This window comes from Pieris rapae, chromosome 15 (genome assembly GCF_905147795.1).
Source record: "Pieris rapae chromosome 15, ilPieRapa1.1, whole genome shotgun sequence".
Lineage (NCBI taxonomy): Eukaryota > Metazoa > Arthropoda > Insecta > Lepidoptera > Pieridae > Pieris > Pieris rapae.
Window position 1 is genome coordinate 9,752,472 of NC_059523.1, and position 56,321 is coordinate 9,808,792.

Genomic DNA, 56,321 nt, shown 5'->3' on the forward strand with positions numbered 1-56,321 from the left:
AATTTTACATTTACTGCCAGCTCTCAAATCAAGGGCGTAGAACGGTAGAGAAGAACTGGGAATGAACTCTCCGCCACTCTTTTTAATCGCCAATTTTTTTACATAATGTAAGGAGCTGCAAACATTACACCATGTTCCATATGACCTTTTGAGTAATAAAGAATAATAAATTAAATTAAAAACAAAGATTTGTCCTCTATCATATTATATGAATGAACAATTTAAAATAATAAGCAATATTTCAATTAAAACCCCAATTAATTATAACATCATTTACAAAAGAGTTAACATAAATGATGATAAATTCGTATATACACTAAATCATAAATCACACTATAATAACTGAGTTGAACAGAATATTTGTTGACTTAGCAAGACTTAATTTGTCTTTGATTTTGTAAATACAAAGTTAAATAGTTTGAATGTACCATGGTCTTGCCAAATTATATATTAAAACCGAAACTGTAAAGCCACAAAATTATGTCCGTTGATTCACGGGTCATTGAACTCTTTGGAAAGTTATCGCACCTATAAGGTTGTTTAAATAATACTTTTACTAAGATTACGAGAGAAAGTCACTTTCGCTTTGATATGATGCTTGTTGCTAATCGGGCTGCAATCATTTTATGGGGTCCCGAGTCTCTGGCTCTATTACCTACTGAATCGTGGTTCTCTTTAGAAAAATAGGTTAAGAGAATAAAATTGTCTGTCATAGGGAGATGTCGAGTATGGTGACATTTAATTCCACAGAGCAAAGTTAGTTGTGTTATTATTTTAAACTAAATTTCATAAATTAAAGAGAGGAAAGAAAATAAAAAAGAGTGCAGGTTGTTTTTCACGCCTCGGCGCTCTCTTGCCTTAGTCAATATCCAAGCCATTTAGGCGTTAACAGACATCGCTAGAGACCCTTGATCCCTGGGAAGATTTTGGTTTTGGTATGGGATGCTACTTGTTTGGACATGTTAGCCCCGTCTCATCTCCCTCGCATAAGCAAAAAATCTGGGACGGCCATAGACCAATATCTAATATTTAAGCCGTTCATTATGTTCTGTCCTTCCTCCAACTTAAAGATTTAAGTTAACCAGTGACTTCAGAGCTGGTACTTTCCTCGATCAACGAATAAGTATCGAAATACAGCGAGGAAATGCTGACAGCGTTACACTGCCGCAAGTACCAAACTTTTTAAGTTTATTTTATCTATTTGAGTTAAGTTGTTAATATTCTTAACTCAAATAAACAAATGATGTATATTATGATGGTTATGACTAGATTTTAACAATTTCTAATTTGATAAATCATGAATTGTTCTAGTTTGATTCAGACAAATTTAAACATGGCTTCTATCCGGTTTAAAACGTTCCATTAACCGAATTTCAATGTTTGCCAAATTTTTAGGAGTGCCGAGACATTACGTGAATAATAATCATGCTATAGACATCATTACAGTTCCATCCATACACACTCCTTTATACAAGAATTTTCGGGTGTCGTTTTCTCTTCGTTAAGTTGTGTATGTTATCAGGATGTCTCTTACAGGACAATTAACATTGTCTTCCTTTATTCCCAAAGTTCAGAATTTTCAAAATTTCGTCAAAAACCAACCTAGCAAACTAGCACATTCAAATTCGCGATTATAACGAACCATACAGTAATTATCCGAGTTGCATGTATTCGGTAGTGGGCTGATCAATTCTAAAGATTAGAAAGAAGCATTGTTAAGTGCCTATCTCATCATATGTTTTGCTGATATTAAAAAAAAAATATTGCAAGGATTTCTTATTGTATTTGATTGATTTTTTGTAGCATTTATAATTATCAAAATTGTCATATGTTTTAGATAACATAGTTTGTAACATATACCGTAGATATAGAGTACAGTGTATATTATATTATGTATGGTGTGGTAAACTTCAATAAATAAATAAAAAAACACATTTTCATTAGAATTGTATATATTCATAACTCAGTATAATTAAAATTCAATATTGTTATTTATATGAATTATTTTTTATATCTTTTGCTTTCAAGAGAATTATGGATAACTTTGTAAATATGTAACCCATCCTCAAGTTGACCGCGCTTACAGTTGCAGCACCTGTCCAACCTGATATGACACCTGCCCCGCGGCTATGAGTTGATCACGACCTCAAAATTTTACTCATTCATTGTTGTTTGGGTACGGATAGCAAAACATAAGGAGAAACTAGCAGCGCGATTATTTCCTGAGGCTCTGTGCTCGTATGAAAATTACTTTACTCTACATGTCAACTTATCAGAGAATAGAAGTTATCTCGGAATTATACGTTTAATTAAAACTTATTTTAAATAGTGGTAAATGCTTCTTTTCCCAGAAAACTTATTCCTCGTAAAAACGATAGTAGTGCACTTATAAATTAAATATATTTTTTTAAATTTATCTTCTTTTTCACTACAGAGTGTTCAGAGTTGTTCGCATTACCTGCTGATTTCATCATCGCACCTCGAGGTAGAATACAAAATTCCAACCATATCACAGATTTTGCTCCAAAACAATTCGACTTAGGGTCCTTCAATAAAAGATCAGTAATGATTGATGGTGAGTATGCTGTATGGGTCCTCAATTAAAATCAGATGAGCGTCTTTCCCGTTTGCATTGTTTAAAAAAACCTACCCAATTAAAATAATCATTATGTCTTCATAAAGAGTATCATGTACTGAAATAAAAGACCTGACCATCAAAATCGATACTAACAATAAAACTACAAATGTTTTGTTATTACGCTGTTGATCTTTTTTGTCGACGCTCCAACACAAATAAACTTTCTATTGTGTGGCATGCTGGAATGTTTTATCGATAATAGCCTTCTAGTGATGGGAAGAGTCGATGATTTGTGACGATAGTTTATCGCACATTGTTAAGTGATTGCTTTGTGAGGTTTTAAGCTGTCATTTATGTTAAAGGTAGCTAATTTGTCTTTCATTTACTTGGCTTACCTGGATAATTGTTTTATTTATTTATAAGTAAACTTACAGCTACACTTAATCGTTTTATAAAAAAAGAATATTAAACAAGACATACGAAATTGAAAACATCTCAATCAAGAAAAATAAAATGTTACCACTGCTAAATAAAGTGAAAGTTTTCCTAAACTATTTTCTGTGTTTGGTGGAAAATTTCAACATCTTCATAACCTATTAATAAATATAAAACTTTAAATATTATTAAAACTATTACTAGCGACCCGCCCCGGCTTCGCACGGGTGCAATGCTGACACTAAATACACTACAGAAAATCTGTGAACGTTGTATATAAAAATGTGGATTATCCATAAGAGATAGACATATACCATTATGGACTTTTCTGTAGACCTTTTCAATGTGTACAATACATAGTACATTATTTTGATAAAACTCGTAGGGTTCAGCCTGCATTTGCAATGTAAGCGGAAAAAATGTAATTATTTACGACATCACATTAGAAACCTCAAAAATAACAGTACTTCTCCACTATTTAATGGATGTTATTATACATATAAACCTTCCTCTTGAATCACTGTTATTAAAAATTCCTCATCAAAATCCGTTGCGTAGTTTCAAAGATTTAAGCATACAAAGGGACATAGGGACAGAGAAAGCGACTTTGTTTTATAATAAGTAGTGATTATATTTGCTTGTATTTTTTAAGCATGTAAATTGTTTTAGATTTTATAAATTAATAGTACACATTTGTAGGATCTTGATTGATAGTACCAAACATCGGTGAGGTATTTCTTGCAGATAAACTAACTCATGAATGCTGGGGCTTCTCACTCATATGTATATTATTTATTTTCCTATATTGTTTGTATAATTATTTTAATGTCATCATTCAACACAGAGTTGTGCAGTATTTACAACATTCTTAACCTACATAGTGTTATAATGAAAAGGTATAAATAGAAAATTAAAATATTTAAAAAAGATTGGTCCCTGTGTACCTTTAATGCTGGCGATTCCACGCCGTATTAGTTACTTACTTATAGATTGAGCGGGCACAACAAAAAAACACACAGCTCTGGGGTACTATCACAAGCCTGACCCTAAATCTTTAATGAGCGCCTGTATATTGTTTTATTTTATTTTTATATCGAAATTATTGACAACATCACTAGAAACTATGTAACCTTCAGCGAAAGCTTCATTTAGATGACCGATTGTTATCATGAGGGTAGTATTTTTTATTTTGGACATTATAAACAACCAAGAAATTAGAATATAACTGTTAAATTTAATAATAATTACACAAAACTATGTTCTAATATAATGAAGAAAGAGTTTTTATTATTTCTTTTGTGGAGTAAATACTCATAAATGAAATTCGAGAGAATGCTACTTATACATATTTATATAAATTATTAAATGTAAAAAAATGCCACGTTCTATATTTTGTAATAATTAAATTTTATTGAATGGTGGTTTTCTAATATCATTACCGTTGTTTTTGTCCCTTTCTTATGTAAAGAGTTCACTGTAATAAAAACGGGACAAAAAGTGGGACATTTTTTAAAAATTATGTCATAAATGTTTCATTTGAAAAAAGTGAGAACCATCCGGTGCTTAAGATCTTGACTACTGAAATTGTGAACATTATCTCTTTATATTGAAAAATATATAGCTTTATATTTTGTTATTTAATTATGTATATTTATATATATATTATTAAATATAGTTAATTTTAATTAATGTAGCTCTAAAATATATTTTTTATTAACTCGTGGTTTTGTCACCAATTTTGAATAACGTCTAAATTCTATTATTGGCGAACAACAGTTGTTTCAAGATTTTTTTATTATCTGTCTTCATTAGTAAAACCTAATGCGAGTATTTGTATTTAATTTATTTAAGTTAATAACCACAAAGTTGGTTAGTTAAATATGTACTTTAACTTATTAAATAAAAAGTAAATAATTTGTCTATACTTCAAACATACAGTGGCCGATAAAAGAAATGTCTATCTGTCTCCTTCTGTCACTATCGGTCTCACAATTTCTCATTTCACCGTTCACTTGTTTAGCGACTTTTCTTACTACAGTGTAAGGTTGTTTTTCCCACACATCAACATGCCATTATCACCTCTAATTCCGTATGCGTAAAGTTAAATTTCGAACGATAACCATCGTTCAGAAGACGTTTTTATTGTAATGCTATGCAGTAATATGTGTTTCTTTACAATGTTTAAGTTGGTCAGTCGGCTAGTAGGCTTAAAGTTGTGACTGAGTGCAGACGTAAGACCTGTGACATGTCGGAGTTGTGCCGGCGTAAAAATAAAAAAGTAAAATATGCATGGTCGTTTTAAGTGAAAATTAAGATAACTGTCAAAATGGCAGCGCGTGTGTGTGTGAGGGTGTGTTTAGTGTTCGTTGTTTTGAATTCTTTTGGGGCTGCCCAGGAGTTTGATAGAGGTATTTATTAGTTTAAGGTTTGACCTAATGTACTTTATTTACAGATTAAACAAATTATTCGTAGTATTTACAGTAATTATATTAAAAATATATAACTATTCAAATAAAAGTAATATTTATCATATAAGCTTCACGCGCGTTGAGCTTTTTAATAAGAAACTTGCATTAAAGTTACTGTGTAAGGAATAAATATTTACATGTAACAATATAAATATTTGGTAAATTTGTCGAATCACGGCTCCACCAGCTAAAACAGTTCCAATGTTTTTTCTATCCTTATTTACGACTTTTATGTAATTCTTGGGCCACATAAAAAACATTATATTATATGCCTGATGTAAATTATGGTGTCTCAGTTTTCAGTGATTTTTTTTTAATTCTGTGGCATTTGTGATCAGGTTAGGTTATAGCCAAAAAATGTACGTTCTTTCATTCATTTCACATCATGTTTTAATTAATTTCTATGGGGTTTAAGAGCATGCGCTACCAGATGATTGCATGGTAAACCATTGCTGAGTGATGAAGATTTTTAGGTGTAGCCATGTTTCGACGAATTTATCTTTTATAATAAGTAAATAAAAATACATATTGCAATGCAACTTTTTGTTTTTCATAACATTTATTTCGACGTAATAGATTACGTGTTTACTAAGAATATTATTTGAATTATACAAAAAAATAATCTAAATATAGTTTATGTATATTTTCTTCTATAAATATTGAGGAGTATATTTTTAGTTAATAGTTTTAGGTAAATAATATAGAAAATAAATAAAAATAAGATGCTATTAATTTTAATAAGATAAGTAAGCGTTTGGAGATGGGCCAATGTAAAAAGTTATATTTGTAGGAAATAAAAAGGCTTTTTTATTTTTTATTTTATTTATTTATATTTTTTTCTCCTCTCTTTTTTTACGACCGATTCTCTAGTGATCTGCCTAAATAATAAATGCCTATACGTTTAGTTTAATTTCCCTGAATAAGCGTCGAGAATAAAGAAAAGTAACGTCGAGTTAATATGATAAATTCAATTTACATTCACCAGTTAAACACTTTACGCTAATAAGACACGCACAAATCAATATTTCATGAACTTCAGTCTCATTAAAAAGGTCGTTGAACTTAAACTGTTTTGAGCTAATTAAGCGAAATCAGCGCAGTCGCTAAAAACCGGTGCTTAACGATCGTGAGGTTTTTTCATAACGGTTCGGTTAAGCTACACGAAAAATCACCTATAACACTAGTTTTACGGTTTTACTTGTATAAATTCTCGCGCCAAGACGTCGTTTAGTATCTCAACTTAAGGCAAGAACATAAGAGAATCCAATTTCCTGTATAATAATCATAAATCATAAAAAAATGTAATAATCCATACCGGCTTTTCAAATTCATACTCAAAATAACTTTATTAATATAGGTAACCAAGTACACTTATAAACGTCAATAGAAAAGATGTAAAATTGAATCTAAATTTACATTTGCTACCAGGGAAACACTGCTCTTATAATTTTTTTCAATTACCACTGTTTCGCACTTAAGATGTACATCACACTTATTCGAATAATTTTGTCCTATTGAATCTTGTGGCCTTGTGGAGATTTTGTTCGTGAGCTTCGGCAACTGGAGATTAAATATCAATAAATATAAACGTTCTCTATGTCATCTAATGGGTAGGTAGCATTTTTATTTAACTTTCTTTGGCACACATCTGTGAATTTTGTCATGCTGTCTTTCTTTGCCTCTACTGTACAAGTTGCTGTTAATTGTGTGAAAAATTATGATATTTATATGACTGCATTTCCTTACTACGATAACCAGTTAAATTTGACTTCCTTCGAATGGTGCGACTACTCAAATCTATTTGTATGACCATGATGAGTACCAGATAAATAACTAATAGCTGATATCTATACTGTTAATCAGGGACAAAAAAGCTTCTTACTTTCACAGCATGTTGCAGAAAGGATTCACTACTTTATAACACTTATTATCAGTAAGTGAACCATGTCATTTGACCGGTGTATTTCAATGTGTGGTTATATGTGCTAATTGTACACTTCTGTGGTTAAATGTAGTTTACTAAATGGTTTTCGGTATAGTATTTTTGTATACTAATAATATGTTTATTTATTACGTAATCATACTTTAATTTATTTAAATTAAAAATATTTAGAACACAAAACAATTATAATAAGACATGCCAAAGATTGAATACATAAAAAGGTTTAAACATATACGTAACTTAGAAAGGAATATTCTATCAAAACTATTAAATACATTAAACTAAGTAAGACCTAAATCGGCTGTGTTGTGTGACTTCTTTCATGAAATTGAGGATATATATGTGATGGTGTGTATGTGGAGTGTGCTCATATGGTTATTTAGCTCTATGGATATTCTTAATACTCATTTGAAGCATATTCCGCAATAATTTAAATTAAACAACATTTGCCATAAAAAAATTTGCGTATATACGTAAAATATTTTAAGGCAAAGTTTATCAAAAAATTAATAAGCAAGTCAGTTACATAAAAAAATAATTACCTTGTTAAAGTTACAAAGTATTTTCGTGTACTCGAAATATCCCGTTATAAGGACGAGACAAAAGATTAACTGTGGGTTCATTAAAATAACATTACGACCAGATAAACATGCATTGTACCTTACAAGGGTTTACCAAACTACATTTTGTAGATCGTGGCATTGTTTACTTTAAATACAAACTTTAATGTATTAATTAACCGGTACTTCTACTAGCTCTCATTTGCTTTACCACTTTTTTTATGTAGGTATGTGTCATTCTTCAAAGTTAGTCTGAGGATTCATTCTTTGTTTTTCTCTATGGTTATAGAAAGAAACATAAGCGACATTTACAGAAGCCACAGCAATACTAATTTAAACTTAAGTTTGTATATGTAAACGTAGTTTTTATATTTTATAGTCTGTGTTCTAAGCGCAAAAAGGTTTTTCTCGAAAAAAAACAAACACTTCAAGCTAAAACGTCTATGGGCAAATTCAAATCGAAGTTAATTTACTTTTTAAAATTTTACAATATATTTGATTTAATAGTCTCTGATCTAAGCGCAAAAAGTTTTTACTCGAAAAAAAACCAAATTAAATACGATCTAACTTATTCGCGATGTGTAAAACACTTCAAGACAAAAAGTTGATGTTGAAAGCAAACGCGGGTCACTGAAAGTGAAAACTGTGTTAAAGTAGAAATGTGCTTCTCTAGGTTAAGGTTTCTTATTGTACTAACGTTATGTATTATTGAGAGACGCTTTTTAGGCCTTGATTGTTTTGGTGAATCACAAAATCTTAGTTTAGTATCTATTATTTTAGCATTTAAGATACAGACTAGGCCTAGTTTAAACGCTAGTGCTCATAGATGTATTTTATGTATAAGCTTAACCATAGTGAATATTGTATATAGGATATAACGTTTGTTTTGAGTCAAATAAATTAAATTTTTATGTATTATTCATTTATTTTAATATGTTAATTATATACCGCTGAAAACTATCGTAATTTAGCTTCATAAGATTATTTTCAGAGTTTCCGTTTTAGTTCTAATGAGTCACAGAAATTTTATTATTTTTTATAGTTGGTTATATATTACGCTTTCTTCTAAATGACGCCATTTTCAGTGTTTAATTAATAACATCTCACCTGTGGGCACGGCAGCGCGGCCTAGTTCAGTGGCCTGAATTGGCTTTCAAACTCCCTTTAACTTCGTTGTGGAAAAAATAGGAAACATGAATTTTTAATTTCCAAGAAGGAATTGTATAAATATGCTATACATATATCAAAATTCATTTTGAACCAGTAGTGTACGACTTACGATTGTACCAACTTAACATTTTGTACCATATTCTTGCAATTAATAAATTATTATTATTTTAAGAATTATAACTATTACATACTGTTTTTTAAATAATAACTAACGTATAAAATATTAGCTGACAACATGTCTCAGTGGTTAAACCTTGGTTTGACGATTTAAGTCTGGTTCAACAGTGCATAACTTAGACAATCTTTTTGTTTGGTATATAATACCACCCATTCTCCAATACCTGAAATTATTATTTCAAAGATTTTTAATTACAAATTATTAAATTTTATTTTATCTATAATTAAGCGTTTATCCTCAGATGTTATCGCAAAACTGTACCAAAGCCGACGCTAATTAAGTTTTCAATTTCATTAAACATTCTAACTGATAGTTAGCGGTTATTAGTTAAATAGTGCATGATAATTAATACCGGCACTTCTACACATATTTGCCATGATTTATATTTAATAAGTTACACGATCGAAAATTTATAGCAACAAAACAGCAAGAATCATTTATAAGAAAATATTTTTAGTTTATAACAGTTAAGTGATTTAAGTATTTAAATTCAAATTGAATTAGAAATTTCTCCATCCGACTTTTTAATATTGAAACTCTTAAAGACATTATTGCGTTGTACAATTATATATAGCTTACAAAGTATGTATCATTTTCAATTATAAATAAATAAATCAGTGGCGCTACAACCTTTTTAAGTGGGCATCAGAGATCTCTTTCATGATCAGAAAAATCTAACAGACAAGTAGGCCTCCTGCGCCTGTAGCACGCCGTCGACTTTTAGCATCACGATGTTTTCCTTCACCGTGAATGAGTGTTAAATGCGCACATAAAGTCCATGAGTGCAAAGCCGGGGATCGGACCTACTAGCGACTAGAAGCCACTAGGCCAACTCTACTCTTCATCTATACTAATATTATAAAGAGGAAAGGTTTGATTTTTTGTTTGTTTGTTTGTATGAATTGAATAGGCTCCGAAACTACTTGGCAGATTTGAAAAATTCTTTCACTGTTGGAAAGCTACATCATTCCTGAGTGACATAGGCTATATTTCATTTTCAAAAAAATAGGCATCCTTACTAAAATTACGATAACATTAACATTTGTTTATTATTTGATACAATTCTAACAGATGGCGCTGAGTTAAAGGCAGTAGTTTGGCAAGACGACGTTTGCCAGGTCAGCTAGTCGATCATAAATGTTTAAATTTTGTACTGAAAATATTTAATTTTCATGTCAATACAAATTACAGAAAAATAACTTTTAGGAATAAAACCAAAATTTAATCGAGTAAATTTAGTATGTAATTAATTCAAAAGATGTTCCTAAAAAATAACTAACTATTACTTACACTATTTTAAGTAAAGTTTTCTTTCATATGAAGAGGTAAGTAAGTTAGTGCAATCGGTATTCAACAGATTTTTTAATGAATAATTGGAAGAAAACACTGCGATTCCCTAAAGCAAGAATCATCTCGTTCTAGCGGGAAATTATCAACAAACGAAACTTTGAAATAGTTTCATAAAAACTGTACCTACTTTCATTACAAGTATGCTATTCTCACCAAATATCAAAATATAACATTGGTTTATCATTAAACTAAAACCGTTTACCATAACTTTTTAAAACTGACACGGAATTAATTTACAGTTAAAAACATAACATTGAAGTAATAACATAAGACAGCAGTGTTATTTTAGTTTCCCACGAAAATGTTTTGTCCACATACTCTGTTGCAGGGAATCCAATTCTAGATTTTCCTCATCCAGCTAAAAGTTTTAAAGATCAAACGAGATAAACAATTTAATGATAAAAAGAGTTATATTTTAATGCACAACCCTTTTAATTATATTGCATATAAAAATATATGTGTGAAAGGTACTATACACACAAACATTTGTGGCGGAACCGATGTAGTCATCATCAACTTAAATATCGAGGTTTGAGGAGAAACAGTCATACTTTCTACTTAAAGTCTTGTGGGGTATGGTGAGCATCCCTTGTTCTCCAAGATATCGGTTTCTTTGTACCGATGGGATATGTCTGACGGCTTACCTTTTTGCGATAAGGGTCTAATTCAGAGATCCGTGTTATCAGAGACGTTGCGCCTACTGAATGCTGTCTATGACTCTATCGAGATCTTTCCTTGTTCGCAGAATGAGATCACAGTAGCCATATTGTGTTTTTAATTTTTACTTAACCTACAGAGTATTAATAAAAAGAATATCAAAACAAATTAAAAAGTTTTGTCCCTGTGGCACCTTTGACGCTGGCAGCATTTACTCGCCGTATTGCGATACTTATTCGTTGTATTTCATATAATATATATAATATAGGATCTTTGACAATCTGAGACAAATCTCTGTTTTAAGATGTCATAATATGAAACATGGTGTAATGGTTGCAGCTTACAAACGTTGTGTAAAACAAAAAAAAAACTTAGCGATTGATTTTAGAACTGGCATTAAATGTAAAAATAGAACCATTTAATGGATATTTCTTTTTTTATGTACATATATGAATAAATCATTTTTGACCTAGATTACTTAATTTTTTTCGACATTTCGTAAATAAACAAAGTATTTCTTTGTTGTTTCTTCCGATTTCCTTTTTCCGATTCTTAAGAGGAACTATTAATATATGTTATATCATCTAGATGTTAAAACGGAAGCATATCTAGATGATAAATAGAGCATGCTAGAAACGCGTGCCTGTCTCGTTACGGTATGCTAAGCTATTATTGAAAATTATCTATTCATACATTCAATTTCTTTCTTGAACCCTCGTTTAAAATGTATTATTTGAATCTATCTAGAAGTATATGTATGTATTGAAAAAGTCAGTAATTTTTTTATGGTATTGTGGTCAGAGACAACTTTTTTCTATTTTTCTCAAGCTTTCGTATGTAAATCTGGTATGGATTAATGGGGGTACATTACACGGGGTATAAAACATTCTGGGTATTCACAAAAACTGAAAAAAGCGTTTCCAATAATTTTCCTCTTCTAAATAAATCTATGCCTGCATGTAATTTTATTCTTAAAAGGCAGGCAACACTCTCGCAATCCCTCTTAGTTGGGTTTATAAAAAAACGTAGTAGTCGATTGTCGATAGTTGAACAGAACAATATCAACCTAATTATGTTCTATCGATTGTTACGTCTGTTATTTGTCGATAAATAAATTATGAGATTTTTTTTTAAATTAAATGCTTTTTTTAATATTTTTTATTTATTTTATTTTTGGAATACCTCATCTTGTAATAAATGAATAAGATTTCTACGACGTTCGTCTAATAAGAGGAAATATAATAAAAGAAACCAAAACAGTTTCTTGATACTCGACAAAGAGGTTTCAATAAAGGTTAAATTTAGAACCTGAGATTAAAATTAACCTGTATTAAATTAAACCACACCGTGAGAACAGATTAAACTAGTTTACAAGAGTATTATCTTATTCATAGAACAAATAACAGTAAGACAAAATTAAAATTAACCTCAAAATACTACTGAGAAGTGTAACTTACTGATAACGGAGGTTTTACCCCATAATTCTTTTATTAATGAACAGCGGTACTAAACGTTTAAGTTTCTAATATCATAGTTATATGCCTAGTCGCTATACTTGGTGATTTTGTCATATAATTAATAAATTTCCTTCCTATAAGACCAAATTTCATTATTATGTTATGAATGTTGTAGTATTTGATTAAAAAGCTTGCGATTTTTGTTTAATGAAATGTTTTCGATATTATTATTTAAAACTAAGTGCCCCGTGAACTTTGTTTCACTTTAATATAATTTTTTATTCAGCCTACCTTTTTATAGTAGCTACATATATAATATTTTACCTCTTTAAGGCTATCGCTTTTACGGAAAATTTATATACTTTTCTATTGTTTCTCTAAAAAACCCAGTTATTCCGAGTTTAAGGAATTAATAAAAACTCAGCCAGCCCTAATCAACATATTTGGCGATTAATTTTTATTTATAGCTTATTGGGCTATGCCAAAAATAAATCTTGAATTGTAATTGTAAATATAATGTGCAATCAAGGAATGTAATTATTTACCAAAAACATTAAAAGATCTTACCAGAGTTTGTTAACATCGACCTATGTAAAAAAAGGTAAAATTCTTTTAACGATTATTTTAGGGATTATAAATAATTTATATTTTATAAAGTGATGTGTATTTTATCACTACAAATGATATAAGAATGGACCATAATGATATAACATGTAAAATTAATTTAAAGGCAAATTTGCACTATTATATGTGGGAAAATATGCAAAATGTAGATTGCACAACTTTGCAAATAATTTATTATTATTGTGTTTTTTTCTATTCACCGTTATCAAAAAAAACACAAATTTGGGATGCATGAAAATATAATTTAAGATACAAAACATTCCATATCTACTATCAATATATTTATATTGATGACTTTTTTGACTTAACAATTAATTAATGGCATGACATGGCTACCCATTCCAATTAATTACTATGTGTATGTGTGTATATATAGTATCACTATTGTAGCTCTATTAAAACTAATAGAAATATATTTTTTTAAAGCGATACAAATGAAATAATAAATATAGGCTTCTAAAAAGAAACCGTATCTTTGAAATCGGTTACAATTCAATTATCACAACGTTTCACAGTTAATTAGCATCTTTCAAGAATATCTCTATTGTGCTTCCGTGTACCGATATTCCCATTGCATAGAGAAAACCGAGAAAAACTTATGACTTCCAAAGGTAACTTTCATTAAATCGCCTCTATGGCTCGATAACAACTTATTCTACGTATTGTCGATGTTCTGAGTTCAAATCTTGGAAAAAACGTATTAGTCTAAAAGATGAGAGATAAAATGACTTATAAAATAACGGAAATAGCAAATGAACTTATAAAATATCTTTAGGTAATTAACAAAGTCTTCCTTTCTATATTAAATAACGTTTTTTTCTATTACTCCAAGATCTTACACTTACGATCTTACATTTAAATTATAGGTATATTAAGTTTGATGGAAAAGTAGTGTGCTGGTCTCCGTAGCTTTCCACACTGAAGTTAAATGCGGGAAGCCTTAGCTTCTAAAATCCAAGAAATGCTGCGAGACCCATACAAACGAGTATAAATGGGGTGGTGTTTTATATAACATGGTAAAATACGGCAACCCATCTTATAAGTTGAAATATCGCTTTGGTCATGAATGGTGACTGTAAAGAGGAACTAATGGTGCAGGCGAAGGGATTAAAGATTGTGGTGAGACCTGAAAAAATCTAAAACACGCTAAATTGAGTCATGATGTGGAAAGGGAGACGAGAGGCTGATGGTGGAGGCGAAGGGGGAAAAGCTGGTGGTAGACTGATAAAATCCAAAGTGCGCTGAAGTTATTGGCGTAGACGAAGACGCACTCATCGATTCATAGAGATGAAAATTAATATTACTTTTTCGTTACAAGAATTTCAGTTTCATTTTAAAGCTTCCATATTCGGTCAATGACTCACACATTTGCATGACTAAAAATAATAACACGTAATTGTTACAGAAAAATAACTTTCACTTCCGCGAAATACTTATGTCAGAACCAAAAATGGGAAAATTCACTTTTAGTGTGACTAATTGATGTTACACCACTCTCTATTAAAGATTGTGTAAAACATGTTTGAAGTCTCACAACAAATAATAATGTATCCGTTTTATAGTTTGTTTCATTTTAGACGACCTGAAACATTGTTTGGGGCAGCCTAATCTAGGACCAGGCTTATGGGGTCAACTGTCAAAATACTCCAAATCATTAAGAAAACTGACATGTTGCCTTGAACAGAGTATATTTAAGTTCGATTTCTGGATTGAGAATTGACAATGCACAGACTATTCTATTCGATTCACGTTACAATAAAAAACTACTATTGGTAATGTAGAAAGTTCTATGAAGGTAGATATGGAGTGGCTATAAATATATGTATTATGTAGGCACCATTAGGCGTTCCTAAACGTTAGGTTAGGTTGAAATTTGTAATGTGAGGTAGAGTTGTTTACTTTATATAATACTATTTTTTATATTGGCTTTTCTCTGTAAAGTTTTTAAGGGTTCTTTAATCATTTATACGTTCTAAAACAATGTGTATACCAAAAATATACTAGAAAATATGACATCACAAATTTAACACACATACAAAGCAATTATATTAGACCATAAGTAATACATCAAAGTAAAAAATAAAAACAAACAAAAATAAAAAGTAACCTAAACTAAATGTTTATTTAAACCTCATTAAGAGTTAGACGAGGTTACGGTAACTTGGCAGACTGTCGAAAAACACACCAATATTTTCATCGATGTTAATAATCAAGTTGTAAGAGCGAGATGTTCACTGGACCATTAAAAGTAGCAGATAGGCTACTTATCATAGTAGTTCAGAGGTCTGAATGTCGGTGAAAGTGGCACAGACATAGACCTCCATATATTTGTATTAAGAGTATTATATAGATCCTAATTCGTATGAGTCAAATGTCTCCATCTACTTTCTCCTAATTTCTTAACCCAAGGACGAAGCAACTGTTAGGCATTAACATAAACATACCATTTATAGTTAGGAGAAGTAGAAAAATCTGGTATGCTTAAAAAAGATTAAAAGTAATAAAAACTAAATAATAAAATTAATATTTATAAGTAAAACTTAAGTACTAATATACAAATATACAGTATTTACAATATAAATATACATGATAATAATAATAATAAACAGTTACACGAATCTATCAAATTATTCTTCTTCTTATCCGGTAGACTCTTCACAGAGCGGTCATGATCGCTCTGATGTCGGAAGGGGCAGATGTGATGCGCTTCACGATGTTTCGCCTCTAATAGGTAACGGCCTATTAGACGTCATTCAGCTTCACTGAAAAAAGCAATATTGAATATGGCTAGAATAACCCGCAACATTCTACAAGACAACTATCAGAAATAAACAATTGTGTTCCCTTGGCTTTTCCCCGTGTGCATGATTCTACCAGGATCATGAATCGATCCTGGCTTAAAGTAAACAGTTACCAAACATAATACAAATAATAAAAAAATTATAAATATAAAATAACACATATTTCAAAATGTTGGTTCTTGGCAGTGGACCAACGCTGTCAGCATTTCCACGATACTTTTTCGTTAAGCTGGGGCCGCCGGTACTATCTACAAGGAGCCAACAAGATCTTTAATTAGCCTGTGCGTTTGTACCCCACGGCCCCACGGTTTGTAACTTGGTCACTCCTCACTATCCTTACTGGTTACTAGCCGTTTTCCGGAAATATGTTTCCATAATGTTATATATCTAATTGTATTGTAACTGACATACATCTGCACTTGTATAAAGCTATCCTGATATAATATATTCTGACGCTTTGGAATCCCGTGAATAAAAGCTCAAATGTGAAGTCGTGATCGCTATTGCTATTGGGAGCTATAGATCATAGTCTATTAAAAAAATGGGTTTAATCACATAGCAATCCACAATATATGATCAAATTAACTGTATCACTACTAAAGCATAAAATACATTTGCTCAATTGTATTTGTAAGACACAAATTAAAATGAAAATAATAAATTATTTGTATTGTTTCATGTTATCAAAACTATGAGAAGCAGAAGAAGAATTCTGTTTACTAGTTTTAAGAATACGCTTGTGAAAACTCAAAGATAACATAGGAAACGTTTCATCAAGAATTCTTAAAGGTCGCGGACAGGATGTCTCACGGACAGAATGCTAAACGTGGTTCACTTCGCAACGGAACCACTTTCGATTTAATAGGGACGGTGAAAGGATACGATTTTTGAATTGAACACTGAACGACTGAACGATATAAGCTGAATTCATTCAAATCATACATGCATCACTTGTTTTCTTTATTACAGTTTTGTAAAAAAAATTAAATGAAAGAAAAAAAAATGTTAAAATATAAATAAATCAAACCGAAAAATTCGTGTATATGGAAAGGAAGGAATTGTACTAATTAAGGAAGTTAAAAGTGTCAGACAACTCTTATGTAGTTCTTGTATGATTATTTTTAAATTCTTGTAAATTTTTTAGTGTCTTTAAATAAAATTTCAAAGTACTAAGTTTTGTTCATCATCCAAAGTTATTTTACTGCTTAAGTATTTTAATATATACGTAATAAACATACCTGTTTTAGTGTTTAAACATTAATTTAGGTTTCAATATTTTTTTATTGATTTCTTAATCCTACAGCTAGCATTAGTTGTATATAATACAACAAAAAGTAATTATACTAAAGAAACACTACAGAGAACGAAAAGTTTAATTTAATTGCGAAGGTGTTTAGAGCTTTTACTTAGAAAAGATGCCTAAGTCAATTATTTCAGTCAGTTGAAGATAAAATAATCTTATAGTTAAATTTAACTAATAAACAACCATTGTTTGTTCTGAAAATTCAATTTAACTTTCATATTACCATTTTCCTCAAACAATATTTTCGATTAGTTTGGTGAGAATAGAAATTGTAATATCAGAGAAAGCGGACCGGACAATTTAATGGATTCGCTGTAACCGACGAAATTACATTATTACTATTTACCGGAAAATGCACGAGTAATGATAAATCAACTGTGCTTATGTAATCACAATTGTTTATTATGTTTAGCACTTTCTTTGCCCAACGACTTTCCTCCTTCGCGCCCTCTCATTAAAAAAAAATCAGTGACGCTACAACCTCTTTAGGTCTTGGCCACAGATTTCTGAATCTGTTTCATGATCATTTTTAAATCTAATAGGCAAGTAGGTGATCAGCCTCCAGTGCCTGATACACTTCGTCAACTTTTGGGTCTAAGACATGTCGGTTTCCTCACGATGTTTTCTTTTCACTGTTCGAACAAATGTTGAATGCGCACATAGAAAGAAAGTCCATTGCTGCACAGCCGGGGATCGAACACACGACTTCAGGTATGAGAGCCGCAAGCTGAAGCCACTAGGCCAACACTGCTACTTCATCTTTAACCACTTTAAAAAGAACATTTTCAGTAACCATTCAGACTAACGGATTTAAATGTTAAATAAAAGATTTTTTTTTATTATAATAATGTTTTTACTTTCATTCAGTTAAACATTCAGACATTTTCCCCCTTGAGACAAACGAACTATATTATTATTATTTATTATGTAGTAAATTATATTACTTTTCAGTGCATATTGCTCATTAACTGGTTGAAAACTTATTGTTATGGTGGATAGGTGAAAATAAATGTATTTGACTTAGACTCGTCCATATAGGCTAAGGGTTAATATATATATTTTATTAACAGGATAAATATTTATAGATATTGCTACAAACGGAAGGTTATAATTAAAATATTTTATTTAACATACAACACTTTCTCTGCTTATTCTTTGAATGTTGTTTTTGGTAATTTAAATACTAAAAATATCCTGAAAAAAACGGGTTTTTTATTTAGTGTGCTATTAACATTTTGTAAGCTTCTATATATAATTTCCCTTGCACAAAATATCTTGATAAGAAAGTTAAACCCGTCACCAAACTTTCTTAAACAAGTTTTCACCGAAAACATGAAATGTTTTAATGTAAACGATTCAAAATTGCAAGCAATTTACATTTTTTACAGCACATGATTACGCACCGTCAAAAATAACTTATTATACCTGCACTAATTCGTATATTTACAACAACAAAGTAAGTAGACAAGTATCGACAAAGTGCCGAAATTTTTGTCTTATGGCTTTGCTATGTTTCTGCATATCTGATTTTTTTCGAAATGCAGTGAGGCATAGAGGCTTGCGCGGGCGTCTCTGAAACCGTCTGAATTCCGGCTACAGTCAACTTTGGATGTCTCTTCCCAGTTAACAGTCGCCCTTATGGTGTCACATTTTGAGGAAACTATCATACTTTAGACTTTTAAAGCCATAACGTGTGTCTGGCAGGAAATATGAGAGTATATTGCCCCTGGTTACTTTGATCTAAGTAGCTAAGGAATAGTCATAGTTTTTTTCAGTCAAAGTTATAACATATTCTGAGACGAGATTTTGACATTTTGATATTTTGAAATTGCCAAATATCAAATAATTTAATTATCATAATTTCTTTATTTAATATATTATATTTTTTTGATTTTGATTTCCAATAGAGCATTGGGTTGATACATTTTAGGATCTGTTTCATAGATTTTGTTTGTGTTGGAGAGTGTCCGATAACTTTATCGATTGGGTATTCTACTAAGGCACAGTCTGAATTTGTTGACCTTAGGGTTGCATTATAAGTGGTAAATCACAGAACAGATTTTTATTTTATATTTTACGTATGTTACTTTAGTGACGTTGTGGTTTATGACATTTTCCTTTGAATAATTGTAATGCAGAGGGAGGGTAAAACTTGCTGAGTTTCTTGTCCGTTATTCTCAGAACAAGGCCTCCTGGTAGTTTTGCGAACGGAGGGCGTAGTCTTGCTCTTTCGCAAATTTTATAAACGTTTTTCACATCCATAAGCATGCCCTAAGACGCATCTAAACTAAATTAAAGTTTCATTTGATTTGATAAGTTCAATAATTATATTTTATTTGAATACATCTTTCCTAAAACTAAGTAATACAGTTAGGTTTACGGTTAGGAGATGTTTTTATCAGTACGGCTAATGTGACTTGTTTTCATTATGCTAGTAATTACATTAATGCACCATACGAGGAAAATAAAAATGTAGGTGAAATTCTACTTAGATAATTTTTTATCTAAGTAGAATTTCACCTACATTTTTATTGTACAACACTTGTAGGTTTAAAATATGAATTAATAACTCCTTAAAAACACAAAAACAAACATGAAAGTAATTTAAAATTACAACACGCTCTAAATTTTTTAATTATTGATCAAAATTGTTGTATTTGCTTACCTATATACAGCAAAAAACTTGTTTAGTTGGTAAACGCAATAGTGTTTTGCTGTTTTCTGTTGAAACTTAGGTAAATGTATTAGGATTTATGACCGTTTAAAGTATGAAGATGATTTAGATCTGTAAAAATTGTCTTAAATTTAAATGAATTTCTTTAATGTAAAATATTTTTGTTCCAGAGGGAAGAAAACTTTTCGGTGGCTACAGAATAACACCGTCCCATTGCAAGGCCAGCCGAGCGGCAAAATATAATAGAGGAAACACAATATGCATGTTCAACCACGAATGTGTAAGACGTGGAGGAGAAGTTGTAGGTTCATGTATGGATGGTTTCCTGTTTGGTGCATGTTGTCAACTCAAATCAGATAGCCAATCTCATATTCCGAAAGGCCCGGGTGTTGTAATGACAAGTTATTTAGATTACCCAGATGCGGAGACAGAAACTGATGATTATGATGGAGAGCAACTTAGTGCATGGCATAACAGCTTTAAACCAGTTATAACACCTGGGTATAAGCCTAGCGTAGCTACGTCAACCATGAAGGCTGAGCAGGATCTCAGTACAGAGGCACAAATCATTTCAGATGGCTTCAGTCAAATTACCAATTCTTTACTAAGCACACCACCTAAAGATAACTTTGTTTACATAAAACCGAAACCAGAAAACCTGTATACACATAGCACTATAGATCATAATGCAGCAGATACAGTTTTGTTCCACAAAAATGGAAGTCAAGTTGACGATATCGCGCGACCCTCAGATTTTAACGTTCAAATATCGTCAATGCAGACAAAACCTACAAAGTCTCCTATATCTACGTCTCCATCTACACCATCGATAGTTGTGTCTACACACCGGCCAGTTTTTAAACCAGTCTTCAAGCCGAAGCCAGTTAAAACTACCAGTACAACTGAAAACTATGTTCAAGTGTCAACTATTACTAAAGAAACCGAAAAACATCCAGAGCTGGTGTCTATCGATAGTATTATTCAAATGTTAAACGAAAGTACTCCTAGTATGAAAGAAGATGTTAGTTCACCGTCTACCTTAGATGTGATGGAGACGAAATCATCTCCTAGCACAACAGTTACGCCTGTTACATATAGCAGCGGTTATCCTAATTATTATTTGTCTACAGGACATTACGTTACATTAAAACCGTCCTCATACAAACCACATTCAAGTACTGCAAGTTACTCTCAAAAGCCGTATACTAAAAGACCATCATATACTACTCCAAATAGCATACCACATGAAGAAAGACCTTCAAGTAAGCCCGTGTATAAACCTAGTCAATCTACTAGTGAAGCAATAGAAGCGTTTAATAAATACCCTACGGATCCAAGTGAATTTGGTCAAACAGTAACAACTTTCAGTTATGTCAGCTCAACAACCACTAAACGACCAACTACTTCAAAAAAGCCCCCATCTACGAGCTACGTTACAGGATCGAAACCGTTGAGACGGCCTATTACACCGTCGAACGATATAGAAACGTACGACTCTTCTGTTGATAACTTTTCCAGTGCCACACCTACTGTAATTGTACTTAACAATTTGCAAACTCCGAAACCAGAAACTACTTCTCAAGAAACACAATTTATTGAAATATCGCAAGAACCGTATAAGAAGCCAGTGAGTCAAATTACCGTTAACAACCATATTGAATCGACAAATAACATATTCGTAGGTAAACCCTCGTATGATAAGCCGTCATCACCAACTGTTGTTATAACTCCAAAACCTTCACCAACAACACCATACCCAATACGCTCTAGTACCAAACCAGGTCCATCAACACCGAATTATGAACTATATGCAGATAGTACAACATTTAAGACGGAACTACAGACGTCCAATGATGACCTGATCAACTTCCCCCCTGTAAGAAATCCAATGCTCAATGCAACTGGATCGAATCCATCAGTATTTAATACTAGCATATCAATGATTGATAATGAACTAGATATAGACGTAGATTTCTCAACCCCGTCATGGCAGGAGGATGAAAAATTAAATGAGAAAATGAATCTTTTTGTGAACAAAATCGTTGGAAGTTTGCAAGGCACATTCCAGGAACTTCACGATATTGTTATATTAGATAAGAAACCGAATATTACTAGGACGACTACAAAGCCCCCACGACGTACCCCCGCAACTAGAAAGCCAACTACTAAAAAGCCTATCCGGGTAACGACGACTAAGCGGCCCCCAGTTAGAACGACCAAAAGGCCCGTCAAATTGACAACGGCTGCCAGGCGACCGACAACAACTACACCTGTACCTACCACAACGCCGACGACAACTACTACTACTTCTACAAAAAAACCGGTAAGCGTACAAAACCCTAGTACATAGTTAGATATACCCAACATTTTTAACGTTACTACAATGATAGGTGTTATAAAATAAAGCAGCGCCACTTCTACCTTTTTTGGTTTGCCTCAGTAAGCCTCAGTATTCTATATATGTTTCATATTAATCTCATCAGCCTCCTGACATATCGACTTTCTGGGTTTAAAGCAAGACAGTTTTCTGACGATGTTTTTCTTCACCATTAGAGCGAATGTTAAATACCCATGTAGTAAAAAAGTATCTACAAAAATACCAAATGGTCACACATACACGTTCCTTGGCCTGTTATTATATCTTTTTCAGGTGACGACTACAAAAAAGCCGCGCCCAACCAAAAGAGTGACTACGACCACACAGCCGACTACTACAGTTACAGAGGCTACTGAAGATGTGACTACAGAATTATATGCAGACCAGAATATTGATTATAATGATAAAAACTGTGAGTATATACGTACACTTTAACAGATCATAAGTCATACAAATATAAATTTACAAGTGTACACATATAATGGTTCGCCAGATCTCAGACAGTATTTGAAGTGAAAAAAATGTTTTGATTTTTCGTACTCATTAATATCTTTTTTATTATTTATTTACTTTAATACAAATTTGTTTAAGAACGAAGTGTGTTTCTTTGTTTTATCGGTTATTACTTTACTTTTAATTGAAATTTTGAAAGTACCTATTTTCATACAATATTATTATTTTTCAGTGTGTGGAGTGCGTCCATTGGTAAAATCGGGTCGTATTGTGGGCGGAAAGAACGCTCGTTTCGGAGAGTGGCCGTGGCAGGTTCTGGTCAGAGAGTCGACCTGGCTAGGTCTTTTCACGAAGAACAAATGTGGCGGGGTACTAATTACTAGCCGCTATGTCACAACAGCTGCGCATTGTCAACCTGGGTAATTATGATACTATATTTATTTATTTACCTCTTGAATTATAATACAAGTCATTCAGAAACCCATATCACCTCGACGTCCGCCGTTCCACTTCTGAACGTTTTTCAAGGCAGTTTTGCTTTGCCGCGCACCACCCATTTGTGTAATCAGCTACCCACTGAAGTATTTCCGAACCAATTCGACTAAGGGTCCTTAAGAAAAGCGCGTACCAATTCTTAAAAGGCCGGCAACGCACTCGCGAGCCCTCTGGCATTGAGACTGTCCATGGGCGGCGGTATCACTTAACATCAAGTGATCATCCTGCCCGTTTGCCCCATGTTCTATAAAAAATAGGTTTTATCAGTTATATTATACTTTTCTGGACAATAATTAACAATCACGCATTGCACAAATATCTGCTTAACTACAAAGCATGAAAATAAAAACGTAACAACTGAAATAATCGTTTTTTTTACTTTTACAAGTACATATGTATATACAAAAACATACAAACATATGTATATAATATGTATTTAAAAAACGAATAACAACTAATTGAAAACAATAACAAAATTAATTAAAATAATTAACTACAAACACAACCGCACATTGTATTGCAATTAATATCTTTTCAGCAAATAGCAAATATCTTTAATCAGTACTTAACGAATATTTCAGATTCCTAGCCTCTCTAGTGGCTGTGTTCGGTGAAAATGACATCTCTGGCGAAGTGGAGCCACGCAGACCTGTAGCGAAGAATGTCAAACGAGTGATTGTCCACCGGCAGTATGATGCTGCTACATTTGAGAACGATTTGGCTTTGCTAGAGCTGGACACACCTGTCAAATTTGATGCGCATATTGGTACGGACTTTGCACGAGCTAACGTATATGTCATTAATTAACGCCTGACAATTTTGATGAGCACTTGTTTTGATCACCAGATCGACTAATAACATTTGAACTTTTCACTTTTAAAAATCCCTTATAATATACAAAGTGTTCCATTTATATTGACTTTATGTTAATTACGTTAAAATTCATTGCAGACTAAAATGTTATAAAATAATCTTTTTGGAAATTAATTATTTTGAATGTTAGAAAGTACGCTATATAAGTATAATCTTAATAAAAATACATGTGAATAATAATTTGTTGTTTAGTGCCCATCTGCATGCCCCAAGACGACGTTGACGTCACGGGGCGAGTAGCAACTGTTACTGGTTGGGGACGTCTTAAATATGGAGGAGGTGTACCAGCTGTTCTTCAAGAAGTACAGGTAAGGCCATTGTGTTTGCATCCACAAAACACCAAAATTCAACAACAAAATGTTTGTCAATATTCATCAGTGATGGATTGAATTTATAGTTATATATACGATATAGATTTTAACATGGCTCTCAATTATCTTAATGCTTAAAATACTGCGTTTACTTGGCCATGTCGGCTAACTTCTATTAAGGGTAGGCAAATGGTGTTTGATTAAAGGTCCTATTACCGATGGGTCAAAGGCTATCCACAGTGAGATTCTATCGCAGTTTTCAGCCTCGTATTTGACTTCTGAAGTCTTTTCGGCTCTGTATCTGCTGAATAATCGGGGTTTCTCGGCAGCGCTCATAGTTGCTCGTTACATATCTTCCCGGGACAGTAGAAACCCCTAAATACGGCGAATACAGCGGTTAACAAAGACTTGGAGCCAGATGGTGCCCACAGGATATATTGTGTTGTACCAGCATTGTTGTCAAGAAATTCTTATGGTTTTATATTTATTTACTAGGTGCCTGTAATAGAGAACAGTGCCTGCCAAGAGATGTTCCATACAGCAGGCCATGCTAAGAAGATCCTTAACTCATTCATTTGTGCAGGATATGCGAATGGACAGAAAGACTCCTGTGAAGTAAGTTTGCTTTCCTTTTTGATGTTGTTTCTTTATTAAAAACAGAAAGATTTGGAGTTCCGATTTGCACGAATATAGACAAATCGTTTTCGACTAAAAAAAAATTTATCCGACATAATATACTACTAGGTATAAGCGGGAACCCAAAAGTACCCAGGAGTATAATGATATATTCATTATACTCTACAAAACTCATAGCGTTTTTTTTTCATAAATATATTAAATTCAGATGTAACGTTTAAGAGCAGTGTTGGCATATTGGCTTTAGCGAGCAACTCATCTCTGAGGGCGTAGGATCGATCCCCGATCAATGGAATTTACGCATTTAAAATTCGCTTGAACGCTAAAGGAAAACATCGTGAGGAAACCGACTTGCCGTATTGAAAAAGTCGACGGTTGGTGTCAGGCACAGGAGGCTGATCACCTACCCTATTGCCTATGCCCATTAGATAGAAACAGATATACAGAGACCCAAACTTGAAAAGGTTGTAGCTCGACTGATATATTTAAAATCTGTACTCAATCCAATTGTCTTATTCAGGGTGACAGTGGTGGACCGCTAGTTTTGCAACGCGATGATGGACGCTGGCAGCTTGTTGGTACTGTCTCACATGGTATAAAATGTGCAGCACCCTTCCTTCCCGGAGTCTACATGAGGACCACATTTTACAAACCCTGGCTTAGGAGTATAACTGGTGTTAAATAATTGAGTGGAAAGTGAAATTTATGTGCTGAAAACTTTTCTTATGTGGAAAAACTGTAATCGACGTGTTTGATTGATTGAATGACCTATCGATATAACCCTTGAATATCTACGATTCGTTTCCTGTCTGAGAATTACCGAATATTACATATAATTTGTAATTAATTTTAAAGCTCTCTATTTGACGTACTTAAAATAGATTGCAGAAGCTTTAGTGATTTGACATGAAAAGGCCTACTCAGGACTGGATTTCTCGAGTTGAATCCGCGGTTTTCTCGAACATTTACGTTAATGCAAAATATAATCAATTTTAAATATTTGAACGTCAAATTTATTGGTATTAAAAAGTCGCGTGAAAAATTGCATTTATAAATATATATATAAAAAAATAAGTTTTCTCAATGCATTTATGAGAATACATTTGTAAAAATGATCTTATTGTATATTATCATTTATTGTATTAAGTAATTTATTTTAATGTAAGTCTTGCTCAATGAAAGCAATATTTTAGGTATAATTAGATCAAATTATAATATAGTGACTGTTATTGCATTTAATAAATGTTTAAGAAGTTTAATTTTGTTTTATATTAAATACATGTTGATTATTTTATTAATGACCTTCTAACAATGGGCGACAAATATAAAATTGTTTGAAGAAACTTGGGTTTTGTTTCTTATACCATACTTCTGGGATGTTTTTTACATATAGTGTCCACTGACAAGGGGTTCTAGATTCGATTCTTTGAATTACATTATTGGAGCATTGGAATGCGTTAGCCTTTTATATTGTTGTCCAAAGTTTTTGAAATTTACTAATCGTTAAGTTTTAAATAAAACTAAAATTTTCGTGCCTCATAACATTTTTTATTTAGTTTTCTTAAACTGCTTTATGAATAAGCATTCAGCTACATTTTACATATATCTATGTTTAACATGTTTTGTATATATATCTATTACTATAAATATTTTATTGATTTTGCACAGCAGTTTTTTATATAATAAGAAGCTTTTTTATATACGTTTAAGCTAAATTAAATTAATCTATTCTAGAAGCAGGTACACAAACTTAACTTAATTAAACAAATACAGTAAACTATTAGAAAATATAAATGGTTTAGTAAAATTAACTACAGTTAATTAAATAATATAAGTATTGTGCTTGATAGAGAATACGGTATTTAATGAATAAAGTGAGAATTAAAAATCAACATTTCCACTACTAAAATATGTATGTATTTTTATTATTCTAATAAACTCTAAAGAAGCAAATAAAAATAATTTCTACTTTAAAATAATAACGATATGTGCTATCCCATTTTATGATATTAAATTTACTATTAATATATAATACGACCTATTAGTTTTAGCCCGTAACTTGGCCACATTATGCGTGACGTAAGCAAGTACTTTTATTAGGCAAAAACCTTATAACAACGTCCGTGTATTTGAAGACAAAAGCTACATTACATGCCTGATACTATGCTAAGGTATAACAATTAGATAGAGAATAAGCTTCCTATTGAAGAAGATGTTTTCCAACTTCACTAAAAGCAAAGAAAACTTATATATTATTGCCAGCTCTCTTTTAACTCTATCGACAACAGTTTTATCTGCTTTGATGAAACGATATATATCAACCATCTTTTCATGTTCTTATTTGGTGATTCTACCTTTGTAATGCAGACATTTTTTGCAAATCGCGTCGGCTCTGTCCTTAATGCTAGAAATTGCTCGATCAGATTCAGGTTTAGCATCCTCAAACTGATTCTCACTGAATTGTTGAATCAGCTTCTTAATGTAACCACCTGGACCTTTTATAGTAAGCTTTTCATCCGAACCTGCCTGCACATCTTGCACGTTTCCAAAATCTGGATTCCCAATTTTAAGCTTCTCTTCAGCTGCACTAAAATGTACCTTTTCATCGAACTTCTTGTTTTCTGTAGGTGTGATGGTGACTTCGTTATTTTTGAGGTCGATAGTAATTTTTGCGTCGTCGAAGTTAAGTTCAGAAAGAGATGCGTCAACCGATCGGGAACGAAGCTGTCGCGATGGTGTCGCTGGTATGTGAAGTTGGTTGGTGTCCGCATCTTGTTTAATCGCGTTGCTGGATGTTACTGGGGAAGATGATATAGATTTTTCTCCTGGGCTTGATCCTGGGGGTGTTAAAGTGAATAAAACGCTTATTTTGAAGGGAATTATGTTAAGCAACTGTCAATAAAGTTAAGCGGGACCCACCACCTATAATGTTTTATTGTATTTACCTCAGTAATTTGCCCCGATAGGTTCAGTTGCACCTATAATAAATCAGAAAAATGTGAAATTTTTATGACCCTTGTTTTTTAAATCTGTGAGTTGCAAACTGAAGTCTTTGTCATTATTTTTCAAATATATTTTCAGTATATTATAATTTTGTGGTATAAGGCTAGTTAATGCGAAGATTTCAAGTCTGCGGGCAGGTAAGTGGGTCTGTTACCCTGTACTAAGGTTTAGTAAATTGCGTATACTTTTCAGTAGTATTAAATATTATCATTATATAAATCCACCACCAACCATTAGAAGCATCCTCCCTCTCCTCAGCGCAAAGAGGTAGAGACTGTTCCATCATCAGACCCTGGACCATGTCCATGCAAGAGTCCAAGGAGAATTTCTTCCCAACCATACGAATACCACGGATGCGTCGGCGCATCTCTATTAGTTAATAAGAATAAGTGTGACAATAAGTGCTTGGTTAGTCAAATAGATAAACAATTATTTTATAGAGATTTCAAAAAGGCACTCAATTCTGGTTTAGTGGTTAATTACAAAGGCCGGCATATTATATTTTAATTGCATGCTTTAATTATCTGTTTACAGAGAAGCTGACCTGGGCTATCCTTAGGTTCCATCTTCAGCTGGGCAAAAGTCTGAGCACAAGATGACAGCACCTGTTCATAGTCACATATGGCCACGTGTGTGCCGTTCACGATTTTTGGACTCATGGGGGAATTAGCCAGAAGAAGGCTGGTACCAAAGGTGGCGTTAAGTTCGCGGGTGTCTGAAATTATGATTTTCAGAAATCAAAACTAATTAAACTATTAAGTGTTCAATTAGTAGAAAATATAAAACAATATATTTAAAAATTCATATTTTAATAAATATAATGGCTATTTTCTAGAGGCTTTTTCTTTAATACATTATTACTAAAAACCTTCGTTTGAAGATCGAACTATAAACAAGAGTTCGTTATCACATTTATTTCTTTGTAAGTATTAGTAAACTGTATTTAGTATTCTGTATAGCTTTGACGGTTACGGTATTTTAACACACATTTAATACGTCACCTTTTAGGGTAATCCTAGGCTTCTTGGGTACAGCGATGTTGCCACATTCAGATCCAAAGACGTCAATTAAAATCTCTGATGCCACTGTTTTTATTTCGTTCCAGTCATCTAAAGAGAATAATAAAATATTTTTTGTAAGATTATATTGTATAAGAAACAGTATACACTATACGTTTCAGAATGAAACAATAGAAAGATTATCGAAAACAATTGATTTGGAAAACAAAGTGATACATTACCATAATATAACATAGCTGATCATTAAAAACTGGAATATTTGAATTATTAATTAGTCAAAAAAAAGTTTTGTTACGTTTTCATCCCAAATTTTTCTAATTACTAAAACAAAATTTAGTAATCACGGATTAAGGACTACCGTCAAAGCGAACTATTTAACTATCAGTTTAATACATATTTAAAAATGTAATACGTTTTTTATGTACGGACTATAGTTCTAAGTATAGATGTTGCGTCAACTGCAGAAGGCGCAACGAAAAGTGTCTTCCTCATTGGGGTTTCTGGATTTCATCAGGTTTTTACCTAAAATATCTTGGTTAGTAGTCCGCTGAGAGGTAACGGTAAATCGGATGACGTAAACTCCTTTAAAGCAGGCTGGTACAGCGTGAATGTAGCCGCGGGCGTTCAGTCGCTTGAGGAGTAGCTCTGTCAGTGTGTTATCACCTTTCATGCGGAAAGCTACCATTCCTGTAAGATATATTTGCATTTACAAAGGTTTTTCAATGTCGTCATACTACCTATAAATAATCTTAAGTCTTGTGGAAGATTTTCTAATTCACATTTCAATCATGACTACTCGCGATATAAATCACATATTTTTCATATAAACATTAATTAAGTGAAATTAGACAACAAAATCAAGGAAAACCTTAAATATGTTTTTATTTAATTAGTCTAAATATATATTTTAGTTTAAAAATGTACCTAAGTTCCTGGCTTGTGGGATTTCAAAACGTTGATCAGCCAGCACTAGAGCTTCAAACTTTTGAGCCAGGCGAACACTCTGCAACATGAATATTCTCAAAAGTTACACAATTTACGTTGTTCATAAAATATTACACACTTCACATAAACCTTAAAATATCCGTAAGTCTCAATTACATACGTAATTCATTACATAATTCCTCAAATCGGTTCTTAATAATATTTTGTAATTAATAGTGGCAACATACATAACAATAATTATGAGGCTACGCGCATGGTTTCTAGCCCGGATGTGTACGATTCCCGGCAAATACGAGATATGCTTCGCAATAACTATTATTCTGTAGTTCCTTACAAGCAGCAAACATTATATATTATTATTATCATTCTTTAGTTTGGAACTACAAACCATTATAATAGAAATAGGAAGTCTTGCAAATGTACGTAAAATAAATACCTCGCGAATATGTTTTTGAATTCCACTAACACCATAATTACGCAGAACAAACCACAGTTTCAGGGCTCTGAAACGACGACTCAGTGGTATTTGCCAGTGCTGTAATAAAATTTGAAGGAATTAAAATTGGGCAAAGAAAAATATATAGGCTAAAATAAAAATAGGCCGTGTCTCGGCATCAATTGCTCTTAGTTTATTTTTTTGGACAAGCTAAGCCTTTTTTTTTGGAAATTTGGAACTCTGATCTTCATCAGTTATTTTCAGTGGAATATTAATACTAATTAATAAAGGCTCATGAAAGTGAGATATAAAAGTGATACCTTGGATAAAATTATAGGATTTTAATAAATGGTGAATGTAGTGAATGATACATAGAAATGTAGTGAGTGCTGCGTAGATGTAGCAATACTTACTTTACGTACTTTCATATTTAACTAGATTTGGAACCAAATTATTGGATTTATGACTTTGGTGATTCATTTCAGCTTCAAAGTTCAACTTTGATTTTGTACCCTTTGGGGTGGACTGGATTTTGGATTGGAATTTCAAGTGCCCAGGTGCTAATTAAAGAGTCAAGTTGGCGCTTGGCTGATAGTACCGGTGACCAAAGAACTGGTCCTTTCCTCACAAGTATCGCAATAAAGTAAGGAAATGCTGCCAGCGTTAAACACTGCTACAGGGCCCAAACATTTTAAGTTTGTTTAAATTTTATTTTTATTAATTACTGTTATTACTATGTAGGTTAAGAATATTGTAAATACTGTATATTATGTTAGATTCTGATACTAACTCACAAACAGTGAAGCATAAAAATCCACTGTTAAAAGTTATGTCTACCCGTATTTTATCTGCATGAAAAAAGCTAACTTTTTAAAAGTAAATTATTCCCATCACCATAACCAGCACCAATAAAAACACACATACAAGTAGTTCTTTCTTATTTGGGTTCTCAATTTGTATCTGTTGGCTGCAACCGGACGCCATTTTGTTATAACCATGGAGTTCATCATCTTTCGAGAATTCATCACCTTGTAATTCATGGATCGAATTGTCATGGGTTTTAAAATTGTGGTGTTGTGTGTTTGCTTTCTGCGATCCAACCTATGTTTTGTGGAAATAAACGTTAGCGTATAAAAACAAACAACACACAAAGCAACACATAAATAGCACGTTTTTCGACTTACCATATAATCGATGGCTTTTCCTAAAAAAAAAAAAAAAATAATATAGTATATCTCAATATTAATAGTTTAAAATATATGAGTTTCTTTTGACATTTGACTTAAAGGTTATATAAACGGATTTTATTATTAATTTTACTTTAAACTTAAGGATTTCATTTAGTGCACAATTAGAGTTTTACACACTCCGGGCCTAAACTAAAATTAAATACAACGAAAACGCGTTTGCAAACTAAGCCACGGAAGCAAATAGAATGTACTTAAACCCATTTTAATACAATTTAATTAGGAATTACCTGAATTTTCATGTCTCAAGTAAATTGGATTAACGTTAAAAGTTCTGTGTAGTGCTGTGCTGTCCCTCACCCTGAAATATAAATCACATTTATTTAAATGCATGCCCATCGTCTATTCATCACCTGAAGTTATGTGAAACCGCCGCCCATGGACACTCTCAATGCCAGAGGCCTAGCAAATACTTTACCGGCATGTTAAGAATTGTTACATTGTTTTCATACTTATAGGTATATTTTATTTCGTTAGTAAGACTGGAAATCTACGTATGAGATATGATACGCAAGAAACCAATGGCAAACACTGACATAACATAGCTAAATGGAAGAAAGTAAAAAGGAAAAAAAAACATGGCTTCGTAACGTTAGTGAGTAGACGGATATGCGAATAGTTTCTCCATCTGGCACAGGACAAGACACACTTCACGAGACTGACGCAAACCTCCAGTGGAGGTACCACAAGAAGAGGAGCAGAGTGACTTACCACATAGCGGTGCAATCGAAGTTGACCATCAGCCACTTAGATGGGTTAAAGGCAAATGAATCAGCTTGCTCGATGCCATCCAACCAATGTCTGAAACAATAAATTGTTTTAATAATTAAATACGTATTACTATTTCCGGTTCAGTGGAGTGCAAGCTGCAGCTCCCACCTTTATTGCTATGGGTTCAGATACTACCAAACAAAGAAACAAGAAAACGTAGAACTCTCAGCCTCATGGCCCATTGTCTAAAGGACCTCCATACTTAAAAGTAAATACTGTTATTTAATATGAAATATGACTTCATATTAATGATTTTGTGTAATGTTTGTGAGAAATGTTACATATTCGCACCTTCCTTTACCAATAAGCAATACCTGCATATCTCTGACGTAACTGTGATCTAACTGTTGAAATTCTTAAATTTGTGTTAAGTCTAAAAAATCACGGCGATTAAAAGGCCATATTTCATTAAGTTCAATCATCGTTATACGTATTAAAGTAAATTAAATGTAATTTTTTTACTTCACCTCCGGCCCTGGATTAGGACATCAAAATAATGATTTTGTGTAATGTTTGTGAGAAATGTTACATATTCGCACCTTCCTTTGCCAATAAGCAATACCTGCATATGTCTGACGCAAAAGGAAGCTGAAAATGAAAATATTTTTCTTATCGACAAAACCATTACCTATATTCAGGGCAGACGAAGGCGCTCCCAGCATATGCAGCGTCCACATGCAACCAAGCGGAATGGCGCTCGCAGACCTCACCAATTTCACGCAAATTGTCAAATGCTACTGAACCCGTGGTACCCAGGGTTGCACACACCTTTAAAAAAAGCTTATGAAAAGACAGCTACGCATGTGCAAAACAGTGATAATAATTGTGTTGAACCTAAGATCAAAACGTTCTTTTTTATAGACAAGGGGGCAAACAGGCAGGAGGCTCACCTGATGTTAAGTGATACAGCCGCCCATGGACACTCTCGATGCCCGAAGGCTCGCGAGTGAGTTGCCGGCCTTTTAAGAATTTGAACGCTCTTTTCTTGAAGGACCCTAAGTCGAATAATCTAACGTATTCATAACTCTTAGTAATATTTTAACTGGTTGTCTAGTTGAACAGAAGAGGCTTAATAGAGGTTTCGTACTTAAGTCAGCAATACAAAAGAAAATTTATTTCTGTAAGTAACTTAATATACAGGTACATATAAGAATAAAATCTAAATTTACATTTACTGCTCAAAAAAATCAAGGGCGTCTGTCACTGTCTATCACACTCTCTTTTTAATTTCAACTATTATATTATGCTCATTAAAGTTAATTATGATAAAAAATATAAATATAAATTTTAAATATATGTGCATCTAAGTATCTCTACGATTAAAATATGTTGAAAACAGAACCTAATTAAAAAGACGTAAAAAATCTAAACATCGAAAAGTCATCGTCCTATATGTCCTTAATGTATTATTAACAATACTTTCAGATTTAAATTTAATCCGCTTTCACCGTAACACAGGAAGTACAGAAATGTTAGAGTATCTGAAACAACTAAAAAATTTAGGATATTGCGTTTTAAACTAAACTAATTAACAATTATTAGAAGTCAATAAAGTCAAATCGAGTAAATTCCTCTAGGGTTGTGTAAAAACGTAGACAATGTTCCAGGATTATTATTAATAACGCTCCACATACAAGTTATTATAGTATGCTACAAAGATAATTACATACATGATCGCAACGATAATAGATAATTTTCACTCGCGACTCACGAGATTGCATTCATTATGAGAGCATCAAAGTAGAAAGTAAAGTTCAAGAAAAGACTAAGGAAAGTAAAAATGCAGGAAAGGATAATTTGACTTTGAATTATATCGGTACGAATTTGAACTGGTTTTGTAATACTTAAAAAATGTATCATACATTTAGTAACACAACATAATCTGTCAAGCTAAACATCGTGAAAAAACCGGTATTTTACCGGTAAATTTCTCATACACAGCTTCGATATTTCTCTATTATATCCTTTCCGATATTCGGATATATAAAATTAAACACACATAATCGTAAATAAAAAGTTTTACCAAACCATGTCGTTCATTGTTTCATATATAAAGCAAAAATCGGAGGAGAAATCTTAAGATGCTGTCTCAATTAAACTCCTTTGGAAACCCAACGACAAATTGGTCCCTTAGATCCAATCATTGTTTAAAAACGTCCAAGTCGCTACTAATAATACGCCTGGGAGTTGCAGACAATATTCAAATGGCGCAGATGCTATTCATATTTCAAGTTATTTTTAGTAAGATTTTATAATTAATGAAAGTTGTTTAAATAATGGAAAAGAATTATTTTACTGAACAATATTGTATACTTAAATTATCGCTTGGACACAATATAGTATTGTAAAATGACGTTTATAAAACCAAAATCATTTTTAATTTTAAATTTAGTTATATGATTTTCAATATTATTTATTTTTGTATAAAAATTAGGGAACAGTTTTAAATTAGTAATCATAACAATCAAGACTGTTTACAATGTTCTTAACCTACATAGTTATAATAAAAATAAATGAAAAACTTTGGAACTTGTGGCAAGCTAGCCCGCTTTACGCCCTTGACTTGCGAACTGGTAGTAAATGTAAATTTACAATTCATTTAATTTTTTTAACGTTGATAAGTGTACTTGTTTGCCTAGATGAATAAAGATATTTTGTTTGTCTGTTTGAATCAAACTAAGCTTAACGCTGGCAGCATTTCATTGATATACAGTTATAAATATATATTTTTATAGATTAAGACAATGTTATTGTTATGTTGACTTAAGTAACAATGTTAGCAAAACTACATTTTAAAGCATTTTTTAAATAATCTTACCCAAAATGGCACAAGACCCTTCGCCTTGTCACTAAGAATGGCTTCTTCGAGCTTAGCTCCTCTCATGGACTGCTTTTCATCTGACTCTATGTACCGCATACGCACCAGCCCTGTATAAGATTTTTTGTATAAAATGCATTTTAATGGAAAAACGCTTGCCAAAAGTAATGCTAGTAAAATATTGTAGGCACTAAAAATTACTTAGTAATTTATTCTACTTAAATTCTACTTAAGTAGAATTTGAATTTGTTTTCTACCAATTAAGCCAGCCTTTTCCACTGAAGAATGAGCCTGGTCTGAGCAGTAGCAGATAAGATGCCCCAGCAGCTCAGAAGACTGCAGCTCAGGATTTAAACTCGCCAGCTCCATGAGAGCTCGGGTTCTCGCAGCCAGAAGACTGACCAGGGTTGCTTCGCTTGCAGTAGTCTATTAAAAATGTTGACTTCAAATAAATTAATTCATATATTTTGCTGTGATAAATTATAATACCTACGAATTTATAATTTTTATTAACAACAAGCTGACCCGGCGAACTTTGTTCCGCCTTAATGGCAATAAATAAGCAGTTTTTTTTTATTGGAACAAAATACAAAAAAATTAAATACCTACATTAATCATTCATTATTATTTCTGTATTTTAGTACATAGGTTACTCTTCACTTAAGTACCTTGTGATACACAACATTTTTTGTTTTATTATCAGGCGCAAAAACAAACAACGCAGATGGTCTTCCGACCCGTGAACATGCCACGTATAATTGACCATGGGAAAAACATGAATGTTCTAGATTTAAACCACAAACTTTTAAGGATTGGCCTTGTGATTTGTTGATGGTCATGGCAAATGCAAGACGTATCAGAAATTGAGGTCTTTTAAATTCAAACGGCAAATCGGTTGGGATCATCGGGATCCTCGGAATAAGAACTTCCTCACCTTTGAATTTTTCTATCATTATCGTAGCGTAAATTACATTGTTCATCAATTTTCTAACCACCAAACGCGTACCGTTGCACAGTTTTGGTTGGTTTATGTTTCGAAACATGATTACTACGCCTTTAGGCGTAAATTGTGCGGTGGTAAGTCAGGCACGTCCAAGAGTTTAAAAATTCAATTGGATAGTTGGTGGCTTCATCTTCATTTGTGACGCAGTCAATAGATTTGAATGAATGCATTGTTCCAATGATCTTATTTTGAATTATGTAGTTCAGGTCATCTACATCTTTATTCTTAGCCGCTAAAATTGCTCGCTCATTCAACCATTCATTATTTTTGTAGCTAGAAATAATGTTTAGAAATACATTGTTGATAAGTTCGTCTTTTGATGAGACAAAATTACAGAAATTATTTGAAAATGATATTAATCCGCTCGATCCATCGACAGGTACTTGACCGTTACCAATAGTCAGCAATTGCTCCGAGAAATCTTCAGCAGATGTATCAGTAAGCAATGTAACTCTCATGTTTGTTGTCAGCTGCAGTTTCTTCAGATAGCGCCATAGATTTGACCATTTGAGGCAAGCGTTTATTTCGTCGGCAGCCGTAGATCTTGGAATTACTGGCAGTATTTGGCGGAAATCGCCAGACAGTAAAATCATTGCTCCTCCAAAACATCTTGAGTCATTTCGTAAATCTTTTAAGTTCGGTTAAGTGCTTCTAATGCACGTTTATGCGCCATTGTGCATTCGTCCCAGATGATGATTTTCGATGCCGCTAAACATTGGCCATTGCTGAGTGTTTTGCAATATTACACGTTGGTTCTTCAATAGTTTGAAGATTTAACGGTAATTTTAATGCTGAATGAGCCGTACGGCATCCTTCTAACAATGTGACTGCTATTTCAGAAGAAGCAACTGCAACCGCTATGTTGGATCTCGCCCGAACAGTTGCTAAAACTAATGACATGAGGAATGTCTTGCCAGTTCCACCAAGGTCATCTAGGAAATATAAACCACCATTTTCATCATCGTTTGCCTTCATTAAAGTATCATAAACTTCCTTTTGTTGGTAATTCAACAGGGTTACATTCGTTTGAACTACTAAATCTAATTCCTGGTGATCATATTCACGTTCCCGTTCCAATACTCGATTAAATGCGTCTTTCGACAACAACAACAAATAGAAACATTCAACATTCTTTGGACGAACTGTATACATACGACCATATCGAGTTTTATAGTTCTCTTCACTGAATATCTTCACTATACGAATGGGCAATGGCACTATCATTACATTTAATTATTTATTTAATAGAAATATTTTGAATATTGATTTCTTACAAATATCAAATTGTCATATATACGTCATTACATAGCTGTCATTATACGTCAATTACATAGCTATCATTTGCGTTTTATTATTCTTTTTTGTTATACCTCGTTTTATAGTGACTGACGTTTCATGTCAAGTCCTACGGGAACGCTGTCGAACGGGATAAAAAGTATCCTATGTCCGTCTCCTGGCTCTAAGCTACCTCCATTCCAATTTTCACCCAAATCTGTTCTTCCGTTCTTGAGTTATAAGTGGTGTAACTAACACGACTTTCTTTTATATATATAGATAATTAATTTCATGATTTTTTATAGTTAAACAGAAAGCCATACTTTTAAATCTAATAAGTAATAAACTGATTTGTTAACGGTTCTTTGGCAACAACACAAAACTTTATAATTAATTCTTACCTGTATAACTCCCCCTCCAGGGCTGTCATTCTTCTCATTGAGGAAACAGTCAGGTAGACCCAGCAATTTCCCTAGCCAGTTCATTGCTATTGTCTCCAGTTCTGTTCCAGCAGGTGATGAGGCCTGGTTACGATAATCATAGGTGTCTTGATAAGGTTTGATGAAGATAGTTTTATTTACAAGAACTAGGTTCTAAATATTTTAAAATTGGTTTAGTTTTCTTGTACAAGCCAAATAAAACCAAAATATATGTAAATAGAATCGAGAATATGAAAATAAATATACTTACCCAAGTAAAGCAAAGTACGTTGAGGGTGCTGGACAGCATTTCTCCCATGATGGAAGGATATGACGTCAGCGCCGGGAAATAGGCGTGCATGTGGGGACTCTGCCAATGTACGATCTGAGTGATGAAATTCACTATTAATAATATTCAAAGCATATCATGATTTAAAAAAAAACAGGTAGTAAAAAATATATTAAAATCTTCATATTTTTTCTTGATCTTGTTGATGCGCCTTTATTTTCTACATATTCTACATATTTGTGCAGTCATACCCCTAACTAAAGTTAAAATAAGGATAATTAATAATGTTAAAGTGGTAGAATGATGTTTTCCATTTGGGAAATGTCCTTACCCCAGGCATAATATGCTCCTGGACATCCTTGAAGATATCGTCCCAATTTTCAGGCTGCTGCGGTGCCTCTGTCGGCAGGCGTTTGTGGAGATACCCAGGCTGCACACCAGGGTAGACTCGGTGGTCTCTTATATTCTCCAAGTAGTCCGCCATGAAGTCTACCAGCTCCTTGGCTGAGATAAATGGATATACACAACACCAATAACATAGAAAGCTTGTAACATGTTAATGTTCTATAGTAACAGAGTTTAACGTTGTATATTAGATTTGTAACTCTTGAAATTAAACTTACATTTGTTTTAAGTTAGCCCAATTGCTAAGCAGTGAGATTTATTTTGTAATTAAGAGAATCGGCCTGCACCAGTACTCTATAACTTCAAATGGCGATAGCAACAACGGCGATCTCTCAACATGCATATGGTTTGGTGGATATCGCTAATACAGTTGCTATTGGGAGTACCGGCTTGTAGTATCCACGGTACTTAATAGAAACTTATTTCAATAGAAAACATTTTATTTATTATAAAACAAAACACTTAGACAGTATATAAAGCCAAATCAGATTACATTGATAAACAAAGTATTAGAACAGAAAATTTAAGTACATTAACGTCTTTTTCTTGCGTTAAACATCCCGATTGACAATCAATCCTTTGGATAAAATTACCATATCAAGACCTTATTTGTAAATCAATTGGTTTTAATCTATGGAATAAATTAATCAGCTCTTTTCCGCTCAATGAAAGAACAATGAAGCATCTGGTGCAGTGGAGTGTGGATGAAAATCTGTAAATCTATTCTTATAGCTATGAACGTCTATAGTAAAGTAACATAATCTTACATTAACAATATGTGGTTTTGAACTTAGTTTATTGGTAAACACATATTATATAAAAGCTCTTTAATCGAAAAAATAAATAAGTGAAGATACTATTAGATAATTGGTTTATAATATTAGCGAAGAACCAATAGTATACATTCCCAGATAGTCTTAGTTTCGCTCTTAGTTTTATAATTTACAAAAAATAAAAAAAAATACGTAAAATTGATTAAAAAACATTTAGTTGCAATTTATATGAGCATATAAGCTACAGGTTATTTCGTTCTTTTTAAGGCCAGGCGTTTTTTTTATCGCCAGTCCATTGCATGTCCATTGCATGCAATATGATATACATTCGAAATTAACTTCATGAAAAAAACAGAATCGGATCATAGTCCAATATACTTCTTAAGAATTCACCATTAAATAATGCATAAATTATGCGTATGATTTAATGATACACTTATTAAGATTACTCTTGGTCAATGTCTTTATAATTCCATATCAATAATTGGTGCTTCTGAAGGCAAAGGTTTATTTTATTGCATTGGTAATAAAATATAGTCTTAGTTAGATCTACTTGTATAATGTATTATTACAGAATTATACTAAGTTTTTCTGCTACAATAGTGTTAGATTTTGCAAGTTTGAAATAAAATTTATTTAAACTGTCCATTATAACTTAATATTTCAACATCGTAGTCTAATCCTATCGAAGCCGGCAATGATTATATATACAAATCGGATACACGTATTGACAAATAAACTCGGATTCAATAAAGGCAGTTGATCCAGGATCACTTTTATGAGGCCATACGTTTAGGCTTATTGCATTGAGAACACGTTATCAATGTTTATTGGTTGTATAGACATCAATTATTTCTTGTCTTGTATAGCTGTCAGGAAAATGCCTGATTGTATCAGCATGATAAAATTTTGCAACAATAGCTGAAGTAAAAAAAGTTGCTTATTTCTTGAAAGTAGATTTGTTTTAACAGTTTTAACATTTTTTCATTTTCTTTTCTATTCTTTGTGTAATTAGCTACTACGCTGAGGGAACATAATATTATACATACTTAAATATACTTGAAAGTAAGGAGTATAACAGATTCAAATCAAAAGTTTAAAATGATTGTATCTTACAGAATTCGAAATTTTCAGTTAAAAATTAATTCACAGTTGCGATATTGCGTATTAAATCTACTAAATGTTACGTATCACTTTGTTTATCCACTATGTACTTCTAAAGTACTTAACCGATTTCCATCAAATTTTAACACCGTGTGCAGTTTGAATTAATTTAAAAAATAGAATTAATATATATAATTTTACTGTACATGTGTATGTCACTAAGCTCCCCCCCTTAAATGGCTGGAAAGATTTGAATATTTTTGGTTTGGATTAGGTTTACGTTTAAATCAGCCCAGCAGATGACACTGCAGTCTATGTCCATGATAGCCTAATGGGTTGAAATGTGTGCAGGACAACGTGTCGGGTCCGCTAGTATTATATTTCATTTTATTTTATTCGACATTATCGTATTGGTTTAGTGTATCTGTATGTATGTCTTACCTTTCACTCTAAACTCCTTGTGATCCATAATGGTGTCTGAAAAGAAAATAATGACTTTAGAAAAATTCACCACGTCTTTAAAAAATACTAAATTTGTACTAAGTTTAGTTCCAATACTGTTTTACAATAAAAATAGTTACTGTGGAAGGCTCAGTTTTATAGAAATAAGGTAATATGAAAAAGAAATAACGGATAACTTATTATACAATTGCCAGTTAGTAAATATACGCCATATGCTAAGTGTTATGGCAAATATTGCTCCAGGGCCTAGACCTCATGGTGATGGTGACGTTAGGAGACGATATCGACCGCCGTTACCACTCGTACCCTCGCGAAAACTAACCTCTCGGAAAGAGCATGCATGACACAATATATGGAAATAATGCATAGATTAACAGACGTTTTGAATTTTTCATTTAGTGAACTGAGAAAATGTCTGCTTCATGTCAAACTATACTGTATAAGAAGAATATAGAAATAGTATTTTTGTAGATATTTTCATCTAGTTTTCTTCTATGTATTGTTTTGTATGTGACATTAAGGTAATTAGCTATCCACGTTGGATAAATAAATGTAATATGACGATTGCCCATGACTGAGATACCTAGAGATTCTTCTAGGATGCATTCACTTGCTGAGGGGTTCTTAAATATACTTAGAAAATGTTATAGATAAAATGTTGTGTCATTTATTTTCATTCAAAATGCAAGAAATAAAAGGCTTTTTATAATATGACTGGCCTTTTCAATTTAAGGACAGAATGTATCGTTAATTCTACTGTTGTTTTTTAAAGTTCAAAATACCTAATTGATTTATACGATTTTGTAGATTTTCAGTGGCAATGATTCTTCATGACATACTAATTTGTCAGTTGAACAATCGATACTTGTCTTCTATGGCTTCGTTGTCAGTACGCATTAGTTACGCAAGTTAAGGTAACCAAATTTTTATACAAATTGAGGTCGGTTATAAAACTTATTGTATCCTATAAATAACATAACAAATACACTACAGTATAACCGAAGAAAATCGCTTTAATTTCCGAATTCATAATTAATTTAATAATAATTAAGCCTTATTTATTTCCATTACAAAAGATTTTTGTATAAAGTAAATGTTAGTAGTCTATGGATATGATCGCCCGTTCCAGATGTCTCTATCTTTGCCAAAAGTCGGGAAGAATCTAACAAGTCATCAGCCAACTTCATTGTTGCCTGCGTGATCTTTTTCTTTCCATTAAGTTGTTATATATTTATTTTTAATTCATTAATTAAATTAATTGACATAATATAATTAATATAATCGTTACATAAAACACAGTTTATATATTTAATCGGATCAATCCCTTTGAAAAACACCATTTAAATGTTGAATTTCATTATCAAAGAAAAATAAATAAACTCTAAGCTGTAGTACGAAAGATAAAATAATTAAATATTTATCGACAAATGATTATAAATTTTGAATCAAAATTTTTGTTTAGATTTTGGATGACCGGCTGGCCATTTACTAAAAATAATTTAAATTATTTTTATTTTAAAGAATTTTTAACTCGATAGGAAATAGATTGTAGGCTTAAAATAAAATAAAGGGGATCACAGATACCCACAGAACTTAACTTTTATTTATTGTATAGACGTATAGGCTCTATTGAGACGATACATCACAATCTGTCAGTGTATTTACTTTTCATTCGGTTTTCTAAAGGCCACTCAGTATTGTGTTAGTATATTTTTAAGAGGCGTTTTACGAACACTAACAAACCGCGAAAGTGTGATTTTAACTCACATTAAAAAACTATATTAAATCATTTACACCATGATTATCAGTTAAGGTATTTGCAGACGTGTTAATGTGAAACAATATATAATATATATTTATATAGAACGGAATACTCACTCAACTACAACTTAATTTGTGTGTTTCATAAGATGACACATTTAATGTAGAAATTGCTGTGATAAAAACTTGAGAATGAAAATTTCGTTATTAAATAAAGCTTTTAAATGAAATATTTTAGGCCGGTAAAATATAAAGATAATTCAGAACAATGCACTTATTCCAAAAGAAAATATAATATCATGGTATTATTCGTATACTACATACTGCTGATTCTAAGTCTTGCGTTATTAAAAAACTTCAAAAATACTTTTCATGCTGTACTTGCAATAAAAGCTTCTCACTATAAATTTTTATATTAAGGAACTAATTATGATATTAAGTATTTTGAAAATGTAAGTCTTTCCTTACATTTCCTTACAAGAGACGGAGCCATTAAATACCAACCATGTAAAAACTAAAGTTTTTTTTATTTTTACTCTGGCACCAAGCTGCAGATGCGAAGGTAGAAGCAGCGGTCCTTTTATCTACGACAACGACATTTAGCAGTGAGCAAACAATCGAAGGAACTTGCAGATATTTTGTAAATTCGGCGATGTAACAGGAGGCAGAAAGCGAAGAGCGAGCGTTAGAAATAATGCAGAAGGTAGAACAGACCTGTAGCTGAACTTAGGAAGCTTATATCTATAGACACTTCAAAGAACAAATTTCGGTTAAAATAATACATTTTAAACTTTACAAATAATTTTGATTGGCTTAGAGGCATAATGGAGTTCATAAAAATGTTAAGATATTTCAAGGGAAAGCCGTTTAAGTGTTTAAATGGTCAATCTACGAAATGCCTACGAGATAGTATAGCTAATTCGCACGCGTCTGTTTTAAGATTGAAATAATTTGTATACTTAAGACCCGTATTTATACGTAAGAATCGTTTGTTATGACATAAGCGAGGTAAGAAGTATATAAATTGAGTCGTTGAATATGTCATAGGAAGCGAAATAAGGTTGCATATCACAAATACAAGTTTTGCGTTTTGGTGATAATTTATATTAATTTTAACAATCTCTGTTTTCAAAACCTTGCTGAAAAATAACTCATTATATGTTGGAGGAACAAGAAACGCGAATAACGATTTTTATATTCAAATCTTTTAAAGCGATTCCCTTTTTAACATGTGTGTCCATTTTTACAGTTAACATACAGATAACAGTTAAATGATACTATGATACATTTTTCTTTAACTAATCCCATCATGTGACGGTCTTGATTAACACACATTTAATTAATTAATAGGATTAAAAGTGCTACGTTCAATTTCAGGCAAAGTTACGATTCCCCTATAAATAATTATGTGACTATTTTTGTGAAAAAAAATTGTTATTTATGGATTTTATTCATCTACTAAGAATTTTGAAATTTTTTCAGCTTGATGATTTTGTGTTGATTTGTTTGTGTGATCACACAGTATAACGGATCACACAGTAGTCGTCGTTCGTTAACCAACATTAAAATAAAATTCTTAATTTACTTATTAAAGCGACATTTTAATAAAAAAAATGTTTAAAAATAAAGTATTAGATTTTTTTACAGAATACATCTCTAAGCAGCTGCTTAATGTATGCTTAATCAACATCTACTTACTAAATGCACAAATTTTAAATCGTGGCATGACCTTTAATTGTGCTTTAAAATAGTTTTATTTTAAATAACCCGAGGTCTAGTTAAGTTTTTTTCAAATTAAGACTAACACTTCACAATATTTCTACAATCTACATTACTTCCATAATAATTGTAGAAATTATTTAAAATAATTATTTAATAACAATAATTAATTAATTTAACAATTACTCACTTAAGCACAGTAGATCGAACACACTATTTAAATTCAAATTTTAAAAATAGAACTTTACAATATTACGTCTGTATCTGACCACCGGTAGCAGCGAGTATGGCTTATATAGGGGTGAGTTCGCGACTATTGTGTCGACTTGTTGACAGATCAGTTGAGGGCTGGTTATGCTAAGCGCGGAAGCGACTTCAGCAAACAAGAGATCAAGGGTTCCATTTTGACTCTTTACCGATGTGTAGAAACTAACCTTGCGATAAAAATCTAGAGGGATTTGTAAAGTTTTGAATTGCTTGTGTTTCTGTACACTTGGCCATTAAAAATGAGTCGGCCTGGAGATAGTAAAAAGATTTTGAGAAGTTATAATAACACATTTTAAGCTCTACTAACAGACTAAGGGTCTGTTTCACAATGTATGGATAACTTCCAAATAAGCTTAGTGTTAGTGCTTATGACATATTATGCACTTATGTTTCACGACTGTGTTTGATATATTTGACAGTTCAAGACGAAAGTGACTTAATATACAGCCTTAGCCAGTCTCGAAATATTCCTCCAAGTGTATATCTCCATTATTCAGTCAGCCATCAGTCTCGTGAAGCCTATCTTGTCCTGTGCCTGATGCATTAACTCTTCCCCATTCGCAATACTCGTCCCGACGTTGCAGTGGATCAAATTAAAGAAAAAAGGTGGCTTAAAAGAAGAAATAGAAGTGGAAGCTGGGAGCGATTGGAGAAAAAATACATCTAAAACAAAGAGTTTACCCGTGAAGGGTTCCGATCGATGGATCCTAATATTATTAATATTAGGATTACAAGAAAAACATATAAATCACAAACCTGAATTGTTTATTTAGTATTATGTAAATTATAATTATTGTATTACTATATCTAAATAACTTAATTTTCTATTTTTGTTTTTCGGTGCATATGCGGTGAAGAAATCGCTCCGCTCATATTTCGATGAAGCACGAGGAGAAGCGAAATGTTTGCTGTGAGTATTTTTTAATAGATTTTCCGGGTTTTAAGTATATCGTTATCTATGTTTAATATTTTTATTGATTTGTTGATATCTGCCAACTATATGGTTTAATGGCCTCTATATATGTAATGCGGGAGGAGCTAACTGCATTGGTAAAATCCCTTTTTGACTATCAGGAGCTCTAATTAAATGGATTTCTGACCCATCTGACAAATGTACCAAAGATGGCGGAGAACGGCCTTGCGTGTCCATCCGAGGCATAAAGGTCCGGCTGACAATCACCGCTGTTTTCTTAGGGCATCCATATTATAGTTTTTTTTAAACCCACAACATTAGTTAAATCACTTGAATGCTTAATCAATGGACACAAAGTAATAGCCGATAACAAAAACTTTTTATTCGAATTCTGATTTAGTAAATATTAATGTTTGAAAATATGTATGCATGCATATGATTATGATGGCAATGGTATAAAAAAATAAACGCGGCGCTCGGACGCACCCGCGTGAGCGGCACCGCTACTATGGCCCCGCTCCACTCGGATCCGAGAAACGAGCACTTAATGTGTAGAAAAAACATAATTGACAGGAGGCTCATCTGATGTTAATCGCCACCCATGGATTTTCCCTCTGCCAGAGGGCTGGCGAGTGCGTGGCTCGCCTTTAAGAACTGGTAAGAATTGGTAAGAATTGGTACACTCTTTGCTAATCGATTGGTAAAACTTCAGTGTGTGAAATAAAGTTATTCGGTAAATGTATGTCTTTTTTTTAAATAATTTTCTAGGTTACATAGGATACGAGGTAATTGGGTAGAAAAAAGGATCTGTGGTAGATACTACCCATCCCATGTGCTGATGGATTTATGCCACAGCTGATTTACAAAGCATAGCCTCATTGTATGTTTGAAAAGCAATTCATTGATAAAATGTACCTTTTCTAATCGTATTTTCATCATCAAACTTGGGCGTATATCAGAAAAAGAAGCTATGGCGATCTTATTGCACAACTGCGTAGAAAATGACGTAATTATAATTAGACATTAATATTTTATTCGTAAACTTAATAAACGTCAATTCCGGAAAGATAAAAATCTTTAACCGATTTAATCGAAAGTATGATATTTATTTCAATCATATTTTTGTCATAAACATATTTTATTAGTTCCGTTAGCAACAGGTCGATTGTAAACAAATTTTAAAATATTTTTGTTTCAGTACATATTAGTAACGTAATATATACTTTATTTTTACGGAAGTATTCCCGAACCAATTCGACTTAGGGTCCTTCAAGAAAAGAGCTTACGAATTGTTAAAAGGGCGGTAACGTACTCGCGAGCCCTCTGGTATTGAGAGTATACCTGTTTGGCCCGTGGTAAACAGTGTTTTACCTTGCAGTTTGAAAATGAAATGAAAATATAACATCAATTAAAGAATCTAGTGAAATGAAATGAGAATATGTAATAATGTAAGTCATTTTTAAAGTTTTTACAAGAGCTATGAAGATGAGAGCATCTTCACGCCAACTAGATAGGATTTTGGCACTTTATATAGTTGTACAACACTAAATATAGCATTATGGTTTTATTTGTACTTAATTATGAATATGATACAAATTATCTTTCAATGTCATCTGTAACTAATAACTGGGACTATTAATTTTATGTAATTATCTTCAAAGTTCATACTAAATTACTTGTTTACTAATAAATTAATAATTGTAAAAGTACGGCAAATCTGAACGTAGAACTTTGTTCTATGTCTATTATCATAGAAAAAAAAAGTGTTTTAAAGATTTTTTATTTAATTTAAAAACTTAGGTTTAGGTACATTTTACAGCGAATGAAAACCTGACATGTTTTATCCGTCGCTGTTAGTGCTAATTGTAAGTACCAGGATGACCGAGCTTTGCTCTGTATTTTTTTGTTTTTTGGAAATTATGTTTAAGTACGAATTACTTACGAATAAAATGATGAAATATGAATAATATTTTTCGATCTTACCGACAGAATAAAATGACATTTACTAGAAATGATTCCTAGCTAGATCGATTTATCGCTCCCGAAGTAGGAGAAATAGAAGTGTTAGCGGGGAGCGAATGGAGAAAGAAAGCCATGTATTTGAATCAATAGAAGTAAGAAGTTAGTTTATACATATATTAAAAAATTATACTTGCACACATTTAATATAGCAAATATAGACTGTTTATTGTAAATTTGTAAAGATTGGAAATTAACTGGATTAATTATGTATTGTAAATTGGGCTTGCCATAATTTTATTATCAATTCTTTATTGTTCATCATTAAAAAACACTTATTATAAAACAAATATCGCAAATTAATTAGAAGTAGCCTGCCAAGCACTAGTCCCAGGCCCTTTTATCAACTAGATAATCGTTACCTTTATAATAAGCCTTTTCACACAGCTTTTCATGAATAGATTTCTTAAATTTATTAAAAGGCAGAGACAAAATAGCCTCGAACTAGTTTATATAAAAATATTTAAGCTTAGAACCAAAACATTAAAAGTCATCAATATTGTAGTGATTCGTTACTAATTCGCTTAACGAAACGAGAATCATCTTTCTTCGTAAATAACTAGAAATAGCAAATCATCAAAACAACAAATTAATTACTTTTTATAGTTTCAAGTTGACTTTTAACTGGTCAAGGATATTAAATAAGTAGTAACATCAATAAATATTAAACAAATTATTATGAAACAGGTCGCATTTTTAACAATTTTAAAATAATTACCGGCTTTATGAATTCAGTGTCTGTATCACACATCAAATAAATAAGATCAAAATACGTACGCAAAATCTATGAAGTGCTTCATCTTTAACGATCATAAGGTACCGAAAGATATAAAAAAAACTACTTAATATTAAAAATTATAATAATAATATAATATAATTAAAAATATTACGAAACAATTAAGAGCGATGCATTTTTATTCTTGTTCGCAGCTTATACCATCAGGCTACTTTCCTTGGTAATGGGATGGATTTTATCAAGCCCACTGATTGTTTTAGTGCGATGAAGCTTTACTTCTGCCAACAGTCACAGCCAGACCGAGGAACAGTTGAACATTGATCTGATGAAGGCACCCAATGTTCGAGCTTGACTTTGACTCTTGGTAAAAGAATTGTGGCATACACAAAGTGGGGGGATAAAACTATATCACTGAATCATTACTTTAATAAATTAATTATTATTATACTGTCAGTCTTCATGTTGGGATTTGTTTTTATTTAAACGCTAGTATGAAATCAGACAAGTGTTGATGTTATTTTGGAAAGTATAATTTTGAATGATCTGGCCAATTGATAATTCAGAGTTTGTCTCTCTCCAGCGTTGCTATATTATGACATTTTGACAAAGGATTAAAATATTTGTGTGAAAAATTGAGTATTGCGCGTAACCACCAGTGGCGCTATAAAATTAGACATAGACATGTATTACGTTCGCGTTACGTTGTCACAGAAGACGTTTAAACAAAATTTAATCTAAAAAAAAAATATTATCTTAAACATCTTTAAACAAAGTGTGCGAAATAATACTCTCAGTAGCTTTATTCGCTTTCACAAATAATTTCGCCAGAATTACCGGATTTTAGTTATATATTTAATATTTTTTATTCATTTATAACTTCAGAGTTATCTAGCGTTTCTGTGAGAGAGATTAAATATTAGTTTGCATCTCTAATCATAAATCTGTCTCACAGAAACTAACCACTTTTCAATGAACCACTTCATGCAACTGGTTCGACTTACTAAAACTAGATGGAGCTTGATTCAATATCAGCAATTTAAAAAATCAAGATAAATAGTATATTTATAAATATAATTCATAAATATCGCACTCATTGACTAGTTTAAAATCATATACGTGATTAGCTTGTATGTGTCTACATGAAACAATTTTTTTTCGCAGTAAATTGATTCGTGTTACACGTATGTACCTTCAACTACATAGAGTCATATTGGTTGAATTTTTTCAAATAAAAATGTGCTAAGTTTTAGATAAAATGTAGCTTAAGCTAGCTATCCAAACTTATTACAGTGAAATATAGATATCAACTTGACTGCCTCTATTTATATTTTCATCACCAAGTTATCCAGACGTTTATGTTTAAAAATCCACCACGTTCTCACATAACTTTGTAACGCGAATACATTTGTCACCATATTATATACCAGGTGGTGTACTTCGTGACTGGATTTTTAACACAAAGTTAAATTATAAGATGGATTTTGACAATGACACCAAAACATTCTATTATGCAGAAAAGCTTGCAAATAATACACTTTTTTGATTTTTATTGAAAGCATGGTAGGTTAAAAAAAGCATATAACTTTGCCTGCAGCTGCAAACAGGAGACTGCTAGATGAAGTCTGAGCACATTGCTAAATTTGGCTATAGATTGGCCGCATCCCTTGGGGGACTCGAGCCTTCGAGTCTCTCACTATAACTGGCCAAGAGAATTTCTATCAGTTCTCCGTTTCATCCTTACACAGGAAAGCTGAAGCTCGCTATCCCATACCGTGAAGGAGAAAGCCGTTCTTGTTCGCTGTCTCTTCGGGTTTAAATTGACTTTGGATGAGCAAGAGAGGTCACACCACCGACATTTTGTGATGTGTTTTTATTTTGCGAGCCCTCTGGAATTGAAAGTGTCAATATCACTTTAAAAAATTAGGTGAGCCTATTCTAAATAAAGAAAGTACTAGGATTTCTTCTAGCCTTTTCTATAGTCATTTAAAAAACTTATAAAGTTAACATAATACATAATTAAACAGAAATAGAGAATAGGGTAAACGTTTAAATTAATATTTCTACTGAAGTACTGCCGTCGCTTTAAATACTGTTTTTAAATGTCCAAAAATCTAATAACTTATCCTATTGTTACTGATTTGTAGCTAAAAATATGCTATGATACATAATTATCTACACTAATATTATAAAGAGGAAAACTTTGTTTGGTTTTTTGTTTGTTTGTTTGTAACGAATAGGCTCATAAACTACTGGACCGATTTTAATAATTCTTTCACCATTCGAATCTACGAGTATAAGCTATATTTAATTTTGAAAAAAAAATAGGGTTCCGTAAGATATTAGGGTTTTTCGGACACAAGGTGTAAAAAATCAACCAAAAAAGTTACTTATTTTGCGTACCCTGCCTAAACTATTAAAGATAGAACCATAAAATGTTCTAAGTAATTGTAGATCTTATAAATATCTACAAAAAAGTCCGCGACACACTATACCTATCTATGTCGAGTGAGGCACAATAACCATAAATGATATACATGGCAAAACGACATTTGCCAGTTCAGCTAGTTACAAAATATACTTACACACCAAGTGTTTTTTTTCCTTAGATGAAAGGATAAGAAAAGGGTATTTCGAAAATTATAGCCTTCCTTATTGTAAAGTCAAATTTCAGAATCTTTTTTCAGATAGAACGCAGACAACAATATTCGGGGATTTTTTGTGACGGTGTGACGCATCGTAATAATTACTCTTATTATTTTTCCCCAACGCGCTAAATGAAGTATAACTTCAAAAACCCACCTGCAGTCCATGTTAGGGCGATCCTTTCTTACCAGCATGCTGTTGGGGTTCCCTCACACCCTCCTTGTATTATGGACAAAATGGTATGAGGTCAAAGGACATGCGATAGATTACCATGCGCCATCTTCTACTCCTAAGACTCAGAGCATGGAAGGCAAAAGGCATGCGTTGAAACAGTAGTTAATTCGTTTGTCAGGGCTAAACATAGGTTTGTTTAAGGGTTTGGTAATTCCTTTAAAATCCCCCGTTAGTTAACTGAGAAATCCCAAAAAAACATGACGTTACACTAACGGTTCTAAGGTCGTAACTGTAGTCGACACAAAAATTCGCGAGTTATGCTCCTACGTGACATGAGTTACATCATGTTACTTGTTTATTGCTAAGTATATAGGTTCCGTATTAAACATATAATTGGTATTCTTTTATTTTTAGAAGGTGTAAGAAATGAACACACTCAGAAGAAGAAATTATATTATTTAATTATTCAATCAATGCGATTACTTATTACCTACAAAAAACAATAATATTAAATACGGCAAGAATTATCCGCGAATTGATATACGTACATAAAACACTAGCCTTAGTCAATGTGCAATATCCCAGGATGATAAATCGATCTATATTTATATAGTTAATAAGAATAAATCGTTTTTATGTAGAGAAAGTGGTACTTTGAGAGTGATTAATTATATAAAAACCGCACAATCAGTCATGCAAATGTTATAATTATCAAAATTATTTTTAATAAGATCTACAAAGTTATCCAAAATTCCTGTCAAAACTTATGGTCTAAATACTCTCCCACGCTATAAAGGCACCTAAAATTTTTATTGAAAATATTGAAGACTAAGGGCTTGTTTCACAATGTCCAGATAAGTTCCAAATAAGCTATTTATTACTTATTGGTAGGATAAACAGTATTTTGCGTTTCACGACTGTCAGATAGCATTTCGTTTTTTCGTCATGAAACGCCATATCTTATTTGGAACATTAATCTTTCGAATAATTGATGTGTGGCATAGCTATTTGGTTGGCTACTTTATCCATACATTGTGAAACAGCCCCTAAGTATGACTTTAAATATATTTCTATTTGTTTTATTAAGCATCCATAATACCATAAAGGGAAATATTCACAGCCGAGACTTGCGAGAAGCCATCGCGTTTTGCTTTTCGCAAACAAAAAAAACAGTATATACTTTATTTTTTTGTTTGTTACTTTAGTCAGTGTATGTAGTAATCTCTTTGTATTATCTGCAGTCATGTAGTCCTGCAAAAGCAAAGATGGTGAAATTGTAAAAGGGCCAAAACTTTACTATTCAGAATACTGTTAAACTAGATACAATAGTTTTTTTAATCTTACACCGGTAAAATGTGGTTACATAAAATCGAGAATAGAAAACGTATGTTAAGTTGTCAAGTAATTTACTCAATTTTTAAAATGCCTAATTACCTTTCGGGACATGATCCTTGGAGGCCGCAGGATTGTGTCACAAAGTTGAACCCTAAAAACGCCTGTAACTTATTGTTATTATCTCGATGCCGTGTGATGACATCTACGATTAGACATAGACATACTTAGAATAGATTAAAAATCTAGTCTTTTAATAACACACACTAAATCACTGCACATAAAATTAAGATTTGAAGTTTTTCGAATTGCATTCAAAAATAGAGCAGTGTTGGCCTAATGGCTTCAACAAGCGAATCTGATCCCTGAGTTCGTAGGTTCGATCCACCAAAGGACCTTTCTGTCTATCCTATAAAATATATTTATATATATAAAAGAAAGAAATAAAAAAATCTTGACGAGTTTTAAATTTATGGATAGTTTAAACTACGTTTCACCTTAACAAAATGACTATGTAGAGACATTTTTTGAAACTTGATTATAAAACAAAATTTTGAAACGTCTCCATACATTTTGTGTCGGGTTAATGACCGCGTGCGAATTATAAAATGATTTCTTTATAATAGTTTAAAACACTATTTACCAACTTGTATCGTGAGTGATTTGAATTTAAAAATGAATAGTTAATAAAACTAAACGCCTTATGAAAAATAAAATACTATTTAGCATTCAAAACATTGTTTGAATGAACCTAATAGAAAATTTAACCGTACCAAATTAAAATTGTTCTCAGAATTTAAAATATTACATATCATTTTCTCTCCATAAGGCACTCCGAAGTTACCATGTTCAGAGGAGTTGTTCGGATTAATACCTGCAGCTGAGTTTCATTCGATGTTCGCACCACCACTGTGGAATCAGCTGGGGTTCTTCAAGAAAAGAGCGTCCCAATACAAGGCACAATAAAAGGCAGGCAAAGCATTCTGGCTTTCAGAGTTTCTATGGGTAGGAATCACTTATTATCATGTGCGTCTCCTGCCCGTCTGCCCCTGTTCTATGAAAGAGGACTTCAAATCAAATCTAATTTGTACATATCACTTTAAAATTTTACCTTTATTAATAATCTACCGTTGGAAAGGGATCGTATAAATTATTAAAAAGTCAGTTACTATCAGCGCCGACATCACTTATCATCAGATAAGCCGTTTGCTCGTGTATTTTATGAACAGGATACAAAACTAAGATGGTGGCTGTAATGTCAAAATTTCCCTAAAACCTAAAATTAATTTAACCTAGAATTATGGACGAAATTTTACAGGTGTAATTTTTTTATGAAAAGCATCTAATTGAAGACAGTTTTCACTTTGGAAACGCGAATTTTAGTATCAAAATACTGTAAACATTTCTTAGGTATTTAAAGGTCATTCCCCCCTTCACTTTGTATTCTAGATCTGTACTGATAGACATTCCTTAGACATCTGTATTATCATAGAACCTGATTCTAAGATGCTTTAAACGGAGACGCTGCCAAGATTTTTCATCATATATGTGAGCGTCATCACTTCCTAGTTTGAGGTGTGTACTAGCTATTTTCATTATAGTATCTACCACAAAATCGTTATATTGCCCTTTAACTATACAGAAAATAGATAATACATATATAAAAAAATGTATATTTAAGGACTACCATTACTATGAAATACACATTTTAAAGGTAATGTTATTACTACGTGTAATAATTTTATTTATTATGATTTTACTGCTGCTGACTGTTTTAGATTAAAACTAGCGACCCGCCCCGGATACGCACCGGTGCAACGGGTGCTGATACTAAATACACTACAGAAAATCTGTGAACGTTGTATATAAAAATGTGGGATAGACATATACCACATACACATCCAAACTCGTAGGGTTCAGCCTGCGTTTGCAATGTAAGCGGAAAAAATGTAATTATTTACGACATCACATTAGAAACCTCAAAAATAACAGTACTTTTTCACTATATAATGGAAGTTATTATACACATAAACCTTCCTCTTGAATCACTCCATCTATTAAAAAAAACCGCATCAAAATCCGTTGAGTAGTTTCAAAGATTTAAGCATACAAAGGGACATAGGGACAGAGAAAGCGACTTTGTTTTATACTATATAGTGATTAAATAAGTGTACATTTTTACATCACATATGTTTAAAGAAAAACACTTTTTTAACGGATTATAGATATGTATTTATATTTAAACTTATAATTATTTGTACATAATTTTAAATTTAAACCGACGTTTCGCGTGCTTTACAGCGTGCGTGGTCACGGTGACTGAAGACAAAGGTGTTAAATGTCAAAAAGTATTACAGCTGCAGAAAAATGTTGTGTTATCTGTATTTATTTCCCCGGAGTTGGTATCGACTAAAAGATGTAGGGTTTTTGCAGAAATTGCTCACGGTGTCCTCCATTTTCGCGGGTTGTTTATTTTGAGATTTTAATTTGGATATTATTGGATCCCAGGTGTTTGATAATTTTAGGCCGTCCTCTCTATTGAAGTTGGCGTGTTTTTTGATTTCAATGGCTTCGCGTACCAATCTTGGGAAGAATCTTTTTTCTTTCGCAAGTACTTTCGGTTGGTCAAAGCGTATGTAGTGATTAGGCCTATCTAGTGTGTGTTCACAGACTGCTGATTTTGTGTGTCGTCTATGTCTTATGTCCGCGATGTGTTCCTTGAGTCTGCTGGACATATTGCGTTTAGTTTGCCCTATGTAAGACAGGCCACAGTCGCAATCCAGTTTGTATATACCTGCATCTTGCAATGGGGTGTTACTTTTGATTGGTCTTAGGAATTGCTGAATCTTCTTGTGCGGCTTGAAAATCGTATTAATGGAAGCTTGTTTTAGGACCCGGCTAATTCTATCTGTAACTCCCTTCACATATGGCAGGTAAGCTGGCTGGCGAGGAACTGTTTGTGTCTTGTTTTTGTTTCTGTGATGCAGCCGGGGGATGCGCAACTTGTTTCGGTGTAGCACCTGTTTGACATGCTGTAGTTCCTCCTTGAGGTGGGCCGCATCACAAAGACGTTGGGCTCTCTGAAACAAACATTTACCGACAGAGAGCAGTTGTGACGGGTGGTGGTGGGATTCACCATTGAGGTACCTATCTGTGTGGGTTGCCTTTCTGTGTATTGTGTGACCTAGTGTGCCATCTGCTTTGCGTATAATTAAAATGTCTAAAAAGGGCAGACAGTTGTTGTTTTCTTTTTCAACAGTAAATTTAATGTTCTTGTGTATTGAATTTAAATGCGCTAGAAATGTAGATATTTTGTCATTGGGGAGTACTACAAATGTGTCATCGACATATCTCTTGTACAGTCTAGGTTTAACCGGGGCATTGGCCAAAGCTCTCTCCTCAAAGTCCTCCATGAAGATGTCAGCGACTATAGGTGACACCGGAGA

The 56,321-nt window shown here is 32.5% G+C and overlaps 2 protein-coding genes across 5 annotated transcripts; one reads left to right on the forward strand and one right to left on the reverse strand.

Moving 5' to 3' along the window:
• The first annotated feature begins 5,212 nt into the window (after nucleotides 1-5,212).
• On the forward strand, nucleotides 5,213-26,601 carry LOC110995353 (serine protease filzig). Its single transcript, XM_022262479.2, has 8 exons — nucleotides 5,213-5,421; nucleotides 20,368-22,520; nucleotides 22,848-22,986; nucleotides 23,260-23,446; nucleotides 24,104-24,288; nucleotides 24,588-24,703; nucleotides 25,202-25,321; nucleotides 25,863-26,601. The coding sequence occupies exons 1-8, from the start codon at nucleotides 5,340-5,342 to the stop codon at nucleotides 26,025-26,027; spliced, it is 3,147 nt and encodes a 1,048-aa protein (XP_022118171.2). The 5' UTR covers nucleotides 5,213-5,339; the 3' UTR covers nucleotides 26,028-26,601.
• Nucleotides 26,602-27,263: 662 nt separating this feature from the next.
• LOC110995341 (histidine decarboxylase) lies at nucleotides 27,264-45,066 on the reverse strand. Of its 4 annotated transcripts, XM_045631312.1 has the most exons (20): nucleotides 44,982-45,066; nucleotides 41,291-41,326; nucleotides 38,899-39,071; nucleotides 38,550-38,663; nucleotides 38,261-38,383; nucleotides 35,839-36,007; nucleotides 35,582-35,691; nucleotides 33,392-33,531; nucleotides 32,704-32,793; nucleotides 32,223-32,293; nucleotides 31,930-31,949; nucleotides 31,670-31,846; nucleotides 30,746-30,844; nucleotides 30,289-30,367; nucleotides 29,887-30,051; nucleotides 29,347-29,454; nucleotides 28,890-29,060; nucleotides 28,577-28,714; nucleotides 28,288-28,320; nucleotides 28,066-28,179 (listed from the first exon to the last, which is right to left on the reverse strand). In XM_045631312.1, exons 2-19 carry the CDS (start codon nucleotides 41,316-41,318, stop codon nucleotides 28,289-28,291), a joined length of 2,007 nt encoding a protein of 668 aa, XP_045487268.1. In that variant the 5' UTR covers nucleotides 41,319-41,326; nucleotides 44,982-45,066; the 3' UTR covers nucleotides 28,066-28,179; nucleotide 28,288. The 4 variants fall into 4 exon arrangements, with proteins under 4 accessions (XP_045487266.1, XP_045487267.1, XP_045487268.1 ...); XM_045631310.1 differs by lacking the exon at nucleotides 28,288-28,320 and having other exon boundaries at nucleotides 27,264-28,179; XM_045631313.1 differs by lacking the exon at nucleotides 28,577-28,714.
• Nucleotides 45,067-56,321: the final 11,255 nt, after the last annotated feature.

Excerpts from the sequence above, each read along its gene's own strand:
- LOC110995353 (XM_022262479.2), top strand. The coding sequence starts at position 5,340 with ATGGCAGCGCGTGTGTGTGTGAGGGTGTGTTTAGTGTTCGTTGTTTTG. Across the intron at positions 5,422-20,367 it reads TGCCCAGGAGTTTGATAGAG|AGGGAAGAAAACTTTTCGGT; the intron begins GTATTTATTAGT and ends TTTTTGTTCCAG. Across the intron at positions 25,322-25,862 it reads GACAGAAAGACTCCTGTGAA|GGTGACAGTGGTGGACCGCT; the intron begins GTAAGTTTGCTT and ends TGTCTTATTCAG.
- LOC110995341 (XM_045631310.1), bottom strand. The coding sequence starts at position 41,318 with ATGGATCACAAGGAGTTTAGAGTGAAAG. Across the intron at positions 33,532-35,581 it reads AGGGTCTTGTGCCATTTTGG|GTGTGTGCAACCCTGGGTAC; the intron begins GTAAGATTATTT and ends CTTTTTTTAAAG. Across the intron at positions 31,847-31,929 it reads GAAAAGCCATCGATTATATG|GTTGGATCGCAGAAAGCAAA; the intron begins GTAAGTCGAAAA and ends CACAAAACATAG.